At 40.4% G+C, this 72,089-nt stretch overlaps 1 long non-coding RNA gene across 1 annotated transcript; it reads left to right on the forward strand.

Annotated features, from left to right (window-relative positions):
- The first annotated feature begins 39,686 nt into the window (after window positions 1–39,686).
- On the forward strand, window positions 39,687–47,584 carry LOC137623770 (uncharacterized). The gene is made up of 4 exons (XR_011040628.1): window positions 39,687–40,071; window positions 40,332–40,420; window positions 43,294–45,459; window positions 47,178–47,584. It is a non-coding gene; the product is annotated as an uncharacterized lncRNA (long non-coding RNA).
- The last annotated feature ends 24,505 nt before the right edge of the window (window positions 47,585–72,089 follow it).

A 72,089-nucleotide genomic window follows, 5' to 3' on the forward strand; every position in this document is an offset into this window, starting at 1 on the left:
AGATGTTGGTATTCATTATGCTTATACATTGCTCTAGTACATGTTTACATATGTTGCTGTATTTAATACATTGGATTTTATTGATTACTGTTCTGTATTATGTGCTGATATTCTCTCTGACAACTTCAGGACCTTTTGCCATGACATCGAAAATGTACGATGCCGTACGCGAGGCTCTGGGCACGTCGCGCTTCGTCGCCATGGGTCAGAAAGATGCGGATGCATCAACGAAGTGGAGGCATACGAGGTGGATCACGGAAAGGTTTATTTGAAGAGAAGCTCCAAGGAAAAGGTACAGTATTTGAAATACATTAACTCCTTCACATAAAATCTTCTAGTACATAGAAAAGGTATTTCAGCCTTATCATGGTTTTTTCAAACGGTATTTTGATAAATTATATGTGACTAAAATGAACGAGCTATCCCACAGTTCTCTTCTATAACATGTCCCTTTTCTACCTTGCTTTCTGAGCCATTATGTGAGTTATTCACCGCTTAATTCCATTTGAACCACTTCATTGACTTATCCAATTTTCTAATCATCTCAATTTTTGAAATATCTATGATGTCCGTGTTATTTTCAGTTGTGCTTCACCACACTTCCCCTTGTCTGCATTTTTCCCCCACACACAAGAGTTTGAATCAAACATATGACAAAAGAAGGAAAGAAGAATTAGACTGGAAAGAGTTTGGGTGTGGGGGGACAACAAATGGAAAGACTCATTAGATGTGAAACATGTTGAAATGAAGATCTAGGCTTAAATTACCTAATTCAAGGGAGTTGTGAAAAAAAATATGTGTGTCTGACTCCACGTAGAGGTTAGTACTCAATGGTTTAGTACAGAAACGTACACTACAGTATAGTTATAGGTCAAATTGTGTTTGCTGCATATTTACAGTTGTTCCAACACGAAGTACTTACCTCGAACTACTTTCATAGGAGTATCTGGGATCTCCTCCCATCCGACCAGAATTTTGTGTAGTTTACCCTACTCCCGTTTTCTATGCGGGGCATCTCTGGCAGAGTGATACGTGCCCAGAGACGACCCGGGGTCAGAGAGCATGCTTGCTCAGGTCTCGCTCTCCAGTAAGTTTCTGGTCGCGTCAGCGTTAACACCCCGACGCTCTCTCTTAACCCAGTGCGACCCTTTGTGTCCTTGTTCCCTTTGTGTCTCACGCGGTCCCTACGTGGTCGCTGCATATTTACAGTTTTCATACCATCAGGGTCTTCTTATACAAATATTTTTTTTTCTTTCTTTTTAACAGTGTGATAAAGAAATATCTCCTTTTTAAGTCTTTCCGGACTTTAATCTATTTGTCCGACAGTACGAAGGCTATATAGTTTAGTTTCCCCATTTTCAAGTGAAACTTTTGATGGGCAGCAGATAAGGTCAGGGCCCTGAAGTCAGTCGGCATGGGTTGATGGGAAAGCAACAGTTATGAAACTTATGAACAGTTCATTTAAGATCAGGTTAGTGATGACAGTAGGGCTATTATTGAGGCAGTTCTGAACATGTTCCCTGGTAGTGCTATTTTTATAGCTAAAAAGGACTGAAGAGGCTCGTTTTATATATAATTTCTCCTTCATCAGTAATTCCTCTGGTTTTTAATGTTCAAGAATATTGGGCAAAGGAGGAAGACTAGTTTATCTGAATAGCTGTAGTATTATTACCAGCTAAGTTACAACCCTAGTTGGAAAAGCAGGATGCTGTAAGCCCAAGAACTCCATTAGGGAAGAATAGCTCAGTCAGGAAACAGATAGAATAGTGTGCCTGAGTGCACCCTCAAGCAAGAGAACTCTACCCGAGGACAGTGGAAGACCATGGCACCTTGGCTATGGCACTATCCAAGACTGGAAAACTATGGTTTGATTTTGGAGTGTCCTTCTAGAAGAGCTGCTTACCATAGCTAGAGAGTCTCTTCTACCCTTACCAATAGGAAAGTAGCCACTGAACGATTGCAGTGCAGTAGTTAACCCCTTGAGAGAATAGCTGGAAAGAGACATCTATAGAAAGTTGAAAAAACCTCATTGAAAAAGAAAGGGGTTACTTGAAATGCAATGGGTTTATGGTTTTGATCGATGTGATAAGAAATTTATAGTTAAATGGATAATAGATAGTAGAATACAGTACAGAAAAGGAATGATAATAATAAATTTTTTTTCGGGGCTCGACCTGTGTCGCTCCGTGAAATGCTCCTTATAGCACCATTTCTAAGGTATAAATACTGCTAAAAATACCAGAGAAAAAGTTGCATGGAATGCCAGGAATATACCCAGCTCGCTCACTCTAATAGAGTGTCGGTATAGTAACTGGGGCTTGTTAGAACCACTACCAGAGGTCCCTTACCAATTAGTCCTCTCCCTCCTCAATATCCACTGATACTACGAGGTGCCGTTCTACATCCGACTACTGCCCTCTACTACGACTACCCCCACCCCCCACCCCTACCACTACCCACGCTTCTTCCCTCATTCCTTTTCTAGCGCCAGTGAGATTCGGACACGTTGCTTTCATAGCTTTTGTGTTTCGGTGTTTGTGAAGATGTCAGTCGTTTTGGAGATCCCTACTCCCAAGTTGAGCATTATAATTGTCTCTTTCGATAATTCTAGGTAGCGACACATGTTAATTTTATAGTTTTGTTTGTTTTTAGTCTCAGCCGCTCTGCACGATGCTTTCCCTTACGGGTATATTGGCGGCCATTGAATAATAATACTGTATGCCACATGAACATTTTCAATATTAAACTTACCCGATAATCATGTAGCTGTCAACTCCGTTGCCCGACAGAATTCTATGGAGGGATACGCCAGCTATCACAATACTAGAAGGGGGTGTACTTACCAGCGCCACCTGTGGCCAGGTACTCAAGTACTTCTTGTTGACACCTCCTCAATTATTCCTCTGTCGTGCTTCCGGCAAGACGTTCTGGGATACGCTTATGATCTTCGAGTTTGTTCACGGCTAATTGGTGAAGTATTCTCTCAGATTTCGGCTGTCGCATTACTGGAAACCTTCTTATATTAGCTAGATAGCTTTTATATAGTCCTGATTAACGGTTAACGATCTTTTGCTTGATTTTGGAAACCCCTTTGGCTAACTCTTTGGATTCAAGATGTCTGACATTTCGCAAGCCCCCTCCCATAGACGATGTAGGTCTTGCAATAGGCGTATTCCGAAGGCCTCGGTAGATCCTCACACCGCTTGTTCTGACTGTAGGGACAGGCCCTGTCAGTTAGAAAATCGATGTGAGGAATGCGCCGGACTTTCGGAACTGGAATTTGTCCGTCTTTTAAAATATTCATCTAAGTTAGAGAGAGGTAGAGTTAGGAGGAGTTCTTCTCACTCTTCAATGTTTTCCTCACCTCATGATCCCCTACCTTTTCCTACCCCTGTAGTGGCTACCCCCGAACCTACTGTTTGCCCTCCGCCTGATATGTCTGTTGTTTTGCGTGCTATTCAGGCCTTAGGCGATAAAGTAGAGTCAGTGGTAAGTGACCATAAGTCTCTGATGGCCGAAGTTAAGGAACTTAAGGTCAAGAGTGCAGTGGGTGGAGTTAGTGCCAGTGCTGTGACGAGTGCTAGTGTCAGTGCAGTGCCAAGTGCTAGTGTCAGTGCCAGTGTGGTGCGTGAGGATTCTTCTGTGCGAGCCAGTCGTCCTCCCAGTCCGGGACCTCTTGCAAGCTCCCATGCCCAGGGGAGAAGCAATGTCGAAGGGCATAAGGGTTCGGCAGGCCTTGTTAGGCGCACAGAAGTTTCCTCGGTGGTTGCGGGCGTGTCTTCCAAAGACCGTCACTCTCACCCGCAGACGATTGAGCCCGTCTTTTTCTCGTCCGCTGATCATCTGTCAGGGAAGAAACGTTGGTCTCAGGTCTCGAGACCACTTAAACGCAGAGTCCAGTCCGCGAGTGCTCAGCCAGGTTGCAGTCATTGGCTCAGCTCTGACTCGCCGCAGTCATCTGTCGACTGCACTCCGCCCAAGAGGAGTAAGGTTCTGCCACAACAGAGCTCGACTGTCGACCCTAAGTGGACTCTACTACAGTCCATGCAAGCACAGCTTTCGGACTTGATGCGTGAGTGTCGGGCTGAGAGTGTTGCTCCTCCGCCTCCGCCTACACTCCCTCCGCCTGCGCTCGCTCCGCCTGCGCTCGCTCCGCCTGCGCTTGCTCCGCCTGATCGCAGTACCACCTGCCAGGCGTACGATGTTGAGCCACGGTCTGAGTTTGCTGTTCCCAGTGGTGTTCAGCCTCCGCCTTCTTTAAGGCAACCTTTGCTATGGGATCAGGAGGATTATACCTCTCTTCCTCCGCCTCCCTTTGCTGCTCCGCCAGTGGTGCAACTCTTGGCTGAGGTACAACAACCTCTCCCGTCCATGAGTCAGTCTCCTCAGCTCTCGCTGCAGCGAGCTCAACCATCCACAAGGCAAGCTCCACTACACCTTGGCCTTGCGCCTCAGGAGCCTCAGCTTGCGAGACATTTACCTTGTTCTGCGCAGCCTCAACCTCATCACGCTCCGCTCACACCACAGGAACAGGAACTTGCTACTCCGCTTCCACCAACCGCTCAGCAAGCGCAATCCTTGGGTTCAACCGCTCATGCTAGGAGTCAGCCTCCTCCACCCATGCGCCTTCCTTCTGCTTCGTCTGCTATTCAGCCTTTGCAGTCTGAGCCTCAGGTTCTCCCTCAACAGTTACTTGTAGAGGAAACCACTACTATTGTTCCTACTCGTTCTGACTCTGCTGTTCAGCATTCTTGTCCGATACCTTCGCTACACTCTGGTGATGAGGCGTCTGATGATGAGGAGGCACACCTGGATCCCTCATCAGACTTGGATGAATCCAAGCCTTCTCCACAGTCTATTGACTTTCGTAAGGTCTTGGTTCTGCTTAGGGAGGTTTACCCAGACCACTTTGTCTCTGCTATTCCCCGCTCTCCGCCATCTGAGTTTTCGCTGGGCATACAACAAGCTAAGTCCTCCTATACTAAGCTAGTCCTAGCAAGGTCCTCTAAGAGAGCATTAAGGATCTTAGGGGAGTGGCTGCAGTCTAAGCAACACCTAGGCAAGACTTCTTTCATGTTCCCGCCGACCAAGCTCACTTCGAAAGCGAGCGTTTGGTATGCCACAGGAGAAGCACCAGGCTTGGGAGTACCTGCCTCTGCCCAGGCTGACTTCTCAAGTCTGGTGGACTCGCCTCGGAGAACTGCAATGAGGCGCTCTAAGGTTTGCTGGACCTTCTCAGACCTTGATCACTTACTGAAAGGACTGTTTAGAGCATTTGAGATGTTCAACTTTCTTGACTGGTGCCTGGGGGCCCTCAGCAAGAAGACCTCTCCTGCGGACAAGGATTCTGCCATGCTATTAATGTCCTGCATGGATAAGGCCATTAGGGATGGATCTGGTGAGCTTGCGTCGATGTTTGTATCAGGGGTTTTGAAGAAAAGGGAACAGCTGTGTACCTTCCTTTCCTCCAGCATTACACCTTGCCAAAGGTCACAACTCCTTTTTGCTCCGCTCTCGAAGTTCCTCTTCCCTGAAGAGCTGGTTAAGGACTTGTCTGCTGCCCTGATACAAAAGGACACACACGATCTTGTAGCCTCATCGGCTCGTAAGTCTAAGGTTACTACCTCAGTCCCCAAGACTTATTGCTCACCAGTGGCTGATACCCCTGCGACGAGGTTCATACCGCCCTTTCGTGGTAGAGCCCCCAGCCGAGGAAGCTCCCGTCCAGACTCTTTCAGGAGCAAGTCCAGGAAAGGCTCCAGGACATCTAAAGGTAAACACTGACTCTCCGCATCTCCAGACAGCAGTAGGAGCCAGGCTCAAGATCTTCTGGCGAGCCTGGGAGAAGAGAGGTGCAGACGCCCAGTCTGTCAGTTGGCTGAGGAACGGTTACAGGATTCCATTCTGCCTCAAACCACCTCTGACCACATCACCCATCAACCTCTCTCCCAACTACAAAGAAGAGGACAAGAGGCTAGCATTGCACCAGGAGGTGTCGCTACTTGTGCAGAAGAAGGCAGTGGTTATAGTCCGGGACCATCAATCCCCGGGCTTCTACAACCGTCTCTTTCTTGTGGCCAAGAAGACAGGAGGTTGGAGACCGGTGCTGGACGTCAGCGCGCTCAACGCGTATGTCACCAAGCAGACGTTCACGATGGAGACGACGAAGTCGGTCTTAGCAGCGGTCAGGCAGGAGGACTGGATGGTCTCGTTGGACTTGAAAGATGCCTACTTTCACGTTCCTATTCATCCAGACTCCCAACCTTTCCTGAGATTCGTTTTTGGAAAGGTTGTCTACCAATTCCAAGCCCTGTGTTTTGGCCTAAGCACAGCTCCTATGGTCTTTACTCATCTGATGAGGAATATAGCAAAATTCCTACACTTATCGGACATCAGAGCCTCCCTTTATTTAGACGACTGGCTGTTGAGAGCCTCCACGAGTCGTCGCTGTTTGGAGAATCTCAATTGGACTTTAGACTTAATCAGAGAACTGGGTCTATTAGTCAACATAGAAAAGTCTCAACTCATTCCCTCCCAATCCATTGTGTACCTGGGAATGGAGATTCGGAGTCAGGATTTTCGGGCTTTTCCTTCGGCCCCCAGGATAAGCCAAGCCCTAGAGTGCATCATGAGCATGCTGAAGAGGAGCAGTTGCTCGGTGAGACAGTGGATGAGTCTCACAGGGACCCTTTCATCACTGGCCCTGTTCGTCGAGCTAGGGAGACTCCACCTCCGCCCTCTTCAATTCCATCTTGCAGCTCATTGGGACAAGGGTTCGACTCTCGAAGCAGTCTCTATCCCAATCACCCAAGAGATGAAGACCACTCTCCTGTGGTGGAAGCACAACCTCCTTCTCAGGGAGGGTCTATCGTTGGCTATTCAGACCCCCAATCTTCATCTCTTCTCAGATGCATCGGACTCGGGCTGGGGTGCGACCTTGAACGGACGGGAATGCTCGGGAACGTGGAACGAAGAACAGGGATTACTCCACATCAACTGCAAGGAGCTACTAGCAGTTCATTTAGCCCTGTTGCACTTCAAGTCCCTCCTGCTAGGCAAAGTGGTGGAGGTGAACTCAGACAATACCACAGCCTTGGCTTACATCTCCAAGCAAGGAGGGACCCATTCGAGGAGCCTATACGAGATCGCAAGGGACCTCCTCATTTGGTCAAGAGGTCTAAACCTCACTCTGGTCACGAGGTTCATTCAGGGCGATATGAACGTCTCAGCAGATCGCCTAAGCAGAAGGAATCAGGTCATTCCCACGGAATGGACCCTCCACAAGAGTGTGTGCAACAGACTTTGGACCTTGTGGGGTCAACCTACCATAGATCTGTTTGCCACCTCCATAACCAAGAGACTTCCGCTGTACTGTTCCCCTGTTCCAGACCCTGCAGCAGTTCATGTGGATGCTTTTCTACTGAACTGGTCCCATCTCGACCTGTACGCATTCCCACCGTTCAAGATAATAAACAAAGTTCTGCAGAAATTCCTCTCGCACGAAGGGACACGGCTGACGCTGGTTGCTCCCCTTTGGCCTGCAAGAGAATGGTTCACAGAGGTACTTCAATGGCTAGTCGACATCCCCAGGACTCTACCTCTAAGAGTGGACCTTCTACGTCAACCTCACGTAGACAGGTTGCACCCAAACCTCCACGCTCTTCGGCTGACTGCCTTCAGACTGTCGAAAGATTCGCTAGAGCTAGAGGCTTTTCGAAGGAGGCAGCCAGTGCGATTGCCAGAGCGAGAAGGGTTTCCACTCGTAGAGTCTACCAGTCTAAGTGGGAGGTCTTCCGAAGCTGGTGTAGAGCCAATTCAATATCCTCTACCAATACCTCTGTGACCCAAATAGCTGACTTCCTTCTACATCTTAGGAATGAGAGATCCCTTTCAGCCCCTACGATTAAAGGATATAGGAGTATGTTGGCTTCAGTTCTCCGCCACAGAGGTTTGGACCTTTCTTCCAACAAGGACCTTCAAGACATTCTTAAGTCTTTTGAGACGTCTAAAGAGCGTCGTCTATCCACTCCAGGCTGGAACCTAGACGTAGTCTTAAGGTTCCTTATGTCTCCTAGGTTCGAACCTCTCCAGTCAGCTTCCTTCAAGGACCTTACCCTCAAGACTCTCTTTCTTGTCTGCCTTGCAACAGCTAAGAGAGTCAGTGAGGTTCATGCCTTCAGCAAGAACATTGGTTTCACGACCGAATCTGCAACATGTTCTTTTCAGCTTGGATTCCTAGCAAAGAACGAACTTCCTTCACGTCCTTGGCCTAGATCGTTTGAAATACCTAGCCTCTCCAACATGGTAGGAAACGAACTAGAGAGAGTTCTTTGCCCTGTCAGAGCTCTCAAATTTTATCTTAAGAGGTCTAAACCTCTTCGAGGACAGTCAGAAGCCTTATGGTGTGCCATCAAGAAACCTTCGAGGCCCATGTCCAAGAATGGGGTTTCATATTATATAAGGCTTCTGATTAGAGAAGCCCACTCTCACTTAAAGGAGGAAGACCTTGCATTGCTGAAGGTAAGGACCCACGAAGTAAGAGCCGTAGCTACTTCGATGGCCTTTAATAAAAACCGTTCTCTGCAGAGCATAATGGATGCAACCTATTGGAGGAGCAAGTCAGTGTTTGCATCATTTTATCTGAAAGATGTCCAGTCTCTTTACGAGAACTGCTACACCCTGGGACCATTCGTAGCAGCGAGTGCAGTAGTAGGTGAGGGCTCAGCCACTACATTCCCTTAATCCCATAACCTTTTTTTTAACCTTTCTCTTGAATGCTTTTATTGTTGTTTTTATGGTTGTTACGGTAGGCTAAGAAGCCTTCCGCATCCTTTTGATTTGGCGGGTGGTCTATTCATTCTTGAGAAGCGCCTGGGTTAGAGGTTTTGTAGAGGTCCTTTAGTAGGGGTTGCAACCCCATATACTTTGGCACCTTTGGGTTGATTCAGCCTCCAAGAGGAACGCTGCGCTCAGTAAGGAAGACGAACTTAAAAAAGAGGCAGAGTAACGGTTCAATTCGACTTCCTTACCAGGTACTTATTATTTCATTGTTATTTGAGATAACTGTTATATGAAATATGGGATACTTAGCTATCCTTTAATCTTGTACACTGGTTTTCACCCACCCCCCTGGGTGTGAATCAGCTACATGATTATCGGGTAAGTTTAATATTGAAAAATGTTATTTTTATTAGTAAAATAAATTTTTGAATATACTTACCCGATAATCATGATTTAATCGACCCTCCCTTCCTCCCCAGAGAGAACCAGTGGACCGAGGAATAATTGAGGAGGTGTCAACAAGAAGTACTTGAGTACCTGGCCACAGGTGGCGCTGGTAAGTACACCCCCTTCTAGTATTGTGATAGCTGGCGTATCCCTCCATAGAATTCTGTCGGGCAACGGAGTTGACAGCTACATGATTATCGGGTAAGTATATTCAAAAATTTATTTTACTAATAAAAATAACATTTTTCTGTGAGTTGGTAAATCTCGGATGACAAAAAGAAATTATTATTACTTGCTAAGCTACAACCCTAGTTGGAAAAGCAAGATGCTATAAGCCCAAGGGGTCCAACAGGGGAAATACCCAGTGAGGAAGGGAAAATAAAATATTTGAAGAGTAACAACATTAAAATAAATATTTCCTTTAAAAACTTTAACAAAACAAGAGGAAGAGAAATAAGATAGAATAGTGAGCTTGAGTGTACCCCCAAGCAAGAGAACTCTAACCCAAGATGATTTTTATACATGTATATAATTTCTTTTAATTGAATTACTGCTTTATCGATGCTTATGGTTGAATGATGTAACTCAGATGTTGTAAATAGAATTTCTTGCAGATGAATGGCCTTCAAAATTTTGTGAAGGTTATGTAGTCACTCCTGTCTGTTTGTTTGTATGTAAGCAACTTTACACAAAAACTGTCATACCGATTTTGGTCAAGTTTGGTATGACCTAAGGATGAATCTGTAACATTTCAGATAAAGTACAACTAAGTACAAGTATGCAGCGGTACTCTAAAAATAATCGCAATGCTAAGTAGATCGCAAATAATGTGTTAGTTTATTTTTTTGTGAACAATATTATGGAAAAACTACTGAACAGTTTCAACGAAACATGGTGAACATAGTCTGGCCGATTCTTTACAGATTCTCCTCTGTCCTTATACTCCTGACAACACTGAGATTACCAAACAATTCTTCTCCACTCAAGGGGTTAATTACAGCACTGTAATTGTTCAGTGGCTACTTTCCTCTTAAGAGTAAGGGTAGAAGAGACTCATTAACGCTGGTTGGCAGCTCTTCTAGGAGAAGGACACTCCAAAATCAAAACATTGATCTCTAGTCTTGGGTAGTGCTATAGCCTCTGTACCATGGTCTTCCACTGTCTTGGGTTAGAGTTCCCTTGCCTGAGGGTACTCTCGGGCTCACTATTCTGTCTAACATCTCTTTCTCTTGTTTTGTTAAACTTTTTATAGTTTATATGGGAAATATTTATTTCAATGTTGTCCTGTTTAAGATATTTTATTTTTCCTTATTTCCTTTCCTCACTGGGTTATTTTCCCTGTTGGGGCCCCTGGGCTTATAGCATCCTACTTTTCCAACTAGGATTGTAGCTTAGCATTTAATAATAATACTAATAATAATGTGGGGTATGACTCAATAACAAAGCCATTAGATTTTGAAGAAAATACGTTGAAGTATAAGTAAGCATCGGAGTTATGAATGAAGTATGAATGCTTTGCGTGGCAAAGGCATGCTCTTGGCTGAGTGCCCCTCTTGTTATTTATGTTGATAGAGATATGTCGTCAGTAATTGCCTCCTACGACAGGCAAATGTTCAGTTATGTATCATTACATAAAGGGTGACATTATATCACAGTGCATGTGATGCACAAGTAAATTTGTCCCTTATGGTGCATTGTGCAAGATATATTTTGAGCCGTTGTGCAAAACATACGAGATGGTTAATGAGCAAGAAAGATTTTACATTGGGAGCTGTCAGTCCATTGCTATTTTGACCCTTTTACCCCCAGGCTATTTGGAACTTTCCAACCCTTAACCCCCGGGGTTTAATTTTTTTTCAAGCACATTTTGCAGTGTATATTTTTTAAATTGCTCTAACAGCCTTAATTTTTGTCATAAAAAGGTCAGGTTGGTCTCATTCCCTTGGAAAATGCCTGAAGTTTCTCAAAAAATTATCAAAAATATGCAAAAAACAAATATGAATAGCAGTTTTTTTGCAAGGACGTACTGGTACGTCCATTGGGGTAAAGGGATGAGTTTTGTGAAACGTACCAGTACGTCCTTTGGGGAGTAAAAGGGTTAACATTTATCATATATTGAATATGTATGTACTGTATAGCTTTTCTTATAGATACCAGTCATCAGACATTATCCGAGGGATGATTTGATTCCTGGATTTTGGATACTTACACCTTCAATTTATATGTATGATTAGAAAAATGATGGTTTTTATTGCCAGCAGTTAGTAATTTTATTTATCATTTGTAGATGTCACAGTAAGTTAAATTTCAATTTATATATATGATTGAATAATGATGGTTTTATTACCAGCAGTTTGTAATTTTATTAATCTTGTTTTTAGATATCACAGTTAAAACATCAAATTCTCGTCAGGCGAGGGCGATGTTCGACGGAGAGTTCGAAAGTCCGAAGGCCATGAAAGCAATGGGGACAGTGAGGGTCCCCACTCCGCACATAGTCGTAGACGACCCCACGGGCGGAGCTGTGCTGTGCGTGGAATACCTGGACGTGTGCAGTTTGAATCGGCACACGGGAATGTTCGGGAAGCAGCTGGCAGATTGAGTGCTTCTTGCGTTTGAAACTTGAAGATGTTGTAATGTTCTAATTCTTGATTGAAAGTATAAATAATGTAGAAGTTTCTCAAATTAATGCTATTTAACTTTTATAACATACAGTATTTGCTTTTCTGGTTTTAAATGAATATTCTTTTAATCTTTATTTATAGTAAACGATATCGGCGTCAATGATCTTCGATGTCAAGATGCCAGAGAACTTCGAATCAATCAATTAATCTCAGCTTTTAAAACATTTGGAGATACAAACACAAATCCAACTGAAATTATAATTGTTCCAACACGGAGTACTTACCTCGAACTACTTTCTTAGGAGTACCTGGGATCTCCTCCCAACCGACCAGAATTTTGTGTAGTTTCCGCTATCTCCGTTTTCTATAGTGGGTCCCTCTGTAGCGGATGAATACGCGCCCTGAGGCGACCCGGGTCAGTGAGCGCGCGTGGCCAGGTCTCGGTCACCAGTAAGTTTATGATAGATATGGTATCAAAGTCCAGTAAGACATTCTGGGAAGGATGGGCGGGCCATAACCCGAAAGTAGTTCGAGGTAAGTTCTGTTAGGAAAAATACAAATTACTTAAAATTTGTGATTTGTTCCAACACGGAGTACTTACCTCGAACTACTTTCCTAGGAGACTTATACTTTAGGAGGCGGGGGTGGTCTTACGGGCCGAGAGACCGGCTGGATAATAAGATTGAACCTAGATAGGAGACTAGGTTCTACTGACCCAAAACGGAATATGAGACTTGGAGAAAACTACGCAAAAAACTATTTAGTATCTAACTAACTCACCTCTATAAGGATCTCCGGACATGGGTACCTCCATCTGAACGTTTCCCTCATGGCAGGGGTAAGGACAAAATTTAACAAAAGTTGACTTGTAAACATCTTCTTTGAACCTATTAAGTTTGTTTGTTGAGGACTTCTGTACGCAATATCAGTTACAATTTGCTCCTTTTAAGTTTGTTAGAAATTTTTTATCGCTTTTTTAAGGTATATTAAATATGTTGGTGTGATTGTTCTCGATGTATTTAACGGACTTTTGAATTATTATTATTATTATTACTAGCCAAGCTACAACCCTAGTTGGAAAAGCAAGAGGCTATAAGCCCAAGGGCTCCAATAGGGAAAAAGAGCCCAGTGAGGTAAGGAAATAAGGAAATAAATAAATGATGAGAATAAATTAACAATATAAATCATTCTAAAAACAGTAACAGCGTCAATACAGATATGTCCTATATAAACTATTAATAACGTCAAAAACAGATATGTTTTATATAAACTATAAAAAGACTCATGTCAGGCTCATGTCAGCCTGGTCAACATAAAAACATTTGCTCCAACTTTGAACTTTTGAAGTTCTACTGCGATTTGAAATGCTTTCGGATTTTCCTTGCTGTTGGCATCCACAAAAACATGTCAATTATCTGTCTGTTGTTTGTTTTTAGTTAAATTATCTGTGTTGTTTGTTTTTAGTTATTTTTCAGTTTTAAATACCTGCATTGACTAACGTATTTACGAGCGAGCCTTCAGGTTGAAATATAACGATAGTAGAACTATTTTGAATTTAGAGTTGCATCAACAGAGAATTCCACAAGCAATGCCTTATCTGTGTGGTGGTAATCATGAGCAGACATCAGCCAGGAAGGTAGAACATCGTAGAGCAAAATGACTAGGTGGTGTTGGATGCTAAACAGTCAAGAACTTATTCTTTGTTTATCTAAAGACATTGAAAGGACATTTAAAAGGTTTAAAAGTCGTTAATGAATGGTAGAGGCAAGGGACGAGACTATGTCCTAGAGCCTGACCATATACTGTACACATATGATCAACACTTAATCCCTTTTCCATTGAGATATGATACATCTCTGACTGTCCATGTTCATTTCTTGTTTACTTGAGTAATAAGTTGTTAGTTGAATTATGTAAATTGTAAATTACAGTAATTTCTTCTGCTTGTAACTAATATTGTTAGGAGTACCTGTCAGTGACTGCTCCCGCCTGCCTGCCAAAGCAGAGTGATCATCGTGGTGAGTTGAAGCCGAGGCCAAAACAGTTGAGTGGGCGCAAGACTCTTAGTTGAGGACCTTCAGACTCTCGGCGGGGGTTTGGTCTAGGCAGGAAGTCTGCTCCCTTCGAGTGCCCAGCCGTAACGCCTCTTGCTATCTTGCCTTGCACGGGAAACCCGTGAGCCCCAAGGAAGGTTGTTCTGAAAGAGAAAAAAACACTTTATGAAGCATCAGGCAAGTTGCTTTTAATCATAAACCGGTTAAAATGGTTGAGGGGTGAGAAAGACTACGTCTTTACCGAGCCAAAATAAAAAGCGACAGTCAGTCGCTAGTGCTAGTGAGAGCAGGGTGGCTAGCTGACCCCACTATCCCCTCCCCCTACGCTAACTAGCAGTGGGTGGTTACACCTCAAAAAGGCTTTAACAGCTATATTCAGCTTCGCGGAAATAAAAACACCCACACGTAAAGAGCTCCAGGATTTTATCGCTAGGAAAATTACAATTCACAAATTTGTTACTTTTCCTAACTAGACAAACCTAAGTCCTTTAGATTATACTTCTCTCCTCAGCCACTCCTCTCAGTTCTGAGCCGAGAGGTCATAAATGAAGAAACTCCCACAGGTAAGGGGGCAGAGCACCACGGTCTGCTCCCACTTGTTGCTTAACTGCCCGTTAAAAGATGCAACGGCCATCCTACCTAAACGACTTGTGTTTGTATAATTAGGAAAACCACAAAATACTTTTAAGATTTATAATTTCAATAATGTGTGGCTAATCGTACCCTGGGATATTGGTAGCGTGGTATCCGAGTCTCTCAAATATAAAGTGCCACAGTTTCAACCCTTAACTTTGTTGACGTCAGACAATAATGTTAATGCCAGTAAACTGAATATTCAATAGCTGAAGATCTTAACCCTATGAATAAGTAGAGGAACAACTAAAGTCAGTATCCATCTCGGGGAGTCTTTTCAAGAAGAGGAGAGAAGTCTAAAGTCAGTCTTCATCAATGTCTCTGCTTGTTTCAGTAAGATGATGATAGACTAGCTTGGAACAGAGCAACTATTTTCTGTTTAGATTTAGGAGTGCCAAAGGGTCATGGAAAGAGAGGTGGATGAGGGAAGGAAGAGGGGAAGGGCAAAGGTCAGATATGGGAAGATAAAGTAGCAAATGATATGCGAGGAAAAAGGATGAAGAGAACAGGAGGCCCTGGGTAGAAGATAATGGAGACAGCTTACACAAAACAGCGAGTAAAGGCTGTAGACAAAGAAGAATTCAGGTTAAGTAAGATGCAGTCGTTAGCCGGGGAACTAAGATGAAAATCTTTGTTGAGTGACCAGTTAATTAAGAGACCACCAAATAATTTCATATCTTCCACTATCATGTTTTAGAGTCCTCTTGCTTGAGGGTACACTCGAGCACACTATTTTATCTGTTTTCTTATTTCCTTTCCTCACTGGGTTATTTTTCTCTGTTGGAACCTTTATTGGGCTTATAGACTCCTGCATTTCCTACTAGGATTGTAACTTGTTTAGTAATAATATTGCTCAGGGAAAAGTATCATGAAAAATGAGGTTTGGAAAAGATTTGTCAAGTACAAATTCATGACCCCAGTATGCAGTAACATCATAAGAAATTCATTATCTCCTCTTACACCAATTGATGCAAAGGGCCTCGGTTAGATTTCGCCAGTCGTCTCATCTAGAGCTTTTAAATCAATACTTCTCCATCTCCTACTTCAGGCTTCATAGTCCTCAGCCATGTAGGCCTGGGTTTTCCAACTCTCTTAGTGCCTTGTGGAGCCCAGTTGAAAGTTTGGTGAACTGATCTCTCTTGGGGAGTGCGAAGAGTATGCCCAAACCATCTCCATCTACTCCTTATCGTGATCTCGTCCACATATGGCACTCGAGTAATCTCTTTTGTAGTTTCATTTCTAATCCTGTCCTGCAATTTAACTCCCAATATCCTTCTGAGGGGTTTACTTTAATAGGTATTTTAAAAGAATGAGATTCGGGTAATTTTATTTCAAGTATGTTTTTGGACCCCTCATTACTGCAATTATTGCAATATGAAAATCAGATTAATTATCTGGAGAGAGATATGTGATAAATTCATGGTAAGAGGAATGGCGATGAAAGTAATGATAATGAATTTCCAAATCCTCACAGAATATAACATTCACCGTAGCCAAGCAATTTTACTGTTGCAGAATCATTTTGCAAGATGAAGATTAATGAGTCACTCATGTTTTCTATTAAGAGGATACAGTACTCCAGACTTGAAAGTATTCCCTCCGGCTTGAGTTTCAGAACCAGCTGAAGGGAAAGATTTTAGAGTCATTTGTCAAAGCTGTCGATTCAGCTACGCTTAACCCTTTTACCCCCAAAGGACGTACTGGTACGTTCCACAAAACTTATCCCTTTACCCCCATGGACGTACCGGTACGTCCTTGCAAAAAAATGCTATTTGAATTTTGTTTTGCATATTTTTGATGATTTTTTGAGAAACTTCAGGCATTTTCCAAGAGAATAAGACCAACCTGACCTCTCTATGACGAAAATTAAGGCTGTTAGAGCAATTTGAAAGAAATATACTGCAAAATGTTTTTGAAAAAAAATAACCCTTGGCGGTTAAGGGTTGGAAATTTCCAAATAGCCCGGGGGTAAAAGGGTTAATATGGGCAGACAAAAGGCTCAATCCTCTTGAGATTCGAAGCCACATCTTTACACTTGATATTTGTATAAGGAGAGTTGACATCTTTTTGTTTTCAAGGTCACAAATTAGAGGATCATCCAAGATGGAATCGAAGTTCTCCTTGTTGATCGTTTGAAAATTAGAAGAATTTCTCACGACTAGTTTTATTTCTTGTATTTGATAGAGAAGATCATATACAGTACTGCACAGTGTGGGGATAGAGCTATGCTAACTCCCAGTGCAAATTGGAAAAAAATATTTTATTTCAGTGCAAGAAAGACAGTCCTTCAAATGATCTTGCTATATAATTCAACCTGAACTTCTCCCTTTGTTTGGTACAGGGTCATGTAGCAAGTGGCTCTTCTATGAAGCAGAAGTATTATTAAACTTTATAAAACGGGAAGGCTAAGTCTTCTGTTAAGCCCTGTCCACACGATCGAGCATGCCCGACGGGCAAACAGTGATACCAGACCACAATATTTAGTGAAAATGAGGGTTGATGACGTCAGAAGCGAGGAAAACCGCAGACAGGGATCTGGCATCATACAGTGTTCCTAGATCCCTGCCTTTAGTTTTCCCACTTCTGACGTCATTAACCCTCATTCTTACTAACTATTGTGGTCTGGTATCACTGTTTGCCCGTTGGGCATGCTCGATTGTGTGGACAGGGCTTTGGAGTGAGTGAAATTGGATACACTGAACAAATATAAGACGATTTGCATATGTTCGTTAATGATCTTTGATGGGGTATCTTTGCATGGCATTGCAAATGGGAACTGTACTGCAACAAACTATTACTTATTATGCATCTGCAATTGTGATGGTCATTTATAATCCATGCTTAAATATTACAGATGCTATGTAGCCTTTATAACCATACAAGGAGGTACGGAAATAACTTGCGGTTTTCAGACCAGCACATATCTCGTAAGATAACACATTACCTTTGACTGTTGTAAAATGATGAATCTTATGAGTTGACATGAAGCAAGAGTCAGGTTGAATTTGTACATACATACATACATACATATACCAAGGCACTTCCCCCAATTTTTGGGGGTAGCCGACATCAACAAAGAAACAAAAACAAAAAGGGGACCTCTACTCTCTACGTTCCTCCCAGCCTAACAAGGGACTCAACCGAGTTCAGCTGGTACTGCTAGGGTGCCACAGCCCACCCTCCCACATTATCCAACACAGATGAATGAAATCATGTTGTGAGTTCTTGAGAGGTGATAAAAAGTAAAAATTTTAGTTGGGATGACTTCAGGGGTCAGGTAAAACATGGTAATGTCCTGGATATTTACAAAAGTCACTTCTTCAAGCAGGGCACTTGAAATAATGTAAATGACTAAAAACCAGCACTGCTTCCTTGGAGTAAAAGCTCCGATCAAAGAACATATATAAGGAGAACTTGTTTTCGTTTTAGTAAAAGAACAATTGTCGTAGCCGTCAGAATCACTCCTGTAGCTGATGACCCATTATGTAAACAAGAACAGATGTTGATAAATATTTTTGGGACAAATGTTGGAAATACACTTAGATTACTGTACTGTAATTCACCTGTGATAATGGGAGCTATGACCTTTTTATGTTGGTTTCGATAGATTTACAATTTCTTAATACTCTTAATATGTCTCCAAATGCAAATTAGTACTCTTGATATACGATTTTCTGGGCTTGAACCTGTGCCGGCCAGTGAATAAGCTCCTATTAGCACTTATTCTTAGGTAATTTACTGCTAAATATACCAGAGAAAAAATGTAAAGGAGTGCTAGGTTAACTAGCTCGCTCACCTATTGGTGTCGGTATGGAATTGGGCGTATAATCCAGAGGTCCCGCACCATTTAGATTCATCCACGACAAAGACCCCAATAGAGGAGAGCCGTTCAACCTCACTCGGCACCACCAACTCTGCATCCGCTCAGAACCCAACTCCTTTTTAGCACGCCTGTGTGGTAACCCGCTAGTTTGTGCTCTCGTGTTTTTGCCTTATTTTCCGTGGATTATGGCTTCTACATCGGTTTCCCAGGAGACACCGTCTAAGTTAAGTACCAAGCTATGTTTTGCTGTGTTTTGAGCAATCTAGATCGTTTAATATTTAAGTTATAAGAGTTTATTCTCTTCGATCATCTCGGTCTTGCTCGATTCCGCTTATGGTTGGTACTCCTGTTTTGAGAGCTTTTAGTTTCACTCGCGGTGTTACTAAGTGTATTATTTTTATTATTAGTTTAAAATTTTATATGTTTTATAGTGGATATTCATTATTTAGCGTTTAGAACCCTTGTGGTTCATATTTAGGGCCGATACCAGATTACGTATCGTAGATGGCTTGCCGACCTTCGTCACTGGGCGGCAATTTTTATTATATTAGCCATCAGGTTGTTGTCCTTCGGGATTTATTCATTATTTCGCATGCCTTGCCCTAATTTTTTATGTGTATATTTATATATTTTTCAACGCTATTACTTTTATAATGAATATTTGTGCTTATTACTCCGTATGATCTGTTTTGGTAGTGTTTGGGGATCGTCAGTTGGTAGCCCTGCTGCTCCGTATCACGTGATCCTCCCCCAAGCTCCCCCTCTCGCTAGGTTGGTGGCTAGGCTTCTCTCCCCCCTCCCCTAGGGGACCGTTGCCTTCCCTTCTTTCAGAGGGGGTAGTTCAGTGTTTATGGACTTTGTCCTCTCTCCGGGTGTCCCGGTGGTTTCGTCTCTGTATAGACTGGTTGGCCACCGGTCAACAGAGTAGGATCCCGGTGCACCCTATTTTATATTCACCTATCACACTTTTAATTATGTTATACGAAACCCTCCGGGTTCTGTTGGTGGTTCCTATCTACGGTTCCGCCCCCCCTTATTTTATAACAGTTACTATGATTATATATGACAGATCACTATCCCGGAGTTCCTATATGTATTAGTTTATGGATGTACTTTTATATCCCGGTCCGGGGCTTAACCTTGCTCCGGGTAGTCAGACACCATGTGTGTTAATTCTTTGTTGCATCCTTCTTTATGATCCCGGCTCGACCGGAATGGATAGTTATACTCTAGTCTTAAGTTAGACTTATGTTTAGGCCCGGGTCCTCCAGACCCGCCCCTACTTAAGAGTATTACAGTTAAGCTCTAGTCTTAAGTTAGACTTATGTTTATTCCCGGGTCCTCCGGACCCGCCCCTACTTAAGAGAATTACAGTTTCTCATATACTATTCTTTTTATAGATGGTTCATTGTCAGACGACGGCCTGTGCGGCTGTTCTTCACCAGCCTTGTGGCCATACGATGTGTAGGTCTCACGCCCTCTGCGGAGTTCAGCTGGAAGACATCGTAGTCTGGCACCCTGATAATTGTATGGTCTGTTTTGACCTCATCACCACCCTTGGATCTGATTCGGTGAGTCCCGTTGGCTATGTTGTCTTTTCTAATTATTCTTACCTTTATTTGGTATACATACACTATATAGTAAGATTTCTATGGTCTTGAATAACCTCCGGGAATCTTCCTTTCTGTAATTCCCACTATTATTTCAGGCATCCCCGGAGCAGAAGACTGCGGCTCGGGCCACACTGAAAGTGTGGGTTGGGGGATTTGCCCGAAACGTGAAATCAAAGCAGCCTTACGTCCTCTCTGAAGACTACTGTGCTATGATTTACCCTAATGCCAAGTCTTCAGCCGCTGTGGCTAGAGCTGTTGCGGCACCCATCATTGCCGACATTGATGCCACTATTTCGGGATTCATCGACCAGGATCAAGATCCGTCGGATGCCCCCGGAGATCTGGAAGACAATGTTGCCTCCTTGAACTTGGATGTGGAACCTATGTTGTTGGATGATCCGGATGCAGGTAGGGTGGTAAGTGAGGCAGGTGTTACCGGCGCCGAGATTCCTATCCTCAGCCCCGCTCTTTCTTCTTCATCTGATCTCTCGTCTTTCCATGGTTTTTCTGGGGACCGCGATTCGTCTCACCGATCACACCCGGTTCCCCCCAAAGATAAGTCTAAATCTAGAATTTTGCCAAAAGCTCGTAAGCCCCACAAGGCTTCCCATAGTTCTAAATCGAATACAAACCCGTCATCTAAGGCTTCCGGCTCCTCCTCTAAGTCTCACGACCCGGGAGTACAATCCGCCACTTCTGCTCCTAACCCGGGCCTTTCCGAATCGGCCATGCTTCGCATTGTGTCGGAGATGCAATCTAAGATTGTGTCAGAAATGCAGGCCAAGATGGACACGATGTTCTCTAACATTGGTCAGAGACTTGGGGCATTAGAGCATGGTGCTCCGGAGCGAGTTCAAAGCTCTCTCATCCCGGATGCCTCTAAGCTTCCGCCGTTTACCAAGAATAACCCTTGGCGCATGGCTCTTCATTCCCCGTTCTCAGACGGGATGTTAACGTTGGAAGGTCTTGGTACTTGTCCACTAGAGGATTTTGAATTCTTTCCTCCTGGTCTCGCATTTCCATTTCATGGTTATGCCAGGCTTACCGAGGAAGTTCTGGTTCGGCTGGATAAGGTCCCCAAAGAGACCGTCATTTTCCCAAAGGAACAAGCCCAATCTGTTTGGGCTAGGTTTCTAAATGATATAGGTTGCACCAATACCATGTTGACGCCTCATAAAAGTTCTTTCACAATGTTCCTAATGGACAAGAATACCGTGACTCCATGCGTCACTAAGATTGCAGAGCTTGCTTTTCAATACGCTCTGGAGGAGAAGCCCTTGCCTCCCATCCGAGAGGTAGATCCGATCTCCCTCCTTCTTCCTTCAGATAATGAGTGTTGGGACAATGTCCATACCACCTTTACTTCTGGCAAGCTGACAGCGGACTGTGCGTCAGTAATTTTTAGTGAACGGCTTCCCCGTCTCCCGGAATCCCTTATTAAACAGGAGTATGATTCCCGCCTACGTGTTGGTCGAACCTTGAACTTGGCCACTTCTACGGAGTCGATAGCCTTAACTTATGATACTGAGAGTATCTTTAAGTCTCTCAATAAGGCTACTTTGCAGTCGTTATATTTTGACTTATATGACTTTGCTCTTGCTAAACGTAGGTGCCGCAAACACGTCCTGGCTGAGGCGACTATTAGGCACGAACCGAATAAACTTATCCGGTCCTCTTGTTGGGGTCCAAATCTTTTCCCTGAGGATCTTGTGGAGGAAGTCTTGACAGAGGCTACTAGAGTTAATCAGAGCCTTAAAGCCCGTTGGGGTTTGACTCCTAAGCGGAAATATGATCCCGCAAGTTACCAAGCCCGGGGTAGGAAGAAGCTCCGCCCGTATACCTCCACTCAGTTCCGGCAACAGCAAAGTAGCTCGTCCGTTTTCCGGCAGCCTCTCCCTCCATCTCCTGCTGTTCCTGCACAGCCTTCCACCTCTCAGGCTCCTTCCTCGGACGACTACGTCACCGTTCTGCTCCCTAAGAGCCAGCTTCCCGGTGCCTCCACCACCTCTCCAGCCTTTAACCAATCTTATGAGGCTCAAGGCTCTTCCCAGGGTTATAACAGAGGTAGAGGCTACCACCGTGGTTCATACCAGAACAGAGGTAGAGGTAGATTCTTTCGCAAGGGAAAGAACTTCCGAGGCGGACGTGGAGGCAACTCCTCAAGCCAATACTGAGGTGCAGCGGGTAGGGGGGAGGCTTTATGCCTTCCGCAACAAATGGAGGTTCAGTCCCTGGGCTTTCAGTATCATCTCCAAGGGACTGGGGTGGAGTTGGATTCAAGGACCTCCTCCACCGAACAGATTTCATCAGCATTCCACTCCGGACCTAGTCGAATTTGTCCAGGACCTGTTACAAAAGAACGCCATACAAGAAACGAAACACCTGAAGTTTCAGGGTCGGCTGTTCAGTGTCCCGAAGAAGGATTCGGACAAGAGAAGAGTGATTCTAGACCTATCCCTTCTCAACTTGTCCATTCAATGCGACAAGTTTCGAATGCTTACCGTCTCGCAGGTGCGGACCTTACTTCCCCGTGGGGCCGTCACCACCTCTATCGATCTTACAGACGCCTATTATCACGTTCCGATAGCGAGACACTTCCGTCCGTATCTAGGCTTCCGCCTAGGAAACAAAAATTACTCCTTCAAGGTGATGCCTTTCGGGCTCAACATCGCCCCAAGGATCTTCACAAAGTTAGCAGAAGTTGCTGTTCAGGAACTCAGAAATCAAGGGATTCAAGTAGTAGCCTACCTGGACGACTGGCTCATTTGGTCAGACACCTCCCAAAATTGCCTAAAAGCCACTCACAAAGTCATCCAATACCTTCAATCTCTAGGCTTCCAGATCAACTTCAAGAAGTCCCGTCTTCTTCCGAAATCAAAGTTCCAATGGCTCGGCCTGCAATGGGATCTTATATCTCACACTCTGTGTCTTCCCAAACCCAAGAGGTTAGAGATTGCAATGAACACCAAACGCTTTCTCAAAGACAAAGTGAGTTCCAGACGACTCCAAGAGAGGATCCTAGGGTCCCTTCAATTTGCTTCAGTGACGGATCTACTTCTGAAAGCAAAATTGAAAGATATCAATCGTGTCTGGCGTTCGAGGGCGAACCGGAAGCTCCGGGACAGGAAAGTCCGCCTTCCTCCCATTCTCTGGGAAAGACTTCTACCTTGGACAAAGGCCAACAATCTGTCAAAGTCAGTTCCCCTTCGATTTCCGCCTCCGAAGTTAATCATTCACACGGACGCATCCCTATCAGGTTGGGGAGGCTATTCTCAGCTCAGGAAAGTTCAAGGTCTTTGGTCTCCCTTATTCCGCCAATTTCACATCAATGTGCTGGAGGCCATGGCAGTTCTACTAACCCTGAAACGTCTCGCTCCATCCAAGAGACAACACCTTCGTCTGGTTCTCGACAGCGAAGTGGTGGTCCGCTGCCTCAACAGAGGCGGATCAAAATCAGGGCCTCTGAACCATGTTCTAGTAGCCATATTCTCCCTAGCAGCCTCGAACCGTTGGCATCTTTCAGCTGTCCACCTGGCGGGAGTCCGGAACGTAGTTGCAGACGCCTTGTCCCGGACCTCCCCTCTAGAATCGGAATGGTCACTCGATCTAAAGTCATTCCGGTGGATTCTCTCTCGGGTTCCGGGTCTCCAAGTGGACCTCTTCGTCATGGAGTCCAACCACAAATTGAGAATATATGTGGCTCCCAATCTAGACCCTCAGGCCTACGCCACAGACGCCATGTCACAGAATTGGGACATCTGGGAAAGGATTTATCTCTTTCCCCCGGTGAATCTTTTACTGAAAGTCCTAGACAAACTGAGATCCTTCAAGGGACGAGTAGCCTTGGTCGCACCCAACTGGCCCAAGAGCAATTGGTACCCTCTCCTGCGAGAGTTGAGACTACATCCTCACCCGATACCCAATCCGGTTCTGTCTCAGATAGTACAAACACGCGTTGTGTACGCTTTCTCAAACATTCAGAGCGCCCTAACTTTATGGACTTCATGAAGTTTGCGGCCATGCATGGTGCCAATATCGATCCTCAAAACACCCTGTTCTTAGAATCAGATAAACGGGATTCCACCATCCGCCAATATGATTCTGCGGTTAAAAAGTTGGCTAAATTTCTGATAGACTCAGACGTACACTGTATGAACTTGAACCTTACAGTCACTTTCTTTAGAACTTTATTAGAATCAGGTCTGGCAGCCAATACTATCACCACTATTAAATCTGCTTTGAAAAAGATCTTCCTAGTGGGTTTTAACATAGACTTAACCGACTCTTTGTTAGCTTCAATTCCGAAAGCCTGTGCCAGACTGAAACCGGTTACTCGTCCTACCCCGGTTACCTGGTTCCTTAATGATGTGCTCAAATTGGCTTCTGATACCATTAACAGTTCTTGTGATTATATTCCCCTTCTCAGGAAAACACTTTTCCTTGTGAGTTTGGCTTCCGGGGCAAGAATTTCTGAACTGGCAGCTTTGTCAAGAGACCCGGGTCATATTGAGTTCCTTCCTTCGGGAGAGGTCCTTCTTTCACCTAACAAATTCTTTTTAGCTAAGAACGAAGACCCTCAGAACAGATGGTCCTCCTGGAAAATTGTTCCCCTCACGCAAGATCCGTCTCTGTGCCCTGTTACTACTCTTAAGTCTTATTTATCCCGGACCTCCTCTAACTCCTCCGGGCCTCTATTCGTTAGAGAACAAGGCGGTACCATTACCATTAAAGGGATCAGGCAACAAATTTTGTATTTTATTAAACAAGCTAGCCCTGACTCTTTTCCTCTTGCACATGATATTAGAGCAGTTGCTACTTCGGTGAACTTTTTTCACCACATGAATTTTACGGATCTTTCTAGGTATACAGGGTGGAAGTCACCGTCAGTGTTCAAGAAACACTATCTTAAACATTTGGAAGCCCTTAAATTTCCTACAGTAGCTGCAGGGAGCGTAGTTACCCCCAGGTAACTCACATGTTAATTTCTTGTCATTTTATCTCTCCCCCTTACCTGCCTCATTTATACCCTATTTGTATTCGTTGGTTTCGCACCTGATTACTATTACTATATTTGTAAATTTTTTGACTCCTGAGTATCTGTATATATCATCACTCACGGCATTATTATACCTTACCTTTTTTGTCAATTGTTCTACCAAGTGGATTTATGTTCTTTTTAAGGTACCCTTATAGCTGTTTTTGGCACTCATCTCTGATTAAAGTAACTTGTGTTTCCCTTATGTTTATGTTTTTTCCTTTATTTTTCAAGTTTGGTGACATTTCTCTTGTATATATTCACTGGCCGGCACAGGTTCAAGCCCAGAAAAGGGATTTTGACGTAGGAAAAATCTATTTCTGGGCGAGGGACCTGTGCCGCCCAGTGAACCCTCCCAGCTCCTCTCCCTTGGAGTCCCCAAACTTTGGGTGCTAAGGAGTTGGGTTCTGAGCGGATGCAGAGTTGGTGGTGCCGAGTGAGGTTGAACGGCTCTCCTCTATTGGGGTCTTTGTCGTGGATGAATCTAAATGGTGCGGGACCTCTGGATTATACGCCCAATTCCATACCGACACCAATAGGTGAGCGAGCTAGTTAACCTAGCACTCCTTTACATTTTTTCTCTGGTATATTTAGCAGTAAATTACCTAAGAATAAGTGCTAATAGGAGCTTATTCACTGGGCGGCACAGGTCCCTCGCCCAGAAATAGATTTTTCCTACGTCAAAATCCCTTTTTTGATAGTAGCATCAGTAAGACAATAGCAAGCTATTGTTATGATTATCAAGGAGTACATTCCCAGTCCCCTGTGGCCACGGGGGCATAAAAACAATTAGAATAGCGCCAACGTATCCCTGCGTGTCGTAAGAGGCGACTAAAAGGGACGGGACGAGGGGGCTGGGAACCCCCTCTCCTGTATTATATACTCCAGTGAGACATCGATGTACATTTGTCATTTGAAGAAGGGGACTTCTTGGGACACACCTAATTCTTATGAATGGGACTTCTGTACGTACACCCTTTTTCATGACAGGCAAGGATTTCTTCTACAGCAATTGACAAGCATCCTTTGTTTTAGTCATGTCTTGTGTAATCCTTCTTTCTCTTTATATGATTGGTAAAGTTGGTGATTATTTAGCGAATCGACTGTGACATGGATATATTGGCTGTTAATATCTTAAGGAAACTGACGTACAGTGAGCCCTCGTTTATCGCGGTAGATAGGTTCCAGACCCGACCGCGATAGGTGAAAATCCGCGAAGTAGTGACACCATATTTACGTATTTATTTAACATGTATATTCAGACTTTTAAAACCTTCCCTTGTACGTAGTACTGTTAACAAACTACCCTTTAATGTACAGAACACTTAATGCATGTACTACAGTACCCTAAACTAAAACAGGCACAAATATTAAAGGCGATTTTTTATCATGCGTTTCCTAAACACGCCAAAAAGCACGATAAAAAATGGCAACCAATGTTTTGCTTACGTTTATCTTTGATCATAATGAAGAAACAAACGCATTTAGTGTACACATCTGTGTATAGGTTAGTTTTTGCATCGATTATATTGGTTATACAGTATGTTGATTTTGTTATTACCAATGTTTTACTTAATTTTTCTTAGGACTTCCAAATGAAATGTTTTTGTTTCAGGCGGCGTCATAAAGTACGCTCCATCTTCGATCGTAATAAACAAACGAAGGCATTTAACGCGCATGATGAAAGTGATAAATAATGATATTACAGTAAAAGCTTTTAGAAAATATGTTATTACAAATATTATTTACCGTATCTATATAAAATCATACAGTACATACGAAGTAAAGCAGGAAAACAATTTATGAGAGAGAGAGAGAGAAAGAGAAAGAGAGAGTTGTTTTACGTACGTAAATGTAAATTCTAAACAAAAAAATAGCCCCATTTCATATAAAATAGGTTATTACAAATATTTTACTTTATCATATTACAGTAGTCTGTATAATACTGTAAAGTTCAGTACAGTATGTTGTTGTTATAGTCGTGGCGATGAAATTGTCACGAAACAAAAACACGGCATTCGATTACAACAGCTGATTCATTCTCTCTCTCTCTCTCTCTCTCTCTCTCTCTCTCTCTCTCTCTCTCTCTCTCTCTCTCTCTCTCTCTCTCTCTCTTCGTGTTATACAATACTTACATATAGATGAAGGAACTAAAATTAGTTTTCTTAGTGTCAATTAAATACGAAACGAAAAAATTATGCCGAGTTTACATCCATTTCAATCGTTGCTAAAAATACGGCATCCGATTTCATCAGCAAACCACTATTTTTTGGGAAACATCATTTTATTCTAGAAAATTGCTACTCTTTAAATAGTTAATTGCACATTAAGAAAGCCTGTACTTTTGTTTTTAAATTTCGGGTGTGTTTTAAAAATCAAGTATTGTTGACTTCTTTTTGTTTTACTTTTGGCTGTGATTAGATCAGCTGACATCTACTGTAGCTGCCGCTCTTGAGAGTGTACGAATACACTAACAAAGTATCGTTTATACCATTTCTTAACTTATTCAAACCGTCTACAGTATACAGTTGATATTACATAAGCACCAATGTGTTATAACTTATCAAATTTTTTTGTTTATTACATTTAAACCCCCCTCCATCTCTCACTCTCTACCTCTCTCTCTCTCTACCTATCTCTCTCTCTCTCTCTCTCTCTCTCTCTCTCTCTCTCTCTCTCTCTCTCTCTCTCTCTCTCTCTCTCTCTACCTCTACCTCTACCTCTACCTCTCTCTCTCTCTGTGGGCTACTTTTCACTACCTCCCATTCCTTATCTCTCTCTATCTCTAACAAATGATATCTTTGTTGCTCCTCAAAGTTTCATTTATATTGAAAATCAATCATGATTCAATTTTTCTTACTTTCTCCAATCTCGCACCATCGGTCACATCGCGGTATTTTCGATATTTCCGGAAAATCCGCGATATATGTATATACATGCGTTATGAAAAAAATCCGCGATAGTCGAACCGCGAAGTAGCGAGGGATCACTGTACAACATCTTTCACGAGCCTTGGCATCGCTTCGGCTTCACGCCTGGAGACACTACGCCGCCTCCTCGAGAAGAGACAACCCGCTACATTCGCGGAGCGGAGGTTGCGTCACCTGCGATAGTCATCCGCAGGGGTCTACCAGGCGAAGTGGAGAGTCTTCTGTGGTTGGTGTCGTGGGAGAGATACCTCTTCCCTTGAGGCCTCTTCTCCAGCAATATCGGAGTTATTGCTTTTCGGCGGGAGGAAACTCCTTTCCGCTCTCGGCAGTGAAGCCTGTCGCTCAGCCTTTCCCTGGCCTTCAGGCTGAAAGGAATAGACTTTTTCCTTCCCGCTGGACCTTTCTTCACTCATGCGAAGCTGGGAACGTCCCTGCCCCCAGTCGGAGTGAGACCTCCTTCTTAGAGCATGGTTCGGACTTTTTAGTCCCTTAAGAGATCTTCTCAAGAACCATTACGTCAGGCCTCTAATCGTATTCCGTCTTGGGGGACGGTGCTCCTGCTCACTCTGGCCTCGGCCAGTGTGTAAGCAATCTTCTTGGTCTCGTACGACTCCGCCCTTTCTAAGGAATAGGGGAAGGCAACATTCAGGTTCGCTCCTGAGTTGTTTGCTACACTCAGAATATTGGGGTCCCGGCCCTTCGGTCCAACTCCTTCAAGATTTCGAGTCACCATTCTGTATCAGATGACCCAAACCTTCTCCTTCTTGCCAGTAAAGGAATCGAGGGGTTATCTTTGGGAACAGCTGCAGTTTGTCCTCACGTGCAGCCGGGTTGGGAGCACAGGAAGGACACGGGAGAGTCACCAGTATACCTCTTCAGCTCGGACTCAAGGACATTCATCTCGACCTGAATCCAGACCCTCCCCCGTCACGTTGCCCTACAGCACGATGTCGGATACATCGCAACATCCCTCGCCTTCGAGTAATACTACTCTGTGACGCAGGTGTTACAAGCTGGAGTCTGGAAGCGTCTAATGACCTTCGCAGCCCGCTTCCTGCAGGGCGTGACCCACAGGAGTATCGATACGTTTCTATCGCTCTGTGGTGGCTACACAACAGCTGGTCTAACCTCAGGCTCCTTTTTGGACAGGTAGCAGAAGGTTAAGGGCATTGTTATCAGGTTTTAGCCTGCATGAACGAAAGAAGTATGTCTGGCCCTTACTTCTTTCTTCATCGTCCCCTCTACTGGGGAAGCAGCATCCTGGTCTCTGCATAGCTGACCTCAAACCTCTGCAGGTAAACCATGCCTCCTTGTGTTCCGAGTATTGAGTCAATACTGTCGCGTCCCCCATACCCTGACGAGGTGGTATTGGGAACTTCCTAACCCAGAGTTCCTTCTGGAACTCCAGGTCAACTGCCTAGGACGGGTCACACTTCTTCCTTCACACACAAGCTTATGTAGGCCACACGTTTCCTTGCTTAACAAGGAACTTGTGAGGTGCAGGGACTCCTTTTCTCGAGTGCGACTCACTCGGATTCTGAGTCCCCGGGTAAAGCCAAAGCCAGTAAGGCTGGGGACTTTCCACCCTTCCTAAGGGGTAAGTCACCCAAGGTAAATAGCGTGGTTTGTATTTCGGTTACGGAACAAATCACAAATTCGGGGATAATTTGTATCTTTCCTAACCATACAAACCTTAGCTATTTACACAAATTTGCCCGCCAGCCCTGTCCCCCAAGACAAGTCCTACCTCTAAGTGAAGTGAAGCAGTTCACCGGTGTGTGAGGGGGGGAGGGGTAGCTAGCTACCACTCCCCTACCCCCCTGCTAACTAGCGCGGGGGTAATACACCTTTGTTAAATTCTAATGGCTCGCCATTTCAGCTACGCCGAAAGGTAAACCCAATGTAAATAGCTAAGGTTTGTATGGTTAGGAAAAATACAAATTATCTCCGAATTTGTCATGTTCTTTTCCCTCGGGGTTCCTCTTTGGAGTTCCCCCGGGGAATGAATGTTAACTAATTATTTATTTTATTTTCACAGTTAACCATCTAGTTTTTCGTTTGCCGCACTGCAACATCTGCCACAGAGCCGTAGCATCGCTTCGGCTTCATGCCTGGAGACTATCCAGCATTCCCTCTCAGGAGAGGAGTTCCGCAACAAGTTGCGGAGCGGATGTCTCGACACCTGCTAAAGTCATCCGCAGGGCTCTACCGGGCCAAGTGGAGAGTCTTCTGTGGTTGGTGTCGTGGGAGAGGTATCTCTCCCCTTGATGCCACTATTCCAGCAATAGCGGAACTATTGTATACCTGCGGGAGGGAATGCGCCTTTCGCTCTCGGCGGTGAAAACCTATCGCTCAGCCTTAGCCTGGCCTGCAGGCTGAAGGAATAGACATTCCCTCCTTGCTGGTTCTTTCTTCGCTCATTCGAAGCTACGAACTTACCTGCCCCCAGTCAGAAGTGAGACCTCCTCCATGGGAACATGGTTTGGGCCCCCAGGGCTCTCAAGAGTCTCCTTGCAAACCATTACGCCAGTCTTCTGATCGTCACCTGACTTGGATGACGGTGCTCCTGCTCGCTCTGGCCTCGGCCAAGCGTGCCAGCGAACTTCATGGTCTCTCGTACGTCGTCACCCATTCAAGAGGAGAGGGGGAGGTATCGTTCAGGATCGTCCCTGAGCTGGTCACTAGTCTCAAAATCTTGGAGCCCGGACCCTCGGTTCGACTCCTTCAAGATTTCGATTCTCCGTTCTGTAACATATGACCCAGACATTCTCCTACTATGCCCAGTAAGGAGTCGGAGGTGTTATCTTAAGAACAGCTGGAGTTCGTCCTCACGTGCAAGCCCTGTTTGGGAGCACAGGAAGGACGGAGAGGAGGGTCACCAAGAATACCTTTTCAGCCTGGATTCGTAGGGTCGTCTATCACGCCCTGAATCCAGACCCTACTCCGTTACGTCGCCTTAGGGCACGCGACGCCAGAGGCATCGCAACGTCCCTGGCCTTCAAGAGTAACTACTCTGTTACGCAGGTGCTACAAGCTGGAGTCTGGAGGCGTCAAACGACCTTCACAGCCCCACTACCTGCAGGACGTGACCCACAGGAGCTTCAATACGTTTTCTATCGGTCCTGTGGTGGCTACACAACAGCTGGTCTAAACCTCAGGCTCCTTAATGGACAGGTAGCAGAAGGTTGAGGGCATTGTTACCCGGTTTTAGTCTGCATGAATGAAAGAAGTTTGTCTGGCCCTTACTTCTTTCTTCATCATCCCCTCTCTTGGGGAAAGCAGCATCCTGGGTTCTGTGCATAGCTGACCTCAAACCTCTGCAGGTAAACCATGCTTCCTTGTGTTCCTAGTATTAAGGTAATACTGTCACGTCCCCCATACCCTGACGAGGTGGTATTGGGAACGTCCTAGCCTAGAATTCCGTCTAGGGGATTTCAGGTCAACTCCCTAGGACAAGTCACACTTCATCCCTCCACACACAAGCTTATGTAGGCTGCGCGTTAGGTGCAGGGACTCTTTTTCTCGAAGTGCTGCGCACTCGGATTCTGAGTCCCCGGGCAAAGCCAAAGCCAGTAAGGCTGGGACTTTCCACCCTTCCTAAGGGGTAAGTCACCCCATGTAAATAGCGTGGTTTGTATTTCGGTTACGGAACAAATCACAAATTCGGAGATAATTTGTATTTTTCCTAACCATACAAACCTCAGCTATTTACACATATTTGCGTGCCAGCCCTGTCCCCCAAGTCAAGTCCTACCTCTAAGCGAAGTGAATCAGTTCATCAGTGTGTGAGGGGGGGGGGAAGCTAGCTACCTCTCCTCTACCCACTTGCTAGCTAGCAAAAGAGTAGTTAACCCTCATTAAAAATCTAATGGCTCATCATTTCAGCTACGCCAAAAGTAATACCCCATGTAAATAGCTAAGGTTTGTATGGTTAGGAAAAATACAAATTATCTCCGAATTTGTCATGTTTTATCACAGTATTTCATTGTGAAATTTTGATACAATATCCAAGATTTACCAAATCAGTTGGACTTGTGTGTGTGTGTATCTCCAAAGATTTGGAAGTTGAAGACCTTCCACTTAATTGATATTTTGTCCTAATGATGATGATAATTATGGTAATGGTGCTTAAGGCCAATTTACTTGGGGATAGTTCACTGGCGCCAGTAACTAGTGGCAAGTAAACTTTCCAGGATAGTAAGCGTTTGCACGAGGACACTTTGCCTTTGCACGGGGATAGTTTGCTGATGGTAATAAAGTATCCCCTGTAAACCGGCCTTTAGATACAGTAGTTTGAGTTACATTAAAAGTTTTCTCTCCCTCAGATGTGAGCGTTGGCATCAGCAGTATGAATACAAACCTTCCCTGCCTATTTCAGGGATGTCATAACCACTTTTAAATACTTTTATTGGTAAGTGTTTTTGTGGCTGGTGTCTGTTGTATTGAAGATATTTCCCATTCATTCTGTTTAGGATTTACAGTATTGAACCTAGTCAGTTTACATCTCTTATACTTGTTTCCTTGAACCCTGATATTGATTTTGTGTATTCATCTTTTTGGATTAAACTTTAGTTCCCTTTAGTATTCTAATAATATATAAACTGAATGCAGTATTTGGTCTTAGACGTACGATGTGAAGTACAGTTTCGCACATGTGTACGTCTAATGCATTACTTTACTAATTTTCATTTACCAAACTAAGGAGACAGATCGGTATGCAAATCATGCATTAGACATACCTTATGTTAACTATTATTCATGTAGTAAGTCCCAGTCTTTTGCATTGCTCGTTACCTTTAACTTTTTCGTCTGCTTCAGGTTTCTTCAAACAAGATCAAGAAATAAGTATACATCGCTGTAATCAGTTTCATCGAAATGGAATTGTCAGTCTCTCAAGGTGTATTGCAAGGACTTGTCATTATTATTTTGCAAGGAACCCAAACACAAGATTCAAGTGTGATGATGACTGTATTGAAGGAGCTCTATGCTTACCTGGCCCCAAAAGGACCTTAACTTTAGTCGGCTCTTGTCCACTCTTAGACCTTCGTCGTGAAACATCATGTGTTTGATGAAAATTGAGCGTTTTGTGAATGATTAGCAGTCAACACAACATTAAAGTAACAAATAGAGATGGAAAATGTAGAAAAAATGTCAGGGCACCCTCTAAACAGCTTGTATGAAGCAAAGAGTATACACCTCGGGTCAGCCACCAGCCAGTTGGTTTTTGGACTTTAACCCACCATGGAGTGAGTCTCCGCTATAAAGAGCGTAATGGTTTCTATGTAGTGTCGGAACAAATGACAAATTTCAAAATAGTTTGTATTTTTAAATATTAAACTTAGCCGGTGAATATATAATAGCTGACGTCTCCGACGGCTCGACAGAATTCAAAAACTCGCGAGCGATCGCCATGAAGGTAGCGGGTGTGCCCACCAGCGCCAACTATCGGCCAGATACCGCATATACATGTAAACAGCTCCAGTTCTTCTCTGTCGGTTTCATCGACAAGTCGATTCCACTCGCTATTATGACCTCGAGTTTTCTACCGAATTGGTGAAGTACTTGGTTTTGGTTTTATTGCTTTCGCCGTGTTGGATTATTCAATACTATCCTCAAAAGAAATGCTTTTGAAAGGAGAGTAAAAGTGTTTTGCCCTTGCTCTTTTATCTCTGGTTTTTTTCCATAGAGTAAAAATGGCCGACCCTTCCCTTAGTGTACGGAAGTGTGTTTTAGGCTTTTAGCAATTATCTTATCACGTTATAAATTATTGTTGTTAATTATAGATTTTCCTCTATATATTTTATATCTCACCCGCATTTATTAGGCCTCTTCGATTAGCTTTCCATTTATACTAAACATCAAGATAAATTTTAATGTTTTGTTTATATGCGGCCTTACCTATTCCTCCCCTAGTCCGAGAGTAGGCGGTCCTAACTTGGAAACCGAAGTTAAACAACGTTGAGCCCATTCAACTTTTATTTTCGTTAAGTTTAAATCATTTGCTCTGTAAGAGTTATTAAATGAATATTTTTTATTAGATATTTTATGAAAGATTTTCTTTGAATAGTCTTCGTGCTGTTTCAAAGATGAACTAACGTTTGGTTTATTTATGCTACGCAGTTGGCGCTCTATCGTTACGATAGAGAAAGAGAGAACCACGGTTTCACTTTGCAGAAAGAGTAAATCGATTTTGACGTTCTGTTCATTCTTCTTTCAAACTGAAATGTTTTAAATACTATTTTAAAGGAACTTGTTAATTTTCAATTTCTTAGTCCTTTCAGTTTTTTCCTTTGGTCAAATAACCTGTTTATTGACGAAGGTTGAGTGGGCTTTTCTCTTCTGTGTGAAATCAAGAGAGAGAGAGAGAGAAACGGAGAGAGCCTTATTGCCTTATTTTTTGTTTGGGTTCCCCCAGGTCCCTCAGTGTGAGGCACCTCGATCTTATTCTCGTCCCAAGCGAGTAACGTTGTTCTCGAGTCAGTTTTTTACTCTCGTCCCAAGTCTCTTTACGGGTAGAAAGGATAAAACGTTTTTAGTTTTTTATTCTTGTCCCAAGGCACTGTACGATGAGAGATTGAAAACGTAGTTTTTAATGAACTAGTGTTTAGTCTCCTCCCCAGTCACTGATCTTTTTAACTTTATATATTTCCGTTTTATTCGATATATATGTTTACTGTTTTTTTGCTTGTATTAATGTGCTTACATTATACGACTTATTTCGCAATTATAACCTTTTGATGTAGGGGAGAATTGCGTGCTTCAGGTAGAAATGAGTTTTATTCATGCCTAATGTGAAATTATTGAAAAATTCGATTTCAGTGAAGTAAGTGCAAAAACAGAAAATCGTAGTGATAAAGTGATAATTGCGCAAAGTGTTTTTTAGTGTTGCGACCGAGGGTTCGTCTGTTCGTGCTTGTCGTTCACCTAGTCCGATACCTCTTTCAGGCTCCCATGCTACCAGGGAGAAGTAATGTCGTAGGACTTATGGGGACGAGAGGCTTTAACCAACGAACAAACGTTCCCTCTATGGTATCGGGCGTGTCTAGCAAGATCGCCCCTACCATAAGACGAGCGAGGCTGTTTTTCTCCTCGTCATCCGAAGGCTTCTCGCAAAAGAAATCTTGGAGTAAAGTTTCTAGACCCTTAAAGCGGAAGTCAGTCCATTCAGGACAGGTCCAGCGTCCTGGCTGTAGCCATGGGGACAGCTCTGACCCTTTGCAGTCGTCGGAAGACGATTCGCCTTTTAAACGCAAGCGTAACACGGGGTCCGAGGGTCGCGGTAAAGGCAATGTTTTGCCAACACAGACGTTACCGTCGTCTTGGCCCGTCCCGACTCCTGTTGATCCTAAATGGGTTGTCCTGCAGGACATGCAGACTAAGCTCGCCTCCCTTATGGAGAAGTATGACGTTGAGCAGGTTCACGATGAACCTTCGCTTTCGAGTCGCCGTTACACTAAACGAGACTCTGGCCGTCAGCCGCCCAAATGAGCATTTACTCGTCCGTTTGACGTTATGAAACGTGATGTCGGTAGTTTGTCACGTCAGTCACGTGACTTGGATCCTTACTCGCTGCAGTCCCGTGTTGACTTTCAGCCGCTGCCGCAGCCTCGTGTTGACGTTCAGCCGCTGCCGCAGTCTCGTGTTGACGTTCAGGACGCTCGCCAACCAGCTACAGTTGCCTTGTTTTGACGTTGAACGTCAAGCACCGCAGTCAAGAGTTGTTTTAACTGCTCTATCTAGGCAGTCAAGGCAGTCTCGACTTGACGTCGAGCGTCCTCCCGCACCTGTTGTTGTTGCTGGTCAGTCCTTTAAGCAGTTACATGACGTAGCGTCCTTGACTGCTACTGATGCTCCTTTGCGTGTGGACTCTGCTTGTCAAGCATTGCCACCACGGCAGGTCTCTCCCTTGCTTGAGGCTCGGCAGTTGTCGGACGAGGTTCCTTCAGATGAGGAAGTTGCTGATCCCCCTCCTACTGATATTCCCTTTGGGACTCTGTCAGACGGAGAGGAGCCTAAATCTGCTCAGCCCTCTATGGACTTTAAATAAATCATGCTGATTTTTAAGGATCTTTGTCCGGATCATTTTGTAACTGCTGCTCCTCGTTCGCCTAAACGTCAGAGTTTACACTAGGCCTAGCTACTTCGAAGCCGTTGTTTTCTAAGCTAGTGCTCTCTCGCTCTTCTAAGAGAGCTTTACGTTTGCTAGGCGACTGGTTGATCACCAGGAGGAGTTTGGGGGAGACAGCCTTTGCTTTCCCTCCTTTTAAACTGGCTTATAGAGCGAGCGTCTGGTATGACACGGGAGAAGTTCTCGGCTTGGGAGTTCCTGCCTCTGCCCAGATAGACTTCTCAAGCCTCATAGACTCTCCCTGGCGCCTGGCCATGAGACGCTCCAAGATTTTATGGTCGGCTTCAGAGCTAGACCATCTCCTGTTAGGAGTTTTTCGAGCGTTTGAAGTTTTGCTGTACATTTATGTCATGCATAAACAAGGCTATCAGGTATGGCTCCAATGATCTGACAGCCACGTTCTCTGCAGGAACAAGACTATCAGGGATGGCTCCAATGATCTGGCAGCCACGTTCACTGCAGGAGTACGTAAGATGCAAGTGCGCTCAATGTGTTCATTGTCAAGACAAACTTCACGATGAAGTATACCAAGCTGTCTTGACAGCATTAAGGGAAGGCGACTGGATGGTCTCTCTCGACCTTCAGGATGCACACTTCCACATCTCGATTCATCCAAACTTTCAACTACATCTGAGGTTTGTGGACGGGAAAGTAATGTACCACTGTCGAGCACTGTACTCCGACCTCATTCCTGCTCCTCTTGTTTTTACAAGGCCCTTGCAAAATGTAGCAAGCTTTCTACATTTTTTGAGGATTCAGAGCCTCCCTTTATTTTGACGACTGGCAAATCAGGGCGTTCGTCATTATATCGCTGTCTGGAGAGCCTCTAATGGACATTAGACCTAACCAAGGAGCTAGGGCTCATAGTCAACGTAGAGAAGTCGTAACTTACAGTATCCCATCCCAGACTATTCTTTTTTTGGGGGAATGGAGATACAGTGTCTGATTTTTCGACCCTTTTCGTCTCCCGTAAGAATGGAACAAGCTCTGTTAAAAGTCCTTCACTTGCAAGAGAAAAACAGTTGCTCTGTAAGAGTTTGAACTAGCCTCGTGGGAACTCTTTCATCGCTGGAGTAGTTTATCTCTGTGGGGAGACTCAACCTATGCCCTTTCCTATTTCACCTAAACATTGGAACAAGGAGAAGGGCTTAGTGAGTATCTCTTTCCCAATCTCCAACCCAGTCTAGACATGTCTGACTTGGTGGGACAGCAACATCAGACTTCGAGAAGGTCTTTCTCTTGCGATCAAGAACCCAAACCATGTGTTGTTTTCAGATGCAGCGGATTTGGGTTAGGGAGCTCCACTGGACAGTCTGGAAGGCTTGGTTCTTTGATCCACGGAGCAGAAGGAACTCCTTTTAAGGCAGTAACATCTCTCCTTTGGCGAGATTTGTGCAGAAATGAATGTCTTGGCGGACGGCCTCAGGAGAAGAGGACAAGTCTTCTCCATGGAGTGGACGTTGCATAAGACTGTGTGCAAGAAGCTATGGATGACATGGGGTCTACCCACCATAGATCTTTTTGCTACTCTCTCTGACAAAGAGGCTCTCGACTTACTGCTTTCCAGTTCCAGATCCAGAGGCAGCTCACATAGACGCTTTCCTGCTGGACTGGTCTCACCTGGACGTTTATCCCTTTCCACCTTTCAAGATCCTAGACAAGGTGCTGCAGAAGTTCACCTCTCACGAAGGGACCAGGTTGACATTGGTTGCTCCACTCTGGCCCGCGAGAGAGTGAGTAACAGAGGTACTTCAATGGCTGGTAGATGTTCCAAGGAGTCTACCTTTAAGGATGGATCTCTTACGGCAGCCACGTAAGGAGTCTTCATCAAAGCCTCCCCGCGCTTCGTCTGACTGCCTTCATACTATCGATAGACTCTCAAGAGCTAGAGGATTTTCGAAGGGGGCAGCCAGAGCGATTGCGAGAGCTAGGGGAGCATCTACCATCAAGGTCTATCAGTCGAAGTGGGAAGTCTTTAGAGACTGGTGCAAGTCATCATCCATTTCCTCTTCCAGTACCTCTGTAGCCCAAATTGCAGACTTTCTCCTACATCTGAGAAATGTTCGCTCCCTCTCAGCGCCCACTATTAAGGGCTACAGGAGCATGTTGGCGTCTGTGTTCAGACATAGAGGCTTAGATCTGTCTAATAATCAAGATCTACAAGATCTCCTTAAGTCCTTCGAGACCTCTAAGGAGTGTCGTATGGCAACTCCTGGATGGAACTTAGACGTGGTCCTAAGGTTCCTAATGTCCGACAGGTTTGAGCCATTACATTCAGCCTCCCTGAAGGATCTCACCCTCAAGACGCTTTTCTTAGTGTCCTTGGCTTCGGCTAAAAGGGTCAGTGAGATCCATGCCTTCAGTAGGAACATCTGCTTTTCTACAGATAAAGCCACGTGTTCACTTCAGCTTGGTTTTTCTTGGCCAAAAATTAACTGCCTTCTCGTCCTTGGCCTAAGTCATTTGATATACCTTGCCTGTCAGAGATCGTAGGCAACTTGAAAGAGTGCTGTGTCCAGTTAGAGCTCTGAAGTTTTATTTAGCTCGGACTAAATCCTTACGAGGTGGATCTGAGGCTTTGTGGTGCTCAGTTAAGAAGCCTTCATTGCCTATGTCAAAGAATGCTTTGTCATATTTTATTAGATTTTTAATCCGAGAGGCTCATTCTCACTTGAGTGAAAAAGATCGTTGCTTGCTTAAGGTTAAGACGCACGAAGTAAGAGCTATAGCAACTTCTGTGGCCTTTAAGCAAAACAGATCTCTGCGAAGTATTATGGACGCGACCGTTTGGAGAAGCAAGTCGGTATTCGCGTCATTTTACTTAAAAGATGTCCAGACTCTTTATGAGGACTGCTACACACTGGGTCCATTCGTTGCAGCGAGTGCAGTAGTGGGTAAGGGTTCTACCACTACATTCCCTTAATTCCAATATCCTTTTAATCTTCTCTTGAAATGTTTTTTAATTGGGTTGTACGGAAGGCTAAGAAGCCTTTCGCATCCTTTTTGATTTGGCGGGTGGTCAAATGTCATTTCTTGAGAGCGCCCAGATTAAGGGTTTTGATGAGGTCCTGTTGTATGGGTTGTCGCCCTAGATACTTCAGCTCCTGGGAGTCTTTCAGCATCCTAAGAGGATGGCTGGGCTTCGTGAGGAAAGCGGACTAACAAGGCAGAGTAATCGTTAGAGTCAGCTTCCTTACCAGGTACCTATATTTATTTGGGTTTTGTTATGATATAACTATCAAAAACTCTAAGCGTATACGCTGTAAACTGTATTAATACTGGTCTCTACCCACCACCATAGGTGTGAATCAGCTATTATATATTCACCGGCTAAGTTTAATATTAAAAATGATATTTTGATTATAAAATAAATTTTTGAATATACTTACCCAATGAATATATAAATTATAGAGACCCAGCGGGATGAGAAGAACTGGAGCTGTTTACATGTATATGCGGTATCTGGCCGATAGTTGGCGCTGGTGGGCACACCCGCTACCTTCATGGCGATCGCCCGCGAGTTTTTGAATTCTGTCGAGCCGTCGGAGACGTCAGCTATTATATATTCACCGGGTAAGTATATTCAAAAATTTATTTTATAATCAAAATATCATTTTTCCTTACTATACAAACCTGGTTTGTCTATGTAATATGAAAGGCCAAAGAAGTAAGGTTATCCAACTTAGAGTAAGCAAGACCTACTTTTTGTGTATCATTTTCAGTGCTGTTCCTCAGCACTTGTTTCAACGGTTTTCACAGATGATGGCAACAGACAGAACAGTTAGTGTTATAAGATTTTTAATTATCTAAATTTAAGTGGAAGTTACGTCCTGAACTAATTAAAAGTCTTTGACTTTAAGCAAGAGAAAAGCCATCCCTTCTGGAGCAAGGCTGGAGCATATGGGAACTAAATGTCAAAATCTAGAATCCACACCAAGACTGTCAAAAAGACCATACATATATTCAGTTCTATAGATACGGAGAATAATGAAAAATTCTTAAGGTGAGTAGGGTGTAAAACTGTTCAATTTAAAGCAATGCAGTAGTACCTTGGCGTATGATTTATATAAGAAATAACAGAAATTCCCTCTATACATTCCACAAGTGCTTAAGTAAGAATATGCACTCATATTTAAAAGTTTTTATACAATGTGCCGTTGAAATTTGTCTTTGGAGCATTTTGGTTTTCTCATAATAATAAGGATCATAGTACATACTGTATCGTGTAGTGTGACTTACAATAAAGATCTCCCTCTTTTCCAGGTGTGAGTATTTGTCAACCAATTGTGGACAGTTCTGCATTGTCTAGGGATATCATATATTTGAAGAACTACTTTTGGATTCTTTAATTTGTGAGTATTTTGTCGTTAGTATTTTTTGTAATGAAAATATTTGTTACTCATCTTGGCTACTTAGATATCAGACTTGCTTTAAGGGATATTTGTTCATACACATAATACAAACCTTCAACCATTGGTAAGACTGTGACTTCATCGAAGGTAGAACAGCCGTTCAAACTTTTAACAAGGTATTAGTAGTAGCTAGGGGGTAGGTCCTTCCCACCTGCTATGTAGCATAACCTTCAGTTGGACTTCGACTGTCGGAGAGTACAGACATACTTCTCATCGGGCTCCTCTGGCTGTTTTAATCTTTTGTTTTTTTTTTAATTAATTTCATTAAATGGAATTGTAGACCAAATCCATAGAGGATTCATTGACTAGACTCATCAGAGAATAGCCAGATCCTTGTGGTGTGCAGTGCCTATCTAACTAAGGCAAGTGACTCCCCAAAAGAGATTAGTTCATCAAACATTTAACTGGGCTCCACAAGGTACTAGAAGAGTTTCAGACCCAGGTCTACATGGCTGAGAACTACGAAGCGTGAAGTGGGAGATGATGAGTGGAGAAGTACTGAGACGACTGGCGAAATCTAGGCGAGACCCTTTGTGTCAATAGGCATAGGCGGAGATGATGGTGATAATGATGGTATTGTAGACAGTTATGTTTGAGTTGTGTTAATGGAAAAAAGTCTAAATTATGCAGTGGGAAAGAGTGTGGTACCAGGAACCTTCTTTCAAGAGGCTCCCATAGCGGAAAGAAACATTTTTCACACAACTCTCATTTGAACCGAGCATCGGTTACCTCCCTGTCACTTCTCTGGTGGAGACTATCCAGTATCTCCTCCGAGCGAAAGGCTTTTTGCGAGGCAATGTACAGATGTCTCGATATCTGTGAAGATCCTCTGCATCTTTCTACCAAGAAAAAATCTTCAGACCAGCATATCCAGCGTCATTTGAAGAACCAGAACGAATTTTACAAGCACGCGCTTACAAAATCAGGGTGATTGATCTGACACTGGCCTTCAGAACAAACCTGTCACCATTGCAAGTCTTGAAGGCTTGATTCTGGAAGCACCAGCCAACCCTTACCACTCACTACCTTTGTGATTATACCCATAAGTCCCAGGATACTTTTACCCTTAGGCTCCTGGTAGTTTTTCAGCAGGTTGATTAGCAAACCTACCTGTGTCATCGGACAAGAAGCATCTCCTCCAAGATAGCAGTTATGACGTAAGTCCAGGAAGAGATGTAAGAATGTCAGTCATTTTTCCACTTTTGTTTCCCTTCTCTTAGGGTGCAGCGGCCGTGCTTATATTTACTGGATTGGACATTTGATGCCGGTAAGCATCCCAACCAATGAACTTTTCTGTACATTCTAAGTATATAGCTTTTCTGTATATTTCAAGTATAGAAGTATATCTCCTGTCCTCCTTTCAAAGATGATGATGACTGGAGATGTATACGAACCCATTGCTTTTAATGACCATACATTTCAAACTTTTATTATACTGTAGATATAGGTTCTTCCATGACCGTCTGGCAAGATTTGGTGGAAACCTAGGACATCGTTTTCCCAGGTTTCGAATTTGGCAGGAGTCATTACTTCCGCTCCTTTTGTATGTCAAAGTCTTTTGCCGTTCCGGTATTTAAACCAGCTAGTGTTGTTGTTGGACATCATGCCTCAACTGTCCTACAAGTTTAAAGGTTTAAAGGCCACTCATGAATGGCAGAGGCAAGGGACAGTCACATTGTCCTATCAAGCAGGACTAGGCCCTAGAGACTGACCATATATACATATGATCAGCGCCCAACCCCCCTCTCCATCCAAGTTAGGATCAAGGAGGGCCAGGCAATGGTTGCTGATGACTCAGCAAGTAGACCTATAGGCTCCCCCAAACACTCCAACTTTAGCTTACAATGATAGTGAGGTTGCAGCGACCAAAGAGACTAACGAGTTTGAGTGGGACTTGAACCCCAGTCTGGCGATCGCCAGTCAGGGACGTTACCACATTGGCCACCACAACCCTAGGTTTAGGCTCGAAGTGGCTTCTCAGTGGACTGTCCATTGGGGACCAGTTTACTTATCGGTCTTTTTCTTCTTTTTCTTAAAGCTTGTCCCTATTTGGGGTCGTTGTAATGTTCTTCAACACATTCTTCCATTTGCTTCGGTCCAGTGCATCTTCCTCGCTCAATCACAGCTCCCTCATATCTCACTTCACACAGTTAATCCATCGCAATTTTGGTCCATGTATCCCTTTCCTACCTGGTACAGTAGTCCCATATCCATCATCTTCCCTATTGGACTGCCTTCCTCTTATTTCTTTATATGTCCATACCATCTCGGTCTACTTTCCCTCACCTTGGTTGAACCTGGTGCTATTTTGAGAGTGCCTCTATGTTCGTTCTTAACTCTATCCTTTCTAGCAAGTCCACATTGCTACCTCAACTTCATCATCTCAGTTACATCAATCTTGTTCTCATCTCTCCTCCTAGTTGTCCATGTTTTGGACGAGTACAGCATTGCAGGTCTCACAGCCTGGCGCTGGATCTTGCACTTTAGTTTTATTGACATCTTTTGATCAAACAGAACTCTGCTGTATTTCCTAGTTACTTATCAGTGACCTTGTAGTAATGACCACCACCTTGAGTTCAGCTTCACTACTCCCATTTAAGGACTTAGGTTTGTATAGTTAAGAAAAATACAAATTGCTAGAAATTGTTTTGATATTCTGATCATTGTAATAAATACTTAAATGTAAAATACTTTTGACATAAAGAACAGATAGTTTTTAATGTGTCATACATTGAATTTTCTCATTTAGGGTACTGCCATTCAAAAAGCAAGTATCGTTTCTTTCCATATTCATTTAACTTCCTTTTTTTCAGATTTCTTCATTCCGTATCAAGATCAACATGAATTCACCAGAATTGGAAAACTTGTTCCTCATCATGACAGTTCTGCGAAATTTACAGTTTCTTGTTCATGAGGTAGCTCCCTCCGAAACAAGGCCTAGCTTTAGTCCACCTTCTCTTAAAATCATCTGGATATATCATGTGGTCTTTGAAAGCTTTGTTCGAGCTAGATATCTCGGGAAGTCCTCTGTTACGCATTTGAAATTGAATCAAGCAACAAATAGAGATTGATAAGATTGACCACGTTGATCAGCAGAGATACGAAAATGTCATTAGAATTGTGGTTGATGAGATAAAAAGAATGAAGTTGCTCTGATCATCGTTAGAAAGCCTTCCATTTATGCACTGTTATCAATGCTGCTCTCGAGCACTTCTTCCAAGTTATCATGGATGATTACAAAGAGCGCTGAACATGTATTACCATCAAATTTCTTTGAAAATAATTCCTGAAATTTATGATTGGAGCTTTAGTCATATCCAGCAACTACAGTACTGTATTACTTTAACAATTTATTTCTATTATGACTTATTTAGAAGATATTTTTCAAGTCTCTTTATTGAAGGAAGGAAAATTGTCTCCTTAATGATTTGCATCAACAAGGAACAAACACATGGTTGTATGTGGAATGACTGGCTGCCATCTCTAATGAAGTTTGTTCAGTCTTCCAAAGCAGTTGGACCTCCGAAACTGTAACCATGAAAGAACACCTCTCAAGACATTTAATCAGTGATGGCGAATTTAGTGACTAAATTTTGTTCCTCGACTTTATCAAGTTGAAGTCTTTCAGTCGTGACCTAGAAAGTTTGGAAGAGTTGTCAAAAATCCATCCTGCATTACCATTACTGTTACTAGCTAAGCTACAACCCTAGTTGGAAAAGCAGAATGCTATAAGCACCAGGGATCCAACAGGGCAAAATAGCCCAGAGAGAAAAGGAAATAATTAAACTACAAGAAGTGTAATGAACTATTAAAATAAGATATTGTCTTTTAAGAACAGGAACTACATTGAAATAGATCTTTTCATACATAAACTATAAAAAGAGATTTATGTCAGCCCATTCAACATAGCTTTCGCTGCAATTTTGAACTTATGAAGTTCCACCGATTCAACTACAGGTACAGCATTAGGAAGATCATTCCACAAATTGGTCACAGCAGGAATAAAACTTCTACACAGTATTAAGCCTTATGATGGAGAAGGCGTGACTATTAGAATTAACTGCATGCATAGTATTATGAACTAGATGGTACGCTCCTGGAAGTTCTGAATGTAAAGGATGTTCAGAATTATGAAAAATCTTATGCAACATTCAGCATAACAAACTAACTGAACAACAGTGCCAGAGAGTCCTATCTAGATCAGGAATAAGAAATTTAATAGACCGTAAGTTCCTGTCCAACAAATTAAGATGAGATTCAGCAGTTGAAGACCAGACAGGAGAATAATACTCAAAACAAGGCAGAATGAAAGAATAAAAACACTTCTTCAGAATAGATTGATCACCAAAACTCTTAAAGGACTTTCTCATTAAGTAAATTTTTTGTGCAACTGAAGAAGGTACAGACCTAATGTGTTTCTCTAAAGAAAATTTGATATCAAGAATCACACCTAAAATTTTAAAAGAACCATACAGAGTTAAAGAAACATTGTCAATGCTGAGATCCAGATGTTGAAGAGCCACTGTTCTCTACCTACTTACAATCATACTTTGAGTTTTGTTATGGTTCAATTTCATCTGACCTACCATATTGTGTATATGTCTGTTAAAGTTTTAAGAAAATAGAAAAACTTTTGTGGAGCAGTAGGATATGACTGAGAAATGTCTGATTGACAAAAAATGGGTTAGTCATCTGCAAATTTTGAGTGAATTATATATACAGAACTTTAGAGTGAAGAGATATGAAGAAATGTATTGCATGACTAAAGACACATTTTGCTCTGTGTCCAATACAGTAAACATTGTTAAGAGCAAACAAGACAAGTATGATGAATGTGTATGCAGAAACAAAATCGGAGGCTAGGAAAACAAAGTTTGCAAGTTTAAATGAAACTTCAAGATCTGCCAAAGCATTCCATGTAGACGTGACGCCAGAGACATGGGAAGCAATACAATTTATTAAACGACGGACTTACTAAGGTGAGCATTGTAAACTACAATTTGATTTCCTATAAAGGATTCTTCAATTCCTTAATGTTAATTTTTCCAAAATTGTTATTGATATATTTCAGTTCCTGATGAAATAAACTTTAAGATCAATTTGTTCTTGCGTGAAATACAAACCCTCTTTCTTTAGCATAACATACCTTATTAAGGAGAGCTGGAATGGTAATTGTAGTTTTGAAGCAAGAGAGCTCTTGTTTGTATACCGGGGAGTTGGGGTATCCACCAGTCTTCAGAACGAAGGCTCCTCATTATTCTTCCAGCTGTAGTTTGATATGAATATGTTTACTACTCTTTTTACCTTCTACCTCGATTGTATTCAAACATAATACATGCTTATGTCATGCGTTATTTCTTTGTTCCTCCAAGATTGTGTCTATTGTAGGCTCTAGAGCATTTAAATATGTAGCCCTGACACTATACAATAAGCTCCCACTAGACATCCTGAAAAATTAGAAATATTAAGGCTTTCAAGATGAAACTGAAGACTTTCATGTTCCATGAGTGCTTTGATAGTGTCGATTTGACAATAAACAAGCAATATGCGGTGTGGAATGTCGAAAGCTTTCAAGCAACTATGATAAAATGACTGTGGAGGTCCTGTAGAGAGTAGGGTTCCCCTGCTGTATAGGGCCAGAAAAGTAGCCCTTAAAGTAAAAGTAAAGTAAGTAATGAACGAATAATGTTTGAGGCTTAGTTTTTGTAATACCACTGTAGTGCAATGGTGAAAGTTAAATCAATGTTTGAGGTTTTAGTTTTCATATTGTTTACATCCACCTATTGTTCTTATCATTGCCCTTTCGTAGGAGTATAATTTCATTGAAGCTGGAACTCGGTTGTTAAGATTCATAACGAGGTGTCGGTAGTTACTGGCAAGTGGCAACCCACCAACACACTTGAGTTTAGTTTGTTCTGGAATTTAATGATCTAATGTTTGAAGAGTTTGGAATCTAGAATAGTTTCATGAAGTCAAGTCTTCATTGTTTTAATTGAAGGATTCTTGTTCATAGTTTATTTTCCTTTTGGTTTCATAGCTTCACCCTTCGTTTGGTTTTTATTTCCTTGTATTTTGGCTTTGCGCTTATGTTACTTTTCTATTTCTTTTGTTAGTTTTCTTTTTCTTTCGTTACTTTTCTTTTTCTTTTTATAAGATACGGTATTATAATTGTTACTTTGTTTTCTGTTCTGGATATTTGCAGTTCATGCAAATGGTTTTAGTTATTCGAATTTATTAGCATTTATTCCAAAGGAAATAATCTTGGAATGTTCATATTGAGAAAGAATGGAAGGTTGTCTAAAACATTAGTTGGGTTTTTGGAAGGAACGATAGATATTTTTTATCCAGATATTTTGGATTTGGAAAATCTCCGGCCTAAGAAATTTTTATCCTGATATTTTGGAAAATCTTGGGCCTAAGATATTTATTGGTAAATAATTATACTAAACCACCGAGTTAACTTAAACGTAAATAAGTATGGTGTTACAAATGTATGTCAGAAGTTTTGAAAATTATCTGAACTTTTATGATGAAACTGCTCCACTGTATGATATGTTTTTATTGAGCATTTATATTAATTTTTTAGGGTTATAAATTGATATGAAATATTTATAACCATTTTACTTGCTAAGAATGTTTTGTTGAATGTTTTAATGCAAATATTTTTAATACCAAAATTGTTTTTATTTCCTTTCAGATATCATCTTGTGTGGTATCAAATGCCGTAGAATGAAGCTGTAAAATCTCCCTCAACTACAGACCAGCGCTCAAGTCTTCAGCATCCTTTTAACTCAACAAGGGGAGCCTGCCAGCCTCCGTGCTGGGCCATAGCATATATGCAGTTCAAGAGTCTTCATGGGATTGAATTTGAAAATCTTCTATAACCCTAGCATTATTAGTTTTGATATTAAACTTTCAATATGAAGTTTGAACATATCTGTTTGTGTGTGTGTATGTATGATGGACATTAGACTTTAGATACATCAGGTTCATCATTCATATACATGTTACTAGTTCCTTGATTTGGAAGTCTGTCTTCTTCTATCTTCTAAGCTTGACACACTTTGTATTATAGTATGGTCTTTCTCTTCAGTTATATGATAGGATTAGGTCCCTCAAGATTTCTCTTGCTTGAGGGTACACTCAGACACATTATTATCTATCTGTTTTCATATCTCCTTACCTCATTTGGGTACTTTTATAAGGGCTTATAGAATCCTGTTTTTTCAACTAGGGTTGTAGCTTAGCTAGTAATAATGATAAAAGAGATTTTAATTTCTTATTAATTGAAGAAGGGGCTTCATTTTCAGCTAGATTGATTTTGAGTGAAAGTGGGAACATAGACGTGGTTCAGAATTAATAATGGTTTTATTAGCTACAGTTCTTAAGTAAATTTGAATTTATTGGGTAAATTAAGGTGCTTATCCAACTAGGGTTGTAGCTTAGCTAGTAATGATGAGATGATAGTAATAATAATGCAAAGAAAAGACTGAGTACTTGCTTGAGGTACGATCATTTAAATATCTGAGTGCTTGGATGATGGAAATGCTATTGAAGATTTTGATATATGATGTAATCAAAACCATGTAATTTTTAATTAATTTTATCACAGAAAGTCCTCAACTTACAAACTTAATAGGTTCAAAGATAATATTTTCAAGTCAAATTGTTTGTAAGTTAAATTTGATTCAATTATGTCTTAGGGTAGGATTCACCTAATTCACATGACTATGATTTTCAGCTGCAAAAGTAAACAAATAGTCCATTAAAGGCTGCTCATGCATGGCAGAGGCAAGGGACAATGACATTGCCTTATCGAGCAGGACAATGCCCTAGAGACTGACCTTATATAACATATGATCAGCGCCCAAGCCCCCTCTCCACCCAAGCTAGGACCAAGAAGGGCCAGGCAATGGCTGCTGATGACTCACCAGCAGATAGACCTATAGGCTCCCTCAAACTCCCCATCCTTAGCTCACAAGAATGGTTGCAGCAACCAAAGGAACTAACGAGTTTGAGCGGGCCTCGAACCCCAGCCTGGTGTTTACCAGTCAGGGACGTTACCACATCAGCCACTACAGTATTATACTATATTGTTTTATTACAATATTTCATTATGAGTTTTGATACAATACCTGATATTTATATCAGTTGCATTTGCATTTATATCTATTGGCTGAATTGCCTGAAATAATTTGAGTCGTTAAGGGTTTGTAAACAACCAAGTGTCAGGAAGTGTTTAAACTCATTATGGATCATTATGAATCTATTGTTGAAATAAGGGTTTTACTTGAATTCAAGTTTCGGTAAATCTTTATCATTACTTTAGAGAGAATTCTTTTTTGTCTAGAGTTGATTGTCTTGTCTGAATCAACTGATGTAAACTTTGATTTGTAGTTATCAGGGTAAAAACCTTCCTGACACTTTGTGTTGTTGTTCTGTTTAATTTTTGCGTTAGTTAGGACTTATATTAGTTTTTGAAAGTGTTTATAACAGGCAGATCACATTTTACTTATTGGAGAAGAGGTTTGTGTGAGTGAGTGCAAGTGTGTGCGTGTGAATGGGTAAATGATATCCTCTTGTATGAGGAGTAGATGCTGAATCAGGAAGAATAAGAAAAAGTGTATGGACAATTAGTTTGAGTATATGCATGTGTATATGTGAAGGTTTAGAGTTAATTACCTCAACAAAACTACCTGAGAATCATATACTGTACTATTCATTCAAACGAGGAAAGGCTCAACTGTTTTGAAAAAAATGTTTGTGACATAGTGCATGTAAGACACTTTTTTTTGCTAGAACGAGGCACGGGGTTAACGAATATTGCCTTGATTTTATTCAGGGATGCTTGTATTAGTTACCGTTTGGTTAACCAAATGAAAAGTGTTCTTGTTTGTATGTGAGTGTGTGTGTGTAATCTAGACCTCAACATCAACCGATAACTACCGTAGTTAAAGAACTCTCCTTTTCTGTAGAGAAACTCCAAATGGGGTCTGGCAGTTATAAACATCGTAGGGTTAATGTTAAGGTTTTATTGCAGCAGTGGTCAAATTGTATTTATTTTAGAAATTTAAATTGTAAAAAATTTAGATATCTGTGTCGGTCATTATGAACTGCAGTGATTTTCTACGCAGGAATCAGTGTCCTGTTAGTTTGCTACACATCAAAACAGAGTTTTCATCTCAAATTTTAGGCAGGAGGACTAGTAGATTAATTACTTGCTAAGTAATTTAGATATAGGTTTAGTTACCTTATTTTTAGATTTATCACAGAACAAAACTGTTTTTTAAAGTAAGATTTGATATTCTGTTCCTTTAAAGTAGAATTTAATATTCTGTAACTTTAAATTCAAATTTCATATATGGTTTTTTAAAGTAAAGTTTGAAACGCACATGCATATCTATGCGTGGAAATAAACAATTGGCAGATTTTAATAGGTATTTAAAGGAATTTTGACGTAGGAAAAATCTCTTTTTGAGTGAGATAGCCATGTCGTCCTGATGGAAGTTCCCTCCGGCTGCTTCCTACTGTATGATATTTCTGCGATTGATATTATAAGAGAATTACTGTCGGGTATCACAGGGTTCTAACCCCCGGAACGACTATCCGAAGATATCGTGTATAAATCAGGGACGTATCGTAAGATAACCGGTTGTACAGTATTTAGGTATCTCGTTTGAATTATATTCACTATAGTATGGCTTCATAGACGTTATGTTGCCATATGAATGAATATCAGGTTTACTCAAGTCTAGGTTTGTCCTGAGTTAACAACCATTTGATTTGTCCACTGCTGCAGTAATGTACATTTTTTATATTTATATATTGTACATCAAAACTTACTTTGTACAGTAATTTGATTATTGTAAAAGAGAACTTATTTTTATATGTTTAGATTCATTTCTCTTGACATAAATCCGAATATCATTTAGCTAATTGATATTTGTGGCTATAGATAGGAATTGTTTGTCTTTTATTAATGATTTAGCTGGAAAAAACTTATCTCGTTTATATAGAATATTGTAGATAAGTTGTTACGAAAATGAAAACTGTCGATGTTAGTTTTTCCTTTTGAAAGTTGTAGCATATCTAGATTATTTAGTAATGTTTCTAGGTTTTGTAGCATATTTAAATCATTCAGTAATGTTTCTAGGTTTTGTAGCATATTTAAATCATTCAGTAATATTTCTAGGTTTTGTAGCATATCTAGATCATTTAGTAATGTTTCTAGGGTTTGTAGGTTATCTAGATCATTAAGTAATGTTTCTAGATTTCATATCTGAACCATTTAATAGTTTTTCCAGGTTTCGTAGCTATTTGTAGATATAAATAAGAATCGTCAGTCTTGGGAGAACTCACCTCACCTGTATATAATATTACAGAAAGCTTCTTAGGGAAAAGAAAACTGTTAAAGTTAGTTTTGCCTTTTTAAAGAACGAGTTAATGTTAGCGGAGTTGAACAGCCAGGTAGGAACAGAGTAAAATTAAAAGGAAAGAAAATTATGTAGTTTTTGGTTAAATTTTCGCTGCAGAAAAAATTTAATGTCAGATTTAGTTGAATAATTTTTAAGAGTAGTAATATTTGAACAGTTACTGTGTACGCTATTTGACAGTATATGGAATATTATAGGTGTAGGATTTAATTAAGAATCTTATAACAATATAGCTGTTGTGTGAGGTGAGGTGAGACTGAGGGTGTAGATGAAGTACTAAGTATTTAGGCGTAGAATTCCTGCAATCTTCACTGTTTAGTTATTCTTACGATACTTCGGAAATATAAAACGAATTATTAGCATGACGTTATAGCAACTAAATTCTCAAGTTTAAAGAATTATGTCCTTTACTAATTAGTTTATGAAGTTACTAGGAAATATTCCTTTTATTGCTATTTGTATATTTTCTGATAGGATACTTAAAAACTTGCTAATTGTGATCTAAGATTTATGTCTAAGGGAAATTATTATATCACTGATGTTATGTGAAATTGCTGTTGTATCCAATCTTAAGACAGAGTTCTCTTTCAGACGTAGTCGTAGTAAACTTGGAAATGTTAAAAAAAATAAAGGCAAGTGCCCGCACCCCTAGGGGCTGGCCTTGGAGGACTGATTGGTTGGCGCCAATGAGCAACCCCCTTCTGTCCCGTCGCCAGAGGCCTCTTGGGAGTCGGAAGCGATCTCGGGGGAACTCCCGCGACAAGTCTGGAGTCGTGCGTCTCTTCGTTTCGCGAGGGAATAGTCTGGCAAGTGACGACTGTATCCGGTTGCCGGGAGCCATTTTCTGCCACTTGAGCAACTTCCATTTGGTAACTCTTAACTGAAATTGGTATGGAGACAGCTTGATAGATTAATCTAAAGATGTTTATAGCCTAAGACTATATTGTTGAGATCTTGTTATTATTGGTAGAGGTTATTTTACATAGCATAATCTTAATTTGCATAGGTTTTTGAAATAGCACGCAATTAGATAACGCTGAATCTTGAGATGGATTCTGAATCTGTTGTAACTTGCTGAATAGTTTAAATATTTCCCGTTCTACTTTGGTAACTTGGAGCTAAACTACCTCGTACTGTATAAGACTTGAGGAAGTGAAAACAGAATTTGAGATGTTTAAAAGCGCTTTCAGTTATTTAAGACGTCTTTGAAACTCCAATTCATAATTTTTTCAAACTTTTACAGTAAGAATTTCCTCCTGGCTAATATTGTACCTGGCATAAGATTACGAGGAAAGTGTTGTCAATATGACAAAGTTTTTTGGTAATTTTCATATAGGTTAAAGTTTCTTTTCATCAAATGTTTCTTAAGGTAAATCAGTTATGCTCTGTACTATATATGCCATAATACAGTTCATATCCCAAATGTTTAGCTCATTAATTATGAGAACAGAACTAAAAGAAAACAAAATGATAAATTATAGACCTATTATTCTTTGAGAGTAAAAAGATTTTCATAAACAGAATATTTTCTACTGTGAGGATGTCATATTCACTAAAATGTATATCTTGAATAGTACCATCAGAGTTAAGCAAACATTTCTTCATATTGTACAAATGTATCAATTACTTGTAAAACATTTCTCGATTTTTTTTATATGTATGTTCTTTTATTTGAGCTGAAAATGAACAGTTTTCAGTGTGTGTTCAATGTTATGCGTAGATTTGTGGATGCAGTATTGCTATTTGTGGTTCTGTGTTATATAACGTGGAATATATTTACATATATATCATTGCATTTGAAGAAACGCTGAAAAGTCATGAGAAGGTGAATATTGAGAGTCATTATCCATAGGGCATTTTTAGTTCTTAAAAGGAACATGTCCCACTAAAAGTTATGGAGGAACTTTGTGTATGTTTTTATTATATTTAGGATACTAAATCTTTCAGGAAAAGGAAACAGGATTACTATAACTATTAATTTAGAGGGAGAGAGAGAGTTCATGAGATTCCATTTCTCAGGTTCAGAGTTTTGATATAAACCAATGTTGTCTTGTTTCATAAAATGGCGTAGAAATCATTTTGTGAATTGGTTAATGAGAACTTGATATGCCATCAATGGTATCGTTCACAATAGGTATGCAAATAGGAATATTCTTGGCATTTTATAATGTTTACTATATTGTGGGCCTTTTTATATGCATATATGAATCGCATGGAAGCCTTGCTTAGGCATGTGATACGGATATGGTCGCCATTTCATATTTGCTACTGAATGCTGTAGGTAATATGAAGAGAGTTTCCGTTGTCTTTTTGTCCTTGTCGATGATCCTCTAATATCTCGTTGGTCTTTGCGATACATTTTAGATGCTTCGTGAAGTTGAAATTTATGTCTGGTGTCTAGGGTAATGGAATAGCAGAAAATGTTTTAGGAGAAGATTTCTTTAATTCACAGAATTTTCTCTTCACCTATTCCTTTTGTTATGCTGTTTTTGATGTGAACAGCATACTGGTATTAGCAGTTTTTTCCTTGTGGGTGATTCTTGTTGCTTGCTTCTGTCAAGAGATTCTATAGGTTAAAGAGTTGCTTACCATAGTCATAAGAGTCGGATTAACTTGATCGCAATGTTAGAATCCTTACCTTTCAAAGACTGGTCAGTAAGTAAACTGTATTTGACTATGAAATCTACTTTTGATTACGTGTAATTTACGCCAAAGTATCGTTCTGACGACATATAAGAATTCCAGTGAGAATTTTTTGTTTTGACACAGCAACTAATCTTGGTTTCAATCACATTGAGATTGTAGGCTTAGGAAGGACTTTTGAAGTTAATTATAATATTCAGAGATTCTCGTATCATCGCTGCGTATTCTTGGTGATCTGTAATTTTATTTTCTCTCTACAACATTTAGAATTCTTCCAGAAAACAAAAATCACTGGGTCACCAGCATTTCCACTTACTGCATAGCTTCTATTACGTTTACAGTGCCTCCCGATGGCTAAGATCAATGGCTGCACCCCAGTTGCACTAAATGCACAGCGTCTGAAGCAATATCAATGTATGTTTGTCGGTTGGAAGTATTATTTAGAAAGAAGTATGGGGACGAAGGCATAAATGGGAATGAGCTAATGAAAAAGATTTTGTTATTTAAAGTTATACCAGTATGTTGCAGTAAATAAAATCCCTATTAGAGATTTTGCTTTTAGAATAATAGGTAACCTAACATTTTGCATTGATCAAAATGCGGTGCTGAAATGAAAGTCTTATTTGAAAATGAGGGATTTTACTTATAAAGCTTGCATTAGTGCTAGCTATATAAACATACCATAGCATTTATGAGGCAAAGTTTAACTGTGGAAAAGAATCTTGTCGGTTTTACAGATTATTTCATATGCACCAACAATAAAACTGTAAAAAATCTGAGATATTTATCCATATTAAAAGTAGCTGTTTTCTCAGTTTTCTGAGCCTGTATTTTCTTCAGGCAATTTGGCCTTAACCTAACGACAAAGATTTCAAAAGTAGACTCAGCACTTTAGTTGAATACAAAGATAAATTATTTTTCTGACTTTTCAAGTATCGTTTCTTTATTCCAAGAATTTTTTTTGTGTTGTGTAGCCCTGTGACATTCGTAGTAAGACTCAGAAAGTCACGATACATTGGAATGAATTGTCTTGAGGAAGTTGCTGGAATGATATACTCCTGTGAGTATCATTTCTCTTATTCCCCCGAGGTCCTTTTGATGTTCACCTCGAACATTATAATCTCTTTTGTTTATAAGTAAACAGTAATTAGCTTTTGATTGGCTTCCTTTTTCCTTTTTAAAGGAAACTTAGAAAACTTTTCACTTCACTTAATCCTGTTCTCCCAATGGATACTTATTCCTAAACCCAGTTCTTGCTTGCATTTCTATATTCTGGATCTAATTCTCTTTTGGCCAGAAGAATTGTGTAGTACAAGTATTCTAATGTCGTTTCTTAATGTTCCCACATAAAAGGAATTTTTCCGGTACTATACCTAAGCTTCTGAATCCATAGTGATTTCTTTCTCTGTGGTCCAAAGGATTTAGCAGACCTAAATTCAATAAAATGTGCCCTAATGTTCGACCTGGTCTTATTTAAAGATTGTATTATACACTGAAATTTACTGTATTTTGTCTTTGCATTTGTAAATCTGCTATGGATTTTAGTCTATTGTATAAAGAATTTTCCATTTGCTTGGATTTATAAGGACATTTCCCTTCATTTGTGGCAATTGAGAGATTTTCCCTTTCGTTTACCATGGAAGTCTTTAAAATCAAGTTGGTTGCTGATGTGTTATAAGAGCTTTCTTATGCTCTCCTTTCACCTTGGTTATGGTACCCTAATGGAAGCTGGATTAGGGTTTGAGACCCGCCCAAGCTTTATAGCTTCTTGTAGTATCTACAACCTCGCTATACTTGTAAACTAAGAATGGGTGTTTTGGAGAAGCCTATAGGTCCACCTGCTGAGTCATCAGCAGCCATTACCTGGCCCACCCTGGCCCTAGCTTGAGGGAGAAGGCCCTTGGGTGGTGATCATATGTATATATGGTCAGTCTGTAGGTCATTCTTACTAGGTAGGGCATTGTCACTGTCCCTCGCCTCTGCCATTCATGACTGACCTTTAAACCTGCCATTTTTTCAGGTGCTGGTTCAAAAATTGTCATATCAATGACTCTGTTGTATTGTACTTCTATCTCACTATCTTTTCTGAATGTCATACTTAAGGTAATGCTGTTTTGAGCAGCTTGTCTAAATACTGTTCCTTTGCCATGTATGATATAATCTAGGCTTTGTATTCTTTCACACTTGGACATTACAAGAGCCAGTTGATTTTATAAGGTATCATCGTAACCTCTGTTATAAGAAACTTATTTCTCTCCTGTGTCTTTTTGTGTTTTGTATCCTGTAGAGAAGAGAAGATATTATTGTATTCATTCTCTACATGATAGATTAAAGCGGGATGTTTATCTTGCAGTTTATAAGAAGTAACTATTGGTCACTTTTCAAATTTCAACCATTTTTCCTAACCTGGTTGATTTGTTCGGTCTTAACAGAATACAATTCAGGATCATTAAGATTTTTAATCTTCGTTTGATCCGTGATATACTAAAATGATCTCTCTCTCTCTCTCTCTCTCTCTCTCTCTCTCTCTCTCTCTCTCTCTCTCTCTCTCTCTCTCTCTCTCTTGGCACAGTTCAACATGTGTACTTTTACAATGTTTTCTCTCTACTGTAGAGGAAACATTTATTATATGGGCTTAGATTTTTTCCTAATCAGGTTGAATTTTCTTTCACTGTACCTGTAACAGTAGCTTTATATTTATGCTTACTGGAACAGATCATGCCCTTCCTTGATTCTTTCATGTTCTATGTGGTATCTTTGCTGAATTTATCCAGGTTTCCATGAATTTTCAGTCTTGCATTTCTCCTTGTTCTGGCCCTCATGGATTAAGCTGTACCTTACTTTGTGTATTGTGGATATCAGACGTTTCCTCTCTCAATTGCTAGGGTCACAGCAAACCTGTAAATCTCTCTTGCATTTCATCGTCTCTGTAATCATGTTTAGAAACCAGGTTACTTGAATATTTGATCATTACTTAACTGAGAAAGTCAGTTTTGGTTTGCAATTGCTTGTAAATACCACTTTGTGCTTGGATCTGAGATCTTTGTTAAAAGTTCTTCATTCTCTGTATAATTTACATATAGATTAGATTCTAGTTTGGATAGTATTCGTGTGTGTATTATGTACTCTATATTAACTGGTCTATCTTAGTATGTATGAAATCTTTCGTTTTGAAGATTGGCAAAAGTGGTAGCAGTACAAATGTTATAAGTCTTGTCCTGGTTATTACCCAGTAGCCAGAAAGGAGATATATGGATTGGGCAAAACAGGTTATTTTGGTTTTTTAGTCCATCCCAGTTCTGATTAAGTATTGTGGTGGATAGGTGTTTTCTTTGAGACAAATGAGTATAATGATGGTGACTCCTGCTTCAGAGGTACTTGGACACTTAAGGAAGTAATTCATGAAGTTTATTCATACTATATGCTGGCTCTTTGCTCTTTATTTTCCTGCCACAGGGTTCTTTGTGATAGAATATGGTTGAAGGTTTTAGACTCGTACCACATTACAGATGTGTAATGTTGTTGACACCAATTTGGTTTCTTGCAAATATTGACATTGAGTTCTGTACCATATTTGTAATAGGTTTGACTTTCATGGTGCATTAGTGTATCTTAGAATCCAGTTTAAGGTCACCCTCTGTTTTGGTGTTAGTTTGCTATTTCATATGTTCACACCATGGGAAATATTGTAAATTTCTCTTGGTATAAATGCCGTAATAGCTTGAATTCTTTCTTTGAAATGAGTGTTGAACAGGAGTTACTGTTTCTTAATGGAAGATATCTGAAGTCCAACTATTTCTCCTAGAATCGCTTGTGTTGTGGCCATATTGTTTTGACAGAATATCTGCCTTTTGTAAAAATGTGGGCAGATTGTTGTATCAATGGTCTGACTAACTGATCCATTTGTGTAAAGCAATAGGTAGTTGGAGCTCTTGTTCAGCTGATAGCCTCTTGTGTAGTTCTTTATAGCTGCAGGTGCTAATGCTAGTAAGAGTTGTTGTTCCTCTTCAGTTTGTATCATTGTTGAGATATAGAAGTTAGAGTATTGTATGTTGTAAGCCCTCACCTCCTGTTCTTCCTTTTTAACATCCCTGCCTGTTATTATGCTTGACTGGGATTCAAGACCCTCTCAAACTCGATAGTTTCTTGTGTCTGCAACCTCACCATTCTTGTGAGTTAAGGCAAAGGGGATTTTAGGAACTTGTAGGTCTACCTGCTGAGTTATTAGCAGCCATTTCCCGGCCATCCCTTGTCCTAGCTTGGGGAGATAGGGGGCTTGGTTGCTGATCATATGTTTATATGATCAGTCTCTAGGGCAATGTTACTGTCCCTTGCCTCTGTTATTAATGAGCAACCTTTAAGTAGACTTACACAGTACTTGACCTTATTAAGTGATGTACCGTCCATCCTCAATTCATAGCTCGGGATTGGTTTTTTTACTTCCTATTCTGTTAGCTAGGTCATGTAGGCTAATGTCTGCTTGTGGCTGGGATACTATAGTCAAGATGATATCTTAATGATTGTGCTTGAGTCCTTGAAGGGTACTCTTGCGCTAGGTTGGCAGGCTACAAGTGGATCTCTATTCAAATGAGGGCATCAGTTTATTGTATTTGAATAGTCTGTTGTACACTGTCTTTAGTTGGGAGATGGTTTGGCAATGAAGATCCTTTGATCTTGTCTTTTAAGGTTTTTTCAATCTCTTCATTTATGCTAAATTAGAGTTCATAGTCATTCCATAGAAAATATTGTTTCTACTCCAAAATAGAGAGGTACCATAGTAGACTTTGTACTCTAATGAATGAATGAATGATTTGAGGTTTGCTGGCATCCTGACATCGAAGGTCATTGACGCCGTTTGTACTCTAAATGTAGAGGTTCCATAATTTGGAAGTTCTTTTGTGCATTGACATGTTTGAATGCTATTGTCTTGATAAAGTACAGATTTTATATTTTCCATGTCATGGTCAGGGTCCTTTTTGTTTTAAATTGGGACTTTGATGCAGTCAAGAAGACTTTCTTTTCTGCAAGCAATCAAAGTTGAAAGGGACTATACATTCTTTGAAGTTGGTTGAATAAGAATGGGCTGACAATTTCTTGTGATACACTTAAGCAGTTGAATGAGAATTTTGTTGTTAGATATTAAGTGTGATTACTAGATTGTGTGTATGCACTTTTGTTTCTGAATGCATTCCATACCTAGAGTAATCATCAGTTACTTGTTCTTGAGTGCTTTTTTGACAGATTCTGCTTACACTATGAATTATGATGGCATACTATGTAGTCTGCTCCATCAGTGACAATATCGACTGATGCGTTTGTGTAGTAGGTGGCAGGAGCTTGTTTGATTGTAAGTCTCTCATGTATTTTTTAATATCTGCAGGAGAAAAGACTAATTCTTGTTCCCAAGTGTTGTAGTTGACTGCTTTGGGACTTATTCCCCTCCTGTTTGCATCATTGGTTAGATGTTTGCAAACGTGGCAGTTGGGATATTTTTCCGTCCCTCAATCTATCTCTAGTGAGATCTGCATCTAATACCCCAAGTAGATTGTGACAGCCCTTGATCTTATCAAGTAATGAACTCCCGTCCATCTTTAATAGTCGGCTCATGGTCTCTATTTCTCTAATTTTGGCTATCTTAGTCCAACTTTTATAGTCTGCTCATGGTCACTATATCTCTGATTCTGACTATCTTAGTCCACCTTTAATAGTCAGCTCATGGTCACTATATCTCTGATGCCGGTTATGTTAATTAGAGCTCATAGGTTGGTGTGTCTTCTGCAAGGGAAGGTTAGAGACTTAGTTGCTCTTGATACTTATCTCTTCTCTTCATATGGTGCATGTGCAAGGGTTTGGCTTCCTCAGACTGGATCTGTGTATTTAAATAATGATCTTATTTATTGTACATGGAAAGTCTGATGTACTGGTTATCTCATTCTTATACTTGTTCTGTTGAAACTCCGTAGTTTTGATGATTGATGGATGGATATTTGATTACCAATACCTTGGTTACTTTAGTGTTTTTGTACATTTCTGTCATAGTCATGACCCTTTGAATTTCAACTTGTGGTTTTTAAATGCTGATGCAATCTGCTTCTCATCATCTGCAAGTATGAAGGAAGTAGAAAGGAGTTTGATTTCCTCAAATTATAAGAATAGACTGAAGATGTCCCATTGCAGTTTGCAGGTTGAGTCATACTTTTTGTCTGCTTCTTAGCATAGTTGTCAGTCTAAGCTCTTGGGACTTGGGTTACTCAATGCATCAGGTACTTCACATCTGTAGCTTTTCCTTGAGTGCTGGTAGTTATTTGTATTGATCATAAATTTTTCATGGCTGAAGAGTACAAAAAGATGGATGTATTTATGTACCCAGCAGGTTGTTTTCATCTCCATTAAATTCACTTGTGTTGAAAAGGGAATATGTTTCGTTTAAGATTAACTCCTCCTTGGTATGTAAGGTAGTCTTTGTACCAGTGATAAGTGTTTCAGTTTATTTTGCTGGTAAGCTTTGTATGATGTTACATCATTATAGGGGAAGCTATAAGCCCTTGATTAAACACCTTATTAGCTGGAACATCATAATTGTACCATTACAAGAGCTATTGAATCATATAGTTTGGGACACTTCTTTAATTCCACTAGTTTTTATGAAGATATTATCCTGGTATAAGAAATTGTACTTAAAGTGACTCCATACTTTAGTGAACTTGAGACTTTTACCCATACTAGAAATGTCTGAACGATAATGATGTTAGATTCGTATTCAGGTGACTTTTCAGTGTTGATGATGATGCAATGATATATCATAGATAGATTTCAGGTTGTATAGCACAAAGACCACACACAGCAGTACTGCATTCCATAAATCATGTGTTTAATTGAGCAAACACTGTGTTCATTTTCAGAGCAAATAAGACATCTCGAAAAGTTGGGAAATATTTGATGGTAATCAGATAACTTTTTGTGTTATGAAGAAACGTTTGCTTGATGCCGATGGCGATATTCGAGATATTGTCATACTTTTGGTGAATTTTGACTTTATAGTTGAACTTATTCTGCTTATGAAAGTATTGTTACAAGAGAATTGTAGAACTATGGTTATATCACATTTCCTTTAGATTCTGTTATCATACCAGAGCTAAGCATTTGAATATGTACTATATTATGGTCTTTTAAGATACATAGCTAAATTGATTTACCTTAATAAACATCAGATTGAAAGAAAAGTCTTTAATTTCTATGGTGTTTTCCAAATTACCTGTCTTAATGCAACATTAACATATAATCTTTGTTAGTTATAATGTTAGTTATGGACCCGTTTTGACTGGTAAAAGTTTAAAGGGATTTTGAATAGAGTAAAAGACGTCTTTTATTACCGATTGCGTTTTTAAATATCTCTATTCCAGTTACTTCATGTGGAGTCATAATTATACAGCACAAGATAACTTTGATTCAAGTTAGCTAAGTGGAATTGTAAAGTTTGCCTGTTCACCAAGTTATAACAGATTAAGAATTTTTCCCAAGTCAGTGTTTCATTTGATTGTGTGACTTCAAAAACCTAAAAAAATTGGTTATGCTTTGTAATGTAACTCCTACCAATATAACTCGACACCAGTCTTGGGGTATTAACATCCTTAGAATTTTTGAGCTTGTCTTTTTACCAACTTCAGTTAAGAGCTACCAAATGGAGGCTGTCCAAATGACACAAAATGGCTTCCGCTAATCGGATGCAGTCGTCGCATGCCAGACTACTCGCTCGCAAAGCGTAGGGACCCGCGACTCCAGACTTGTCGCGGGAGTTCCCTCGGGATCGTTTCTTACTCTCATTTGGTCTCCGGTGACAGGACAGGAGGGCAAAAAGCTCATTGGTTAGCTGCCAACTCAGTCCTTCAAGGTCAGCCCCTATTTTGGGGGGGACACTAATATACACAATTGTAAAAAAAAATAAAAAAAAAATTTGGTAAATAAAATAATCTGTTTAAATCTTTTGTTTTATTCTATCTTGATTTTATTATACATTTTTAGTTTTGTTTACAAGATTTGTACATAAAATAAAATATATACCTTTCTAAATCATATTCAAAACTTATGTGAAGTAATGACAAAGCTTAATTATTTTCTCTATCAGGAGAAGCTGAACTCTCAAATAAGGGTAAAAATTTCTATCTGGTTATCAATGTATATGTGACAGGATTCTCATGTTAAATGCAAAGTCAAGATCGCATTGTCTCATGTTAAATGCAAAGTCAAGATCACAGTTAATGCATCTAAGTAGGCAGATACATATCCTACATACATATCCTACATATATGCAATTATAGTAAAGACAAAATAATTAACCAAGATGTTTCCTTAACTTTATCACGAGATTCCTGTCACCAATACATTTTCTATAACAGACAATTTTTATGACCGTTTTAAACATCTCATGATAAAAGGCACTTAGCAACGTCTCATGATAAAAGGCACTTAGAAATTTGATTAAACATTTAGTTTTTACTAATATCGCATCTACATAGGATTAGTAATAGCCTACTTAGATGCCTTAACCGTGATCTTGACTTTGCATTTAACATGAGAACCCTGTCACATATACATTGATAACCAAACAAATTTTTACTAATAAAAGTTCAGTTTTCCCCTGATCAAATTTACTGAAAAACAATTGAGATTATTGCTTCATTTGAAGACAAAATTAACTACGATTACTAATTATAAACATTGTTTAATGAAGTCAAATTAGCAAGATTACTTTAAACCTTTTTATCTAAATAGACATAGTTTTGATAATTTAAATTCATGATTATGCTGCTACCGTTTGCAAAGTTGATTACTTAAACAGGGTATGTATGATTGTCTAAACTAAGTCTTGTGAATTCTTACAAAACTGTTCCTCACCATAAGATAAAAATAACTTGGTTAAGAAATTGCCCATAATGAAAGGAAATTTAATGATGATGTAGATGTTGGCAATTTTATGCATGTTTTCAAAGATTAAATATACTGATAAAGGACTTACAAATGTACTTGAAAGTGATAATTTATTCTTTTCTGGGAAAATTAATTTACATATTGGGAATTGTAACTCCAAAGAAAGGGTCTTTATTTAATCACCTCACAAACCTATAAAACTAAGAATAATTCACAATACTAAGAAACTGATCTGTCTATGGCAATCTATAAATAAAAAATGTATTAAGCTTTTTCAAGATTTTCTAGGCTTTACAGAACTATTAAATTTTCAAGGATAAGGCAAAGATATTTTTACTTCAAGCACTATATGGTTTCACTAACTAAGATTGACAAGTGGCCAACAGAATATAGTTGACGAATTTACTTCAAACATATGGTTTCACTAAATATTGATAAGTGACCAACAGAATTTAGTTACCAAATTTTACTTAGCTCAAATGAAAAAGCAAATGATAATTATGCATAACTGATATATGGCACACTAACGAAAATTCTTTATTGTATAACCTTAAAATATTTAGATTAGAATTTACCCATGATAAATAAATCGGATTACCTACTGACAAAAAGCTGAAGGGGACACTACTTTTCTTCCAAATGAAATCATTTGAAAACATGCAATTTTATAAAATGCCAAAAATACACCTTTAGAAATAAGAAAACAAAACTATTCTAGTTATAAAGTCAACCATTAGGCATGCACAAACTCAATCTTCTTTAATAAACCTTTTTATTTCACTTATGCATTTGCAAGAAAGTTGGCCAAGAGGTCTAATCATTTTGAGAAAATGGATTTTCAAAGTCAAGAAGTGTAATCTAATATTGTACTCTACTAGCATATTACCTAGGCATTAATCAAAGCCAAGATGAAACTACAAAAAACATTCAACACAATTTCTTAGGGAACAGTTGCAAGTCTGCCATACTTTGCAATAACGAAGCACACTGCTTTCAGTTGTCTATACAAACTTTCAGTTGCTAATTCCTGACTATAGCTGTGTCTACATATCTTTTCCACAAACCACATTCTAATACATACTATGAAGTCATATACATAAACACCACAAAATGACAAATGAGATTCTAAAAAAGGACTCAAGAAAGACGTAACCTTGACACCTCTAACCTAATGTTCTACTTCACAAAGACATAACACTTCTAAATACTCCAAGACACTGAAATTAAACTATACCTTACCCTATCTGCTAGAAATTGGCCTTCTATAAATGCTGACTGTGTTGACATGGGTCAGCAACATGAAAAAAGGATTGCCCCTCAGAACCAAGCACATGCTCAAAGGGTAATGTTGAATACTGTACCATTAGATAAAACTAAACCAACATAAGGAGTCTATACTATCATTCAAATGACTTAGTTCTGACTAGAAAACCAAACAATCTAACCCCAAGACTGCAATAAAATGCTTTACAAGCTTAAAGGATACACCCAGCTTAACTCCTAGGGCAAATTTTTTAACAAGATTCATTGGAAACAACCCCCGGCCACCAAACACGGGCAACTATACTTTAAACTGACTTGAACTAGATTCTCTCAGCTGCATAACTGACAAGATGGCAAATCTCTAACCATATTAACCAAGATAACCTCTATGACTATTTCAAAACAGACATTTTTTAAATTAACGTTTATTTTACCTAATTATAAAAACCCCAGTACTTCAGTATGAGTATGACTTTGACAATGCTGGAATGGTCGTTTAAACTTTTAACAAGGCAGATATCATTGCTGGCAGGTGGAGAATAGGCCTTTCCCCACTTGCCATCTAGTGACCTTCACTTGGACTTTTAACCTAGGACTTTCTGGGTGGCCAAGATGGACAATGTAAATTACAAGACTAGGGTTTGTAGTTAGGAAAATTACAAATTACTTTAGAAATATGCGATTTGTTCCTACACAAATACACACCCTCATCCTTTAATAGGACACTTATCCTACGGAGGGAGGAAGTCCCTATAACCAAACTGAATGGTTTACATATCCAGGAAATATGCCAAAGCAATTTGATCCTATGGAGAAGGAAAAATGGCGATTCCTGTCAACCTCAGGTCAAAAATGTTGCAGTAGTTATGCTAGGGACCTTGCAAGAGATTGGTAGGTGGTCATTGAAGAGCCGATATCCTAAAGGATTTGTTTGAATGCATTATCATTTTGAGAAATGGATTTCCATCCTACCCTTGTCTGGGAAGATAGCAAGATACCTTAATACAAAATGGAACTGCTTCATTCCAATAAATGCAAAGGAAAAAACGGCCACATTTTCACCTCTCCTCCACGACTTACACTGCAACTGGTATCTTAGACGAGATGCTTTTTGTTCCGTGTGGGAGCTATGTTCAGTGGCTACCACAGGAACAACGATGAGATTATCCAGGCTAGTGGGCAATGAAGGTAGTATTGCCATACCAGACTCCTATCTTCAGGACTAGCACCAATGACAAGTTCTTCCAGAAGGTGAGAAACCCAAGACTCAAGTGACATCCCAAAAGGGAATTTGAATTCTTGAAGAGGAAAGACTGTTTGGAGCTACTCTTGAGCAAAGGCTGAACCTCTGAAGGGGAAGGGTCCAAACTCTATAGACTGAAATCTGGTTAAAGGGCAAGTGACAGCCTTTTACCACTGTCCCTTGAGGGAGGAAGATGGGGAGAACCGTAATCCACTGTAGAGAGGCTTTGACTGGAAAAGTATGCCTCCTTTGATGCCCAGAATAATAAAGGCTTACACCACAAATAGGATTATGATCGGGGACCTTCTCAGGAAACACAAAGTTTACTTAATCTTCGCCTGCTCACTACTCATCAAAAGTAAATTCACAATATCACGATATTTCAAATAATTTTGTGAATTTTTAATTATTAAACGCTCAAAATTGGAATCTTCTGACTAAATTGAGATGGGTAGATCTTCCTGTACTTTGAAGATCAATAGCTAAACCAGATACCAATTAGTGTGGCATTAGACAGCTGCCAGGGTTATTCTGAGTCATATCATCGACAGACTATTGAGCAATCGGTAAACCAGGTAAATAGGCTGAAAGGCTATGGGAAACATTACTTGGTCAGTGAACGGAATGGGGAGATCCCATGAAGAGAAAGCATAGACGAACAAGTGATCAGTGGTGTCCTTCAATGACTAAATTGTCTCTGGCTCTCCAAGGCTAATGGAGCACTAAATATGTCAGCCTTTGTAAAGCAGACGATAGATTGTACTACCTTCACACAGTGGCCATCCTTGGTTGGAGAGGATTCCTGCCAACAGCCACGCAAGCATAATGAAGCATCTTGATGCTGGTACGAGTTCAGATTGGACCCGAAGTGTCACCTGCTCCAACAGATAATGCACGAACGAGTGTGGAAACATTAAGGCTTAGACTGGTCCTCGAGAATGGGAAGATCTACGTCGTAGGACAGTCTCAGCAAGTTACAGCTCTCGCACATTGAAAGAGCTTCAGGCTGGTGGTAATGGGAAGGAACAGATAAATTTCCCAGGTGACTTGAATGTTGTAATCATCTGAAGAACCAATGCAAGTTCCAATCAGGTGGAACCTGACTATGGCGAGAAGCGAACACAAGAAGACTAGTATTACAAGGAACGAACACAATTGAAAAGTTAAGAAGAAAACACAAAGGGAAAGACCACTAAGAAAATTTGGAGCTCGTGAAAGATATCGTAGCCCATACGAGTTATGGGAATGATCAAAGTTTCGTAATCTACCAGTATCTTGGACTCGAAAAGTTATAATGAAACAGAAGCCCAAAGGTCTGTGACCAAAGTCACAGAACAGGTGCGAAAAGTCTAATTGTTAGGTGTCAACCAAGGGCATGTCAGATTGATCATGTAGTGACAAGTCACACAAAGAGCTTGAGCAGTGAGGGAGAGCGCGGAGACTGGTGGTGTTATGGACGGAAGGGCATGGAACCTTTGAGCTGTAGTGATCGTGCTTATGGAGAGTGACTGACCACGATGGAACTGATTACATGAAGGCGAGTGAAGAAGTAGACGCTGCTTGCTCAACTGAGAGAAGAGCGATCAGCAGAGATCATCTTCGCTCCAGTACAAGATGGAGCACTGGTAGCATTCATGTGAACACCTGTACTGCCTACTGAAACTCAGTTTCAAGGAAGTAAGAGTTTCTGTAAATAAAATCTTGCCTTATGTAAGAAGCTGCAGTGTCCTGGGATTGTCTTCCTTGTTGTCTGCAACAGTAGGAGCATGAAGTTTCGATACAACTTCCCGGAGGGATAGTTCTCGCCACAATCACGTCTTGGAAGGAGATGGCACATAGGTAGCAATCACCACTCTCTCTCTCTCTCTCTCTCTCTCTCTCTCTCTCTCTCTCTCTCTCTCTCTCTCTCTCTCTCTCTCTCTCTCTCCTTACAAAGAAAAAGAGAGAATAGTTCAGGAAGGGGTTAAGACGACCAGCTGTGCATGTGTCTATTTTTGTAAGAGTTGCTCGTGCCATGTTTCTTCTCTCAATGGGACAACTTTCGGCACCTGCTCCTACCGATGTAAGAACAAGCCCTGGCAAGTGTAAGTGCGAGTACCCTGACACCTCAAGAGATGCGTGCCGAGGTTTCTTGCAAGGAACAACTCTTGGTACTTGATGCCCTTCTTTGATGACATATTTACTTTTCTCCGCATAGAAATTGCAGCAGACTCCGATGATGATGAGGCAGGTGAGAAGGAAGAGTTATGCCAGTCGATGACTATACAGTACTCTCACCAGGAATGTTACGTAAACAGCACGACTACGTGACAAGTCCTTGGCATCTTTCCAGGTGCTAGGATCAGATTGACATTGGAGGAAAGAAGAATATTGGTGCCCTCCCTTTCACATTCAGTCGTCAGCAAAACTTTTCCTTCAACAGCCCACCAGCGATATTTAAGGAAAACCAATTTCCTTAGGGTCGCATTGAAGGATAGAACCACAACAGAATTGCTACCTGACTAGAGCAAGTACCCTGGATAATGGCAGGTACCACAAACTCACTCACTCGATTATAATTAACAGGAAAAACTGTGCATCCTCAGCTTCTTCCATTGAAAATCCCTTGAATATGAGAATCTGTAAGCAGATATATCCAATCCAAAAGTAGAAGATTAAAAAAGCCACATTAAGAGAGCAGAGTAGCACATCTAGTACTGAACTGCAGCCTAGGACAAATTTAAAATTGCTCTACCTGGGGAGTGGATGGCACCTACCCTCCAACTGCCAGCAACTATTTTTACCTCAATAAAGGTTTAAATGATCATTCCAGCTTTGCTGATAGTATACTCCTATCAAAGGACTCTAGTATTTGTGTAGGAACAAATGCACAAGTATACTGAAAGATTTACTGCTTGTATGAAAACTTACATACATACATATACCAAGGCACTTCAGCCAACTTTGGGGGGTAGCCGACATCAACAAATTAAAAAAAAAAAACAAAAAAAGGGGACCTCTATTCTCTACGTTCCTCCCAGCCTGACAAGGGACTCAACCGAGTTCAGCTGGTACTGCTAGGTTGCCACAGCCCACCCTCCCCCGTTATCCACCACAGATGAAGCTTCATAATGCTGAATCCCCTACTGCTGCTACCTACGCGGTCATCTAAGGCACCGGAGGAAGCAGCAGGGCCTACCGGAACTGCGTCACAATTGTTCGCCATTCAATTCCTATTTCTAGCACGCGCTCTTGCTTCTCTCACATCTAACCTCCTATCACCCAGAGCTTTCTTCACTCCATCCATCCACCCAACCCTTGGCCTTCCTCTTGTACTTCTCCCATCAACTCTTGCATTCATCACCTTCTTTAGCAGACAACCATTTTCCATTCTCTCAACATGGCCAAACCACCTCAACACATTCATATCCACTCCAGCTGCTAACTCATTTCTTACACCCGTTTTCACTCTCACCACTTCGCTCTTAACCCTATCTACTCGAGATACACCAGCCATACACCTTAGACACTTCTGTCTCTCCATCACTTTCATTCCCCACAACTCCGATCCATACATCACAGTTGGTACAATCACTTTCTCATATAAAACTCTTTACATTCATGCCCAACCCTCTATTTTTTAATACTCCCTTAACTGCCCCCAACACTTTGCAACCTTCATTCACTCTCTGACGTACATCTGCTTCCACTCCACCATTTGCTGCAACAACAGACTCCAAGTACTTAAACTGATCCACCTCCTCAAGTAACTCTCCATTCAACATGACATTCAACCTTGCACCACCTTCCCTTCTCGTACATCTCATAACCTTACTCTTACCCACATAAACTCTCAACTTCCTTCTCTCACACACCCTTCCAAATTCTGTCACTAGTTGGTCAAGCTTCTCTTCTGTGTCTGCAATCAGTATAGTATCATCCACAAACAACAACTGATTTACCTCCCATTCATGATCATTTTCGTCTACCAGTTTTAATCCTTGTCCAAGCACTAGAGCATTCACCTCTCTCACCACTCCATCAACATACAAGTTAAACAACCACAGCGACATCACACATCCCTGTCTCAGCCCCACTCTCACCGGAAACCAATCACTCACTTCATTTCCTATTCTAACACATGCTTTACTCTGCAATAAACAACAAGCTGAATGTGCAAAATTTTACTTTAAGAGAGAGAGAGAGAGAGAGAGAGAGAGAGAGAGAGAGAGAGAGAGAGAGAGAATGAATCATGACCTCATAAACAACCTTTTGGTGATAGAATAGTAGTTTTTATCTCTTTCAACTGATATATAAAATAACTTTTTCATTGTTTTACAGAAAAAAAGAACAGTAATATTAACCTTATTGTGAAGTTCTATTCAGAATATCTTTATGAGCAATTTCTTACCAAACAGCAACAAGACAAAACATTTGTTAATTTCAAGTGGAGCAAAATATCATTACATAGAAATACATAAAAAAAATTTTAACTACTATGATTAAGTTTGAATACATACTGCAACAAAAATCCAAATACATAGGTTCAATTGCAGTTTACCCTAAAACATAAAAAAATACCTCCTACTTTCTCATTGATGAAAACATTCGTGTGGGCAAAATTTCAATCCATATACAAGTGAGGTTTACAGATTACATTACGAAATATAAGAAATATTGAATTTACCAATAACCCTTTTGCTAAAAAATAAGGTCGAAGAAACCACAAGAGTAAACATTATTTCATCTTAACATTCTAAACCAATGACCAATATTTAAATAAATTTTGTTTAACAGTACCATGTCAAGAGATTATCTTTCTGTTTCAAAATGCTAAGAAAGTTTTCAATGGCCTAAATATTGAGTGTAACATGCCAAGAGATTACGTTTTTTTCAAATGAAATGAAACCTTTCAAATGACTAAATGTTAAATGTAACATGCTAATTAGAGATTACCTTTTTGTTTCAAAATACAAAAAACTTTCAAAGGACTAAATATTAACTGAATATCTACAATTATAGTGACAATATACTGTAGAGTAACTGCTTATCTAGAAGTACAAATATAATTACAGTGATGAGATGTAGAGTTGGTATTTGAAATAATGTATTAATAGTGGTGGTAGTTTACCATACAAAACCTAAGGATATATACTGTATACTGTATATAAAAGAACTCAAAATATCTTTTGGGAAAACAAATGCTTCTATAACTTGTACCACAGTAGTGAGACGATGCTTTCTTCCCTGGATCTAATATTTGAAAAGTCAGTCATTTCAAGTACCACATCACTCAGGAGCCTCAAAAAATAATTTGTATTTACTTCCAAAAAAAACTATCTATAGCCTACAAATATTTGTTCCAAACGATTTTCTACAATAGATAATAATGCCTTTCCTTCCTCCTATCCAAAATTATTCCTCGGTTTCCTCAATTCTCCAACCAACAATGTGTGAGTTGGATACTAAACATTTGCAAATACGTTGAGCAACACTAAGTTCTACTTTCATCGACACAAAATCCTATTGTTAAATAAATCATTCCTTAGGTCTAAATCTTGACTCTCAAGGCTGGCCCGAAAGGTTAACGACTAGTTTAAATCATAAGTTGAACATCTAAGACTTAAAACTTTGGTGAACAAAACAAAATAAAACATTTCTTTAAATTCAAAGATTGGTTTATTAAACTGATATTATGTCTGTCATAGTCTAGCAATCACTTCCTCCAGGAAATTACCCATAGAATTCAATGTATCCACAATTTGAAAAGTGATATTTCTTGTTAAACTTCTTTCCAAAACAATATTCTCCCCAAAATACTTAAGTATACTTCTAGAATTCATTAGCCTTTAACTACTATAACAGTCCCTTTCCATTTCATACTACACAAGAACTCAATTCTATCTCAAATTTCACTACTGTATTCTATAATAAAAATTTACATTCTTTTTCTTGAAACTTTTAAACTTATTTTCCATTGAATTTTCCACATTTATTCACAACTCCATTTGGAAATGACCTCCCACTGACAAAGACTACTTTGCTCAAATAAATATTTCTTAATCAAATTTATATTACGAAGCACAGAGATCAGAAACATGGCCGATGGTACAGAAAAAAGTTAAGACCTTTAAAAAATGGTTCATAATGCAAAGATTCATGAGTGGCATATGGTAAGATTATCACATTACAAACAATAAACTGGGGGAAAACACGGCAGAGAACACAAAAGTGAGATGGTCTAGGCTTGGAATGAAAAGGGCGAGAGAGAACTTGGTCATCGAGGCAGTAGATATATAAATTGATACATAAAAGTAAAGAAATAAAACCAGAAGGAACGTCCATAAAACTTATAGAATATAAGACAAACCAAGAAACCAGGAATGTTTAAGATGACATTACAGAACAGAGGTGATGGGGGAGAGAACGAATTTCTTAAGAGGAAAGCCAACACCTATTTGACATAAAATGTTCCTAATTTTGTTCAATCATTTACCCGTACAATCGCAAGTTATGGCTATTGCATAAACGTATAGCTATCTGTACTATAAAAAAAAAAATATATCAAATTTTCAGTCTACCATTAGTGTGTATGTGCTCATGTGAGACCTTTAGAATGTAACACAGTATCAGTAACATTACTATTAATACTATTATTATCAAAAGTATTATAGTTTCACTTTATCATTATTGGATCAAACATAAGTATAAAATTACATTACTTAAACTGTCATAACTGCTATGTCTAGCTTAAGATTTCCACATCTAAACTACAGGCATTAAATTCTAAAAACAAAAACAAAAAAACAAGGTAAAAAACAGCATACATAATCAAATGTAGTTTATGACAACTTTCCAGCTAAATCATATAACTAGTAAACATGGAACAAAAAAGTCCATTTCAATCATAACTGTTTGCAATATTTGGAATAAACTGTATTTCCTACACCGTGTTTTGATTTTTTTATTATCCTGTAGAAACGGGCGAAAGTATTTTTTGGAAGGATGAAATGCAAAGTCGACTAATGATATGTAAACCGAATGTTAAAATAAACCTGAAAATCCTAACATGAAAATTTAGTAAAGACGAACTGGAAAAAAAACTGACATATCTTGAAAT

The sequence above is a fragment of the Palaemon carinicauda genome, chromosome 30, assembly GCF_036898095.1.
Source record: "Palaemon carinicauda isolate YSFRI2023 chromosome 30, ASM3689809v2, whole genome shotgun sequence".
NCBI classification, from domain to species: Eukaryota; Metazoa; Arthropoda; class Malacostraca; order Decapoda; family Palaemonidae; genus Palaemon; species Palaemon carinicauda.